The 72,089-nt window shown below is 45.3% G+C and overlaps 4 protein-coding genes across 4 annotated transcripts; 2 read left to right on the top strand and 2 right to left on the bottom strand.

Moving 5' to 3' along the window:
• Positions 1–951: 951 nt before the first annotated feature.
• On the bottom strand, positions 952–1,962 carry LOC123124711 (submaxillary gland androgen-regulated protein 3A). The gene has a single exon (XM_044545283.1). It carries the CDS (start codon positions 1,722–1,724, stop codon positions 1,239–1,241), a length of 486 nt encoding a protein of 161 aa, XP_044401218.1. The 5' UTR covers positions 1,725–1,962; the 3' UTR covers positions 952–1,238.
• A 14,754-nt stretch (positions 1,963–16,716) lies between these two features.
• On the top strand, positions 16,717–20,527 carry LOC123124710 (clavaminate synthase-like protein At3g21360). The gene is made up of 3 exons (XM_044545282.1): positions 16,717–17,310; positions 17,423–17,676; positions 19,891–20,527. Exons 1-3 carry the CDS (start codon positions 16,786–16,788, stop codon positions 20,234–20,236), a joined length of 1,125 nt encoding a protein of 374 aa, XP_044401217.1. The 5' UTR covers positions 16,717–16,785; the 3' UTR covers positions 20,237–20,527.
• A 7,477-nt stretch (positions 20,528–28,004) lies between these two features.
• On the bottom strand, positions 28,005–29,317 carry LOC123120522 (myosin-2-like). The gene is made up of 2 exons (XM_044540533.1): positions 29,260–29,317; positions 28,005–28,708 (listed from the first exon to the last, which is right to left on the bottom strand). Exon 2 carries the CDS (start codon positions 28,701–28,703, stop codon positions 28,005–28,007), a length of 699 nt encoding a protein of 232 aa, XP_044396468.1. The 5' UTR covers positions 28,704–28,708; positions 29,260–29,317.
• A 3,670-nt stretch (positions 29,318–32,987) lies between these two features.
• Positions 32,988–38,369, top strand: LOC123124709 (ankyrin repeat-containing protein At2g01680). The gene is made up of 3 exons (XM_044545281.1): positions 32,988–33,813; positions 36,923–37,467; positions 37,564–38,369. The coding sequence occupies exons 1-3, from the start codon at positions 33,048–33,050 to the stop codon at positions 38,263–38,265; spliced, it is 2,013 nt and encodes a 670-aa protein (XP_044401216.1). The 5' UTR covers positions 32,988–33,047; the 3' UTR covers positions 38,266–38,369.
• The last annotated feature ends 33,720 nt before the right edge of the window (positions 38,370–72,089 follow it).

Raw genomic sequence — 72,089 nt, 5'->3', positions numbered from 1 at the left:
GCATGTGAGCTCGGGTGCAAAAACTCCATTCCATACAATAGGTGGCAAGAAAAAATGTGTAATGAGGCTTGGAGATTCACGCCTTCCATTAGATGAAAGAGGAGATAAAAACTCATGACTCAAAAAGCTTAACAACGAAGAAAATTGTACTCCCTCCATTTAAATCAGCGACAACTAATACTCCCTCCGTCTCAAAATAAGTGTCTCAACTTTGTATTAACTCTAGTATAAAGTTGTATTAAACTTAAACATTTATTTTGAAACGGAGGGAGTATGAAACAGAGGGATAGTGATTTTCTGAGGGATAAGTAGGAGCAAATCCGAGAGAAGCCAAAGACAAGCAGGCCGAACGTCACTATACGTGTCTCCGAAACCGTGGTCACGATTGGCTGTACTGCATGATCCTTCAGGTAGGAACGGTGGAGCGCAGCTTGCACTACTGACGTAACAAGCAGCATCCAGAAGGGCAACGTGTCCGACGTTGTTCTCAATCTTCTACGCCATGACGTACGTCAACCCAATAATTTGTCTCACTGATTTACCACCCGATCGCAATCAACAATTTATCGGCGTGTAGCAGCAGCTCACTCGGCCTGAAATCATGCAGGATTGGGCCCGAAAACCTCTTGAGAAAATTGAGCCCAAAAAAGGGAACGTGCAAGCGCACCGCGCGCAGCATGTCTCGCCTTTGTGGCCCCAAAACCGATTTAGGTGCTGATGCGTTGCTGTTGAGTTGAATGTACAGATTTGGACATCTCAACAAACCAATCGATCGATAAAGGCTGGCACGAAACCTCGCTAGCCTGCCCACGATGGCTTGCTGAATGGTGAGGGCAAAGAGAAAGCGCCTTTCTGTATCCGTCAGAGAGGAAACTGTACAGTGAAGAAAGCAGGAAATGCGCCGCACGGTTGCTTGAGAAAATTACAGACTTTAACAGAAAACACACTATGTGTTCAAAGTTCAAACTATATAAGGATCTCGACTATATATAAGCATCAAAGTGCGGGAGCAACTATGTGACATCCATGTATACAATAATTACCTTCAAAATTACGTACTCTGTAGTCTATATGCTTGACAACAGTGTATTATCTATGAGTAAGAACAGTAACAGTAACCTTCTCTACGAGCTTATAGCTACAAAAACTCAAAAGTCAAAACAACATTGCAATTAACGAGAACAAACACTTCGTAGCAACTAATCAACACACCTTGGTTAACAGGCAGACAAAGTACTCTACGGCGCCCGAAGAAGAATCGCTAAACACAGTTGGAGCAGCAGGGTGACCATGCACGTCGTCCTCCGGTGCGACGCCGTTGGCGAGGACGCCGACGTGGTCGACCCCGTGATCGGGTTGTCGTGCTGGTAGTACCACGGGAACCACGGCAGGACAGGGTTCGGCGGCGGAGGAGCCGGCCCGGCCGGGACGGCGCTGAACGGCGGCGCGAGGAACCCCGGCATGACCCCTGGCGGGGTCAGCTGGAAGCCCCCTGGCGGAGGTGGCGGGTAGCTGCCGCTGAAGCCGTCGCCGCCACCACCACCTGTTCCTGTTCCAGTCCCTGCTGGTGGCGGTGGCGGGTAGCTGTTGATGACGCCTCCTGAGGTTGGTGGTGGGAGGCACGGGTACGGGCAGTCGGCCGGCGTGTCCGCCACCGCCATGGTGGCGAGCATGCTGACCACGGCGACGAAGACGAAGATGGTGATCACGAAGGATCTAGGCATGGTTGCGTACGTGTGTGTCTGGACTCTCGAGTCTGCAAGAGAAGGACCGAGAGAGGAAGAGAGAGCGCACTGAATATTTGATACTAGTTGGTGCGGCGCTCTGGTCACACCGAGATGGCCCTTTTGGGGTTTTGGTTTACAGGGACACCTGATAGTCTGATACTACTACTAAACGAGCTGCTGGTGTGTCCGACGAACAGCAATCATTCACTTGCTACGGGGGATCTACCGTAAGCGCGAGGAAGAAAATGTGACCAATGATGCGGCGCAGTGGTTGAACCCAGATGGCTCTGGCTAAACGGGCTGCTGCCTGCTGGTGAGTGAGTTTGATGAGGTGCGAGATAGGTATGACCCCACACCGTGCGTGAGAGAGGATGTTCGTTTTACCGCCAAGAGAGTTTACATAGAAACATTAAGTAAAAAGCATAGAATCACCACATTTGTGCTATGATTAGCTAAAACCCATCACTCTACGATTCGTGGCATTTTGAACTGCACCGAATTTTTGACAGTGACGAAAAACACGAGCTACTTTCTGAGCACGTTTTGACGTGGTTGATCCCTCTCAGGCCAACAACAGTGATGGCGCGGCGTTAATGGCCGTTGACTACGCTGTCAGAAGCGGCTGGGTCGGAATGAACTCGAGCGCTCTCGCTCACTCGCACTCTCCCCTCCCACCTCGATCTCCCTCATCTCTCTTGCAAGGCATGGCGGCGGCGGGATCTGCCGAAGGTGGCATCGGATCCATCAGCGATGGCAGGGTGGGAACAGAGCATGAAGCGCAGATGGGGGCGGATGGCGGTGTGGCAGGGGGGACCCGCGGCGAGGAGGAGGATTGCTGCAGCAGCAGCCTATTCAGTTCATCGTTGCCACTGCCAACGGATGTCGCCTGAAGGGTGGTGGAGGAGCCACCCACTGCAAATGTGCCCCCCCCCCTACGTGAGCTGCATTCCCCTCTATAGCTCTCCCCTCTCTTTATATCCATTTCATTGTTGTAAATTAGGGTTTCGGATTTGAAACGTAGATTCGAAATATATTAACAATTGGTCATGTTATCATAAAACTACTTGTTAGCTGACTAATACTAGTTTATGGATGTTTCTAAATTAACTGGATGTTGTTGTTCTATTTGACTAAATGTACTGAAGTACTGAATTTAGTGTTCTGAATTTACTGAACGTTGTTGTCCTGTTTGACTGAATTTAGGGTTTTAGTCTGTCTGAAATTTTTAGTTTCTGAATGATGCTTTGGAATGAGTACTCATTTAGAAATGTTGATGCAACATTGATCTCCAATTGGTAACCGGATATTTTTATACTTTTCATTTGTAGTATGGATCATGCTAACATTTGTAATGTGTGGTTCCAATTCTATGGTACGGATAACCTGGACAGGACAATGTGTAACTCTAAAATTACATACACCGCTCTGTAAGCTATTATGGATTTGGGGGGCTTTGGAAGTACAAATTACATTTATTATGTGAAGCAAGAGGGAACTGACATAGCAGGTTTAGAGTTGCTTGACAACAATGCAATGGTTGAGGAAATGCTCAGAGAGTTTGAGCATAGTAAATGTGCTTAAAGGAGACGCCCCAACACGACATGATGTAAACAGAGCGCCAAAAATATGTGAGGAGCATATCCCCATTGGTACCATAGGGGAGCATGTTGTATATGTAGCTGACAACCAAGGGGTTTTGAACACATAGCAAGGCAATACTATCTAGAGTAAGGACAAGTTTGTTTTGGAGTCTGAATAAGATGAGGATGAAACAGAAGATGAAGAAGAAGAAAAGGATTTCAGTGATGATTTTATTTGGCTACCTGAGTTTGGATGCGATCCTAGACCATTGGGTGTTGATGAAGAATAGATTGAATTACTTCATAGATTGGAGCAGCCGAAGTTGCAGAGAGAGGATCCTTAGTACCACTATGAAGGAGACACAGATGTGGAAGAGGTTTATCAGTCGAGGAAGAGGAAGTGGACGATTCTAAGACCAAGCCTTCTCCTCCAAAGAAGTAGAAACAAAAGAGAGTTGGCCCTTCTAGTAGAGCTCGACATGAAGAAGAAATTCTTTCCTTTCATGACTGGGTGCCTTCCAATGATGAATTGAGCAATCTTTCTGAGGTTAATGACAATGTGTTCTAGGGTGAAACCCTAAGATGGATCTTTTCATACTTGGAGGGGAAAGAGGGATGAACACCAAGAACACAAAGAGGAATTCACTCCAACAAAACCCAATCACACATTCACTAGAATAGCAAACACATAGATCCACAAGATTACAAGTACAATCAAAGGAAACAAGCACTAGGTAAAGTTCTTCCCACTCCTAAGAGATGAGGTCTTGATGATGGTAACCTTCTCCAAGAGGAGGTCTTGAAATCCACAAGTGGATCCTCTCCTAAGAGGCCTTGATCTCCAATGGAGTGGTAGAAGGAGCAAAGCTCTCAAATATCTCACATATGTCTTTGCTAACCCTAAACATGACCCTAGGTACGGAATATATAGGCATGGGGGCGAAGGGGGGAAGTGGAGGCCCAAAACAACAGCTTCAGCCGGCCATCCTGATGGGCCCGTGCGCACAGGGTAAGTTGGGCACGGGGTCTCGGGGCCCGTGCGCACGGGGTCGCCTGGGACTTGCAGCCTTGCTCCTTTTGGTCTCCTTCTTCTTCCTCGAGGTCTTGGGGTGCCTCTCCTTCTCCTTTGGGGTGTCCCTTAGCTGCATGGTGGCGTTGGTCTTCATACCTAAGGACACATAGCATGTTTTGGTGAGGTAGCACCCAAGTTCCGCTCGTGTCCATATGCATGTCAAGTAGGAAGGAGTTTGCCTCGGTTTCCATTGCACGTGCTCTAACTCTTGTCATGGGTCCACGTGGTGCTTGATGCGTTGGTGTAGAGTCCAGGGGGTGATGGAAGGATGCTCCGCATCATCTCCCCCCCGGGAGAGATCCATCCGCGGATCGTGATTTTCATCGCCATGGTACTTGGGCAAGTCCTTGACGTTCAAAAATGTCGCTTACATTGTACTTGGCGCGTGGGATGTCGATCTTGTAGGTGTTGTCATTGTAGCGTGCTAGCACTTCGAAGGGTCCGTCGGCTTGTGGTAGTAGCTTTGACTTGCGTTTGTTGGGGAAGCGGTCCTTGCAAAGATGAAGCCATACGAGGCCCAGTTGGAACATCATTGGTGTTTTGTTGATGTTGAGCTTGGTGGCGAGACGTTGTACTTGGCGCTCGATCGTTGACCTTGTATCTTCATGCATCCCCTTGAGGAAACTTGCCCTTGCACTCGCATCCATGTTTGTGCGTTCTTGGACCGGAAGAGGTAGAATGTCCAATGGGGATAATGGGTTGAAGTCGTAGACAACCTCGAAGGAGGACTTGCCGGTAGTAGAGTGTCGAGCTCGATTGTAGGCGTACTCGGCGATGGGTATGTAACACCCTTGTGTAATGATGCTACAGTAACCCCTGGGGTTAAGTTAATCATTTTGCTAAACAAGTGTTTGATCATAATTGTCTCATATCTCTTTGAAATTCCTCAAGGTCTTGGGGCGCCTCTCCTTCTCCTTTGGGGTGTCCCTTAGTTGCATGGTGGCGTTGGTATTCATACCTAAGGACACATAGCATGTTTTGGTGAGGTAGCACCCAAGTTCCACTCGTATCCATATTCATGTCAAGTTGGAAGGAGTTCACCTCGGTTTCCATTGCGCGTGCTCTAGCTCTTGTCATGGGTCCACTTGGTGCTTGATGCATTGGTGTAGAGTCCATGGGGATGATGGAAGGATGCTCCGCATCAGAATGATTATGATGGTGCTGTCAAAAGGAATATAGTTTTATGTGGCAAGTGGAAAATAAGGCCTAACAAGAAAGAAGACGAGATTTGATATGAGGAGAAAGCAGAAAAACCTTAGGAGCAGTTTATGTGAGCACTTATGATTTGAAAATGCGTACCAGTTCAAAAGAGCTCTAAGACAATGCCAAGTAGTTCAGTTGAGGAACTACACTTATTGGAGGAATTGCAAATACAAGGTAATTATTTATTACAAAGTGGTTGAATGCCCCTTTATGATGACAACTTCACAAGTCAAGAATGAGAAGACATTTGTTATCAGAAAATTGAGAATGCCACATACATGTCTTGCGGATAGTGAGAACACAAAAGTTACAACAGATTAGGTTGCCAAGGAATGTGAGCATGCAATTAGAACAGATCCCAGGACAAAGGTTGACACAATTTTTAAAAGTGCAAAGGAGAAGTATGAGGTGGAAATACCCAAGACCAAGGCCTATAGGGCTAGGAGAAAGGCTTTAAAAGTTGTTGAAAGAGATGTTAAAGCATAGTACACCAGACCCAAAAACTATTTGCAGGCAATTTTAGACATAAATCCTGGCAGCAGGTGTACTATGACAATAAGAAACATACCAGAATATCCAAGCACCAACCCTAGGTTCCATATGATGTTTATGTGCCTCAATGCATCTAGGGAAGGCTTTCTCAATGGGTGTATGCCATTCATAGGTATTTTCCAGCGCACCTTTGTCTATCCTTTTGTTCTGCATTTCACTTGTCGCAAATGATTGGTTATTTGATGCAGGTGTGGACGGATGTTTCATAAAGCTAAGTCGTGGCCAGCAAATCCTGGTAGTAACAGGTAGAGATCGAAATAACAATCTCTTTCCAATTGCATTAGGTGTGGTCAAAAAGGAATATACCTCATCTTGGAGCCGGTTCTTGTATCAGTTGAAGCAATGCATTAGAGAGGGTAATAAATTTGGCACTTACACTTTCATTTCTGATAGGCAGAAGGTTGGTCCAAAAGTTACTCTTTGTACTCATTTAGAAATGTTTACATATTTATTTAGCTAAATTATCACATTACTTAGGAGAATTACATATTTATTTCCCCAGGACTTGCTAAATGCTATTGGGTAAAATTCCCAAATTCTCCCATAGGTACTGCCTTAGGCATATCTATGCAAATTTTTAAGCAGCTAGTTTTACGGCCGAGGAGCTAAAGCAGTATATGGACCAGGCCATCTATTCCTACACTCAGCATGGATTTGATGTTGCAATGGTCAAACTTAAACATGAGGATGAAGAATCATGGAAATGGTTAGATAGAATCCCAAAAGAAACTTGGGCTAGGCATACAATGGACTTCAATTGCAAGACTGATCTAGTTGTTAACAACACTAGTGCAGTCTTCAATAGGTACATACTAGAGCTTAGGTCAAAGCTAATTAAAATCATGACAGATGTAATCAGATCTAAGTTGATGGTAAAATATCAAGGGACAAGGAACATGATAGAGGAGGCTAGGTGGGAGATAACCCCTACCTATGCAGAGAGGCTAGAGGATTCCAAAAAGTATTCTAGGTTTAGCAAAGCAGCACAATTTGACCCAATGGTGTGGTAAGTTACTAGTGGTCACCAATCTGAATTCCCATCATACCGTGGCGACTACGCATTAGGACCTACGTGGGCCACCTGCCGGTGCTAAAACCGGCGGATCCTGTGTAGGGGGTCCCGAGCTTGTGGTCTTGGCTAGATGGTAATAGGAAGTAGATAAAGACACGATGTTTACCCAAGTTCGAGCCCTCTCTAAGAGGTAAAACCCTATGTCCTACTCTTGTTATATTGATTGTGATGGGGTACAAAGTACAAGATGATCTCCCTCAAGATTGTATGAATGAGTTCTAGCTTAAAATCTTGCTTCTATAGACTAAACCCCTTGGCTTATATAGGCATCGGGGGTATCTAGGGTTTACACATGGTCGGTTGCATCTAGGGATAAACGTGTCGATTATTTGAATATGCCTTGAAGTATACGCCAAGTCTTCGTAGGATTCCATCTTGAGTGCACCGGGGGCCACGTCTTCCATGGCCCATTCTTCAGTTGTTGGTGGGTCCTTGGCCCAACCCATGAATTGTAGGCTGACGTAGTGAGCACCCCCTAATCCGGGACACTCAGTAGCCCCTGAACTGGTTTCCAAGATGAAGACATTGATACCTTCCTCGGAGTAGCTTCGTCTTCCGGTCTTCGGCTTCGTAGGCGAGTTCCATCTTCCACGTCAGTTTCTATATCTGAGGATTTATTTGGATCTGAGGTCTTTTTATGTTTGACCATCGGCTTCCCCTTCGATTATGACCATTCACAAGTCTGCGCAATGATTTATTCCAAGCAACAAGGGCATCTTTTAACAAGGCCCACTTTGGTATAGATTATTTTTTACTAGGTCCGAAGCCTCCCTTATCTTAACTGCAAAGTCATGCCACATGGGCGTAGTAGGCTGATTTTGTCTAGCCCTGACAACTTTTCAGCCAAAAAACGAATCGTCGCCGCTTACTGTGGAACCGAGCACTCTCATCAATAGTCAATACTGGGCATACCGTGGCCCAAGGCCATTTCTATTGGCACGTCCCATCGATAAAGGGATCATGCTCTAGAGTTTAGGCGATATAATTAACAAGATCCCTTAATCCTCGCACGCATATATTGCACGCCGCATTAGGAACTGGTGGATTTACTATGTGACGTGGTGCCCCATAGTCTTTTACTGATCTATAAAAGTGAAACGATGAACCTAATTCACTCCATGCTCTCATTCCTGGTCCAACACCAAGAACTCCCTCAAGCGCCAACGTCTAGAGATTCGCTTACGCTCCACTTTGCTCATTCTTTCTCCCTCCATCGTGAAAAGATGGCTGGCAAGGAAGGGTGTTGCTGCTCCAACGCCCAGGAGAAGACCACCAACAAGAGAGGGTAGTGGATGTCCTCCACTGTTACTGACAACACCATCGCTCAGCTCCAAGACGATGGTTACCTTCCACCCCATTAGACGGCTAGATGCTGATCTCGTTTGGGCAAGGATGAGGTTTGATCGGCATACGCTATCCCTGAACCTCGAAAGGGGGAGTGGGTCGTTTTAATTTCTCATCTCATCCGACGTCTAGGCTTCCCACTCCACCCCTTTCTCGGGGTCTCTTGTTCTTCTATCGGCTCCAGTTTCACCACCTGGCCCCAAATTCTATCCTCCATATTGCCACCTACATCACTTTTTCCGAGGCCTTCCTTCGTATAGAGCTCCACTTCAACCTATGCTAAAGCAATTCCACGTCAAGCCGAGCAAAAGTGGCCCTAATCTTGTGGAGTGTGGCAGGTCCATGATCAGCAAGATCCCCAGTGTACCCTAGCCAAAGGGCATGCTCATTGAACCCGTGAAGATTTGGTAGGAGGAGTGGTTCTACATGGCCGACATGCCATCAAGGAACCAGGAAGGGTCCCTATCTTCTCAGCAACACCTTTACAGAGGATGCACTCCTGGACCAAGAAGAGCCTTAGCTGAGGGAACTAGAAAGAGGTGGAGGAGGTCCAGCACAAGGTCAAGGCCATGGTCAACATGGGTGTCACCTTGGTTTATGTAGTCCACGTGATGATCCATCGATGGATCCTGCCACCCCAAGCCCGAGCTATTCCGAAGGTACACACCAGAAAATGAGGAGGTGGTGATCTGGAGGTTCTTCCGAGGAAAAGATCTTGGCGGGATGTGGAATATCCTCTTTAAACGCAAGAGCAACAGGTTCTCATCCGGGGGAGAGGACACCTGTTTATGCTGAGCACGCCCTGTTGCCGAGGTAACGTTACATTCATAATTTACCTACCAAACCTTCGGCCATTTCTCATTAACCGAGTGGTCAGTTTTACGCATTTTGCACAGGGTTGGCGCGCGCGTGCCAAGGCGATCAAGTCCTCGCCAATGCAACCGAAGGAGCCCCGAGCTCAAGAAGCTACTAAGCGAGGATCCCTACGTGGGCCCAGCCAAGACAAAGAAGAAGGAGGGGAAGAAGACTAGAGCAAAGAACATGGCCATCCGAGACGGCGTCCCGGATGCCCCTGTAGAGAGTCATCAAAGGGACAGAGAGGTTCCCTCAATGTTTGACCGGATCCTGGACAAGCCATGCGCCATCCATGGCACCCCTGACAAGCCGGCCACTCACTCTAACCGGACCTATTGGGTGATCAAGCAAGCCCATTCTCTTAGTACCACTTTCAAGACTCTGGTCGGATGAAAACCATCCACTATGTATCGGCATATATCAAGTTGACGTTGCTTCCTTCATCCATAAGGACTCGGGTCAGATGAAAACGGTCCACTATGAGATCGAGTACCAGCGTCGTTGTGCCGCCATGATCAGTTGTCTAAGTTGTGTTCTTTAAATTTGTGTAATTTACTAGTAATGATCAAATACATTATACTAGTATATGCTTCAATACATTTGAGATAAATACACAAAGTAAATAGAAATATATAAGGAGACAAGCTCCACATCTTACATACATAAGAGACTAGCAGAACGCCCGTGCATTGCTACGGGCTATGCATATAAATATTAATTAAAAAATGATTAAGGTCATCTGTAAGGTCAAAGCTCATTTGTTCTCAAAGGTCCGGACATGTTCGGACATCAAACGAACGCTTAGTAGGCTCTTCAAAATTCAACCGTATGGACAGTCCGGGCTCCCCCAAATTTAGACCATATATGGGGGAGAAATGCGGTTGTTTGGACTATCCCCATGTTATCTCCAACACATGGGCCCAACACAAAAACCCCACCCCACAACATATCACCCCCTTTTTCTCTCGGACCCTCCATTTCTCACTCGGTTTCCCGCCGTAGTGGGACATTTCTCGATGGAGCCTCCTTCTTTAAAATCAAATGACTCCCACCTCACCTTCGTCATGCGTTGCAACGAAGATGAAAATTTTCATAATTACTATATAATAAAGCGGATTAAACTAACACATACTATTGACACAAAATAATAAATAACTATAGAGATCAGTCTCAAAGGTCCATTCAACTTCGCAAATGCACACTGACATGGGAGGTAAGTGGCAACCTGAATGTATTTCTAGTCACCCATAAGCTCCACCTCCAGCCCAGATACCATTCATTTTGCTAGAAGGGATAATTGATGTTCTTCTCTTCCTCGTCCTTTCCCACATCTTTTACTCCTAGTCTCTTCGCCAACCAGTTTCGTTGACGCCAACATCAGCGCGTTTGTCTGCGATGCCTCATCATCATCTTCTTCCTCCTTCCTCGCCAGTTTTAATTGTCATTCCTACTTATTTTTTATAATACTCTTTCTTTCTTGTTTCGCTTTATGTTTGGAACACTCTTTCCATCTCCAACACCATGGACCACTTGGTCGCTTCCTTTTTCCTTCTTATTCATGGAGCACTCTCCCTTTCAACTATAGCATGAACCACCTCGCCAATCTAGTGTCGTGTTGTACTCATCCGCGAACGTTTCGGAAACTGTCAACATGTGGACATCCTGCAGAGCGTGGTCGTCATCCATCTTGGAGAACTCTAGGTCGTCCATGTCGCGGGCGCATGGTGTCTGTTGTACATGTTGGCAAGTGGTGCTCGACCATGTCGCTGAGAGCCTATTGATTGTCCTTGCCGACGAGCGCTTTTAAAATGATTCAACGCGATGAACTGCTTGATTAATTAATTAATTACACAAATAATTAACAACCTACCTAATTCTTCGCATGTATGATTAACTGTCAACCAAATCGACTAATTATCCGCCTAATTGGAAAAAATATGTACTTCTAATTATCTGTAGGCATAATTAAATGTCTATCTAAACCATTAATTACATTAATGACTTGGTTTCAAAATTGATTGGATGCAAAAAAATAATTTCTATTTAAATGGACCTAATTAATTGCATACATAATTAACTGTCTAGTTAATTAATTACATTAATGGTTTTATTTCCAAATTGATTCAGCACTCGATTTCCAAAATATTTTCGCATGAATGGCTGCTAAGAATGACGACGACTACCAAGTATTGTAGGTCACATTTCCTTAACGAATTTCTTGACATTTGAATGGACACATTTGATTTGAGAATGTAGTCTGTGTGTCTCTGTGTATTAATGACAAGAAATATAATATGACCGTGTCCACAAACACATGTACGCGGTGGTATGACAACACGCCTTCCGTCATGGCCGTCCTTGACGTCGTGATGCACGCCTTGGCATTCTCGAGTATCGCGCAAGTGTTAGGCCCGGCTGCGACATCCTCTATGGTGTCGCGCATGGCGTCCTCCGTAATCAAGTAAAAGATATGTTCTTTTGTTGTTTAGAAAACTTATGATAGTCAATAAATAGTGGAGATAATAATAATGACATGGTGCGCAGGATTAATGATTTGTTATTGAGGAATATCTCATTTTGTTTTGGAAGGTTATCGAGGAAAATATTATTGTCTATATTTTAGGAAGGTAATCTCAAATATATGGTGCGAGTTCCGAATTCTTAATTACCTATTTATTTACGTGATTGGAATGAATCAGAACCTGCCAAAGTAAGCACGAAACAAGATATCTCCTTCAATAAAATTTGGTTTTTTAATGGAAAGGAGAAAAACCAGTTGGTGGGGGTGGCGGGAGATGACGAATAAAAACCAGACGAAAATAAACCATACCAAACTACCAACTCCATTAGAAGTAGAGATTCATCTCGCTATCTTATTTATCTTGCATGTAGCCTATCCACGTAATCAAGTAGGTCTACCATGTAAAAACACTTTCCCAGGGCCTGATGAGTTATAAGCGACCTTTTGTTTATATATAGAAAATCAAATCATGAGTGAACTTGTGTTTTATTTTTCTACGCGAGCTGTTTTTTTTTATGAATGCACATATGTAGTTGCTATTGCTATCTTAGGTTTAACCAAGGGTATATACGTCTCCACTGCCTCTACTCAACGTTGTTTTTGTCTCATATCGCCTCATTGATATTTTCATGGTAATAAATTAACAGAACAAAGACCACGCTCATTTTTGGCTTTTTCATCAAATTTCTTTAGATGCTTACTCTAAACAATATTTTTTTAAACAAAATTCTTTATCACCAACATATACTATGTTTCTTAAACTTTCTCATGTTTTTGTAAATCAAATTATTTGTTAGCAGTTCCCACAACAACGCGTGGGGGTATCATCTAGTTTTAGATATGGCTGGATGCATAAAACGAAATTATGTGCAAATTTGGTATATCAAAAGTTCAACCCTATAAACAAGAGCAAAGAAAAACATGTACTATTGGTTAGGAATATTTGAAATGGCTGAATTACCATATGAAACGACAAATCACACATTTTAGATATGTTGATCAATCACACAAAAGAGTTATATGAAAAATAACACGTGAAACGTTTTGTGCCTAGGATTTGAACCTCTGGTGGCATATGTGCGAAATGAACATGCAAATAAGAACCTTTAAAAAAACCGCAAGGACTTCTGAACAGATTTTTTTTGCATGATATTGAGCAAATTTGTTTTCAAGAAAAACTAGAACGTGCCGATGTGACAAAATCTAAAAAGTGCAACTACCCTAGGGGCAAACAGGGGGTGGGCAACCTATAGACACATCATAAAGCCCATTCTAGGCAAAGCCTCACGTAGATCTAAAAAGCACGCATGTATCCAAGATAGCCTAGTCAGTAGCCATAAGAAAAAGAAAAGCTTAGATAAATCCACACACTGATCGCTCGCTGGAGCTATATGTCGATTACTGCGACCTGGAAGATGCCGTCTCCTCAAGGAATTCCCTTAGTTGGCGACACAGTTGTATGGTTTTGTGAAGGTTCTGTGGACCGGCATAAACCGATTTTAGAACCTTTCGTGTCGATTTTTTCCCTTGTGTGTTTGTTTATCAGTTTTCAACAGTTTTCTTTTGGTTTTTCTGCTTAAAATTTTTACTCCACTTTTCCTTCGGGGTTTTCCTGTTTTAAGTTTGTTTCTTCTGTTCGTTTTGGTGGGTTTCTTTGATTTTTCTGTTTCTTACGTTTCTTCATCAGTTTACTTTGGTTTTCTGTTATTTATTTATTTTTATTTTCTAACACACGTCTAATTTTCAATATACATTTTTCATGTACTTATGGAATATTTTTGATACATGTTGAACTTTTTCAAATACATGTTAAACATTTTTCAAGTACAAGTAAAACATTTTTTTAATGGCAGTGTGTCATGATGCACTTTTTAAACTACCTGAAAATTTTATTAAAATGCATAAAACTTATTCAGAATATCACGAACATATTTTTGAAACCCGTGAACATTTTTCTTAAATGCCAAATTCATTTTTTTTGAATGGTGCAACTTTTTTGAATTATGCCAATATTTTTTACACTCTATAATTTTTTAAATGTCACAAACCTTTTCTTTTGAAACATGTGAACATTTTTAAATATCATGCCATACTTTGGAATGCTATCATCATGTTATAAAAGCTACACGGACAAATTTTATACACCGTGTTGACAATTTTAAAATGCACGATGAACACTTTAAAAAGTTAAGTAACATAGTATTTGAATATATATTTATATTCAAATAAAAATATAAACAAAATAAAAGAAGAAACAAAAGAAGAAGAAAAAATTGGAAGAGAATGTAGACTCATGGCAAACACGTGACCTAGCCTGGTTGATGGGCCGACCCACTGTGGGCCATTGCAAGTGACACTACTATTAGGGTCGCTCTAAGCGTGCTATAGACGCGCCCTCATTACTTGCATAAGAGCCATACAGTTGTGATGAGACAAACATCCAACATTGCACAGAAATCTTAGTGCCTATGATCAGATGGACCTCAAGTCGATTGAGATTTAATTGCCTCCCAGGAGGATTGATAATTAGCAAATTTGGTTATACTTTCTATCATATCTTTTTGTGGGTAATTAGAAAGCGCTTTTGTCTACGTCCATATATGTTCTTGTTGGGCCACACCAAGCAACACATCCGTCTTTGTCCGACTGTTTCCTTCTATTTCTTGTTATATAGTGTGATCAGGCTTTGTGTAGGCCCTTTTAACTTTCAGAATCTTAAGTTCTCAAGTGAGATGAACTGCATTGTATCCTCAACATAAAACTAAAAAACTATAGTGTACCATTTTATGCAAGTGTTTCTTTTATAAGTTTTTAGGCTTCCTTATGTCGTGTTAGTGAGATATGTTTATGAAGGGATGTACTATTTGCCCAGTCTTAGTAAATAAGAATATGTTTCTAAAAAAAGTAAATAAGGATATTGAATGCTAATATATATATATATATATATATATATATATATATATATATATATATATATATATATATATAAGCATAACATAGATTGACTTTAGAAAAATCTATATAGCCTTGTATACTAGAATGGATGGTGTAACTTCTCAATTATGTCCTGTTCTGAAGACACATACATCTACACCGAAAATGAATGTAACTAAACAAGCTGAAAAACAGACAGGTTCGGTAAACCACATCTAGATCGATGTGACATGACCAAATCTATTCCTCATGGCATCGATGACAATAACAACATACCAACCGCATTTCAGAATCAAGGTACTGTAACTCCATTAGTCAATGTTGAGGATGTTTATGTTCTAGGATATTTACGGATCTCGCCACGAGGTCCGACATCAAGATGAGAATTACTTAGATCACACTAATCCCTGAACCGTTTGGTCTTTTCCTCCAAGATTAGGGTTTTGAGCAGTGGGGCATGCTCGGGGTGGCCTCGTGTGCGCATTGTCGCCGATGTGCTATGTGGGCCATTTTTCATCGTATTGTGTTGCTCGGCGCTTGTTGTTATCGCGTTGTAGGCGGTTTTATGAGGTTTGCTTGGGCCGCATCGACTTTGTAGTCCTTTTTTTTCTTTTTGTGCCACCAAAAAACTAAAACATCATGTTACGATGGTCCATTTCTCGGGAGGAGATGTTAATTTTCGTAGGGGTTTTCACACAAGTTAAAAATGCCTAGCCCAATTATTGAGACAAAGGCTTAATCGGACGTGCGAGTACATAAGCGACAAGACAAAAAACCCCTAGCTAGTGCACATCTAATGATCTAGATGCGCCCTAGACATCCCTAAAATAGATAAAGTGTGTTGGGAGGCCATTTTGGCCCGGAGGTTTGAGCCATATTCATCCCAGCATCCATCAAATGTCATCGCCTCCTAAATCCCGAGTAGATTGAAACGAGTGATTCAGAAGTGTGGCCATATGCCCATATCCGAATGCGGCTCGCTTGCTCCCACGCCGTGCGTGCTAGTTTTACATCCAACGGTTTGCCTCGCGTTTTCATCCCCAATGCCCGTTGGGGAAGCACAGATGGGAGTACGCGGAGGGATCATGCAAGCCGCGTCCGCTCATATCCATCCCCGGAGCCACCACATGTCATCACGTGCAAAATCCAGAGTAGATCCAAACGAGCCATCTTGCTCCAAATACAGTTGCATTTGCACTAGAAGGTGCACGTGGCATCCGGACGGCACCCGAGTTATATCCCCCAATTAAGCTATGATGACACGGTAGCACGCCAAATCTGATTTTGTATTTGCCAAGGTAGAACCAAATAGCTAATACCAATCTCTACCTGAGTAGGACCTAAAGGGAATCTTGGGGCAGCATTCTCTAGGTTTTACCGGAACCTTTGCTTTGGACTGTATCCAATTGTCCTTCTTTCAAGCCAATGATAGCGATTTTAATATCCTTTGGTGCCTGCAAAATTGACCGTGTCATGTCAAAAACAGGGCCTAGGCTCCTTCACTGAAAAATTAAGTTATGGTTTTTAGGTGGTTCCAGAATCAAACCGCGTGTAATGTCCATTTACTCGAACTAGAGGTGACAAATGTCCACCGCAGAGCCTCTTCTGCAGCACACATGAAGCCAACAAACCAGTCGCTTTTAGTACAACGACAAGGACAACTACCTTTGTTTAATCCTCGATGCACTTAGTATTTTTCGTTTGAAGGGATTACTAATAAGTTGAAGTACGTACGTACGTCACCTTTGAAACTCGAGGAACTACCGTACAGCCTTGTCGACCATGACGGCTTTATAAACCAGCATTTCCCGTTGAAGTTCCCAGTTTAAAACTACGAGAGGCAATCTTCTGGTCATCCCAAGTTACTAGTAGTATTTTCCAACAGAGAGGCAGAGTTGCAGAACTGTAATTTTGTAAGGAACCACATGGAAGCCACCTCAGAACAAGACGGAGGTGGCAGCGGCGCCGGCGACTACGAAGCTCTCGTGGCAGCCCTGATGGCCAACAGGCAACTGCTGGAAGCCAAGGTCGGCATCAACAACGCAATGTTCGCCGCCAGCGATCTGGCTACGTCGCAGCTCGGCGATTCCTTCGTCGTCGGCGGGTGCGAAGGGCAGAAGACCATCGACGGCGAGCAGATGCCACTGGTCCTGGGCCCGGCAAGGGAAGGCGCTGGCGAAGACGGCGGCACTGGGTACGAGGCGCTCGTGGCCGCTGTGAGGGCCAAGAGAGAATGGCTGGAGGACAAGGTGGTGACCAACAGCGCCGTTCTGCTGCGGGGCTTCGATGTCCGCGACGCGGCGGAGTTCGACGCCGTCGTGGAGGCGCTTGGGTGGCCGGACATCCGGTACGTCGGCCCCGCGCCGCGCACCCACGTTCACGGCCGAATCTGGACCGCCAACGAGGGGCCCCTCGAGCAGAGCGTCTACTTCCACCATGAGATGGTGCTGGTGAGCCCACACATACATCCCGTGCCATGCCATGATCTGCGACAGTACAGCATGCCGGCCTTGTGAAGTGACTATCCATGCCTGGGTTTTGTTTGGATCAATTGATGTGCAGATCAAGGAGTTCCCGGCGAAGGTGATACTGTTCTGTGAGGTGCCGCCGCCGGAGGGCGGAGAGACGCCGTTCGTGCCGAGCTTCCGGGTGACGGAGCGGGCGCTGGAGGAGTTCCCGGAGATGGTGGAGGAGCTGGACGCCAAGGGGCTCCGGTACACGTTCACGGCGCCGAGCAACAACAACACCGGGTCCATGAGAGGGAGGGGATGGGAGGACGCTTTCGGCACGTCAGACAAGTCTGAAGCAGAGACGAGGTAATACACGTCAGCTTGCTGGCTTGCTAGCTACAACGATTTGCCTTTGTTTTTCCTCTGTTTACGAGTTTCAGAAGGTCATAGCCGCTCGATAAAGATCTTCTCAGAATCTTGAATCTCAGCGAGAGATCAAATACTAGTAGAAATAGTTATTTTTCAGTCGCCTAAAAAATAGCAATACCTTTTAATTTACAAAACTTGTAATTTTGCTCATCTTTTAGAATTAGTTATTTTAATTTTTGATAAAAATATCCAAAAATTGGAAATTGGAAATATAACATTTAAAAGGCAGACATATTTCAAAAGAGCAATCTTGCATGCGCTTCATATGTTATAAATATATCTCCATCGTTTTCAATAATTTGGAGGTGTGTTCTACCTTTTTTTTTTGAATTTCGGATTGCATAGTACATTTTTGTGTTTATATTTAACTACACGATCTTCCTAGCACGATTTAGTTATATAAGTTTTTAAGTATGGTAATACTATAATTTTTCTGAAGTACTCTCTCCTTATACAAAGCCGCCTACTATTGTTTTATGTTTGACTATGTTTATAGAAAAATATTAACATTTACACTACTAAAGCAGTACCACTAGACTATCATGACATAAATTTTCATAATGTATCTATTAGGTATTGTAATTTGTTACTATTTTTTGTAAAAAAATTAAAAATTGGTTATGAAAAGATTAAGTGCCTTGTATACATGGACATAAGGACTACAATTGTTTCTTTACCTAATTGTTTTGCCACTCCAATGATTAGCGGGTGCATGCATGGTGAGAAATCCTATAGATTCACATGCTTATTTATTGTGAGGCTATCCATGAGTTCTTTTTGATAATGCATCTTTTCTTCATCACACTAAGCCGATACAACCGCACACACGATAGTTTAACCTCGGTTCTACATACAATCAAATACATCCAGGACACCACACCACAATGAAAGATAGTCTGAATCAATAGAGAGAGGTGGAGAAGCACTGATGGGGAACCTAGCGTATCGTCCATGCTAGAAAAATACCTCCTTGGCAACCCACCCAAGCTATTCATATACCAAGTCACCAATCTCGCTGCTCTGGCTAAAGGAAAGACCAGGGGCAGAGCCAGTGTGCGCATTTGAGTGGCACTTGCATAAGATAGAAATAAAATTATATTTGGACCTACAAATCTTCTAGATTTACTTCACTTGATTCAACAAACCATGCATAGTTAATAAACATTTCTGAAGCCCAAACAATTAGACATGAAGATATCTCAAGTGAGCAAAGAGTACATGGGGAATTCATTATCTTACAAATAAACTGAAGGATAAGTGCAATATTGCGAGTTTTTGCCACACATATATGGTTTAAAAATTGTATAATGAAGATTTCGCTTTTCCGAATTCTAAGTCTTCCAAGTATTTGATAAACCCTAGTCACCTAAAACTGCACATAAATAGAGCCTAACCTTGTACTCCAAAAGTGTGCAGCTTCAGCAAAAATCAGATTCTACATATGAAGTAGGAGTGGTGATAAAAAAAGTTAAATATTGGTTTGAAAGCTTAAAAGAGTGATTAAGATTTTTAAAAAGGCACAAGCTTAAATATAGAAAATCACCTAATATAATAGTAGCAATATCATCAAATTTTGTGCTTCGTTGAGAAATGGATATCCACACTTCTACACAAGTAAACAAAACTAAATTCATAGCACAAAAAGAGTAAAAAACTAAGTATGTTGTTGTATATGAGAACCGCGTTTTTGCTCTCGGCCTCCAAGGAGGCTGATTTTTTGAAAAAAAAAATCAAAATTCAAAAATTTTGGTTACAAAAAAAAATGTACAAGTAAACAAGGATGTGAGGCCTATGTGTGTAAATTTTCAGGATGAAATACGTTGAAATGCAACCTGTACAAAAAAAAAAGACAAATTTATGATCTAAGAGGATGAATAGTATTATGTGTTAAAATGCCCCAGATTTTTTCAATGTATTTCGTCCTGAAAATTTACACACTTGTGCGCTATGCTTTCATCTATCCATGTATTTGTTTTTCAGAATTTTTTGAAATGTAAAAATATGAATTTTCATGAATTTTACTTTTGCATTTAGAGGCCTCCATGAAGCTTGGCCTTCAAAAGCAATTTCCGGTTGTATATGTTCTCAAAGAGCAATAGCAAGCCTCTGCAAAAAAAAAGCATAATAATAAGTGGTTTGGGATGTTTGCAGGGCAAAGGCACTAGGAATGGGCGTGGAGTGGCTTGAGGACGGTGGCGTGAAGACGATCCTGGGTCCACGCACGCTGACCCGCGTCTTCCCAGGGCGCAAGGGACGGAGGATGTGGTTCAACACGTTGGTCGGGATGCACGGCAAGGAACTGAGCTCGGCCACGGTGGCCGACGGGGCCGAGATCCCGGCGAGCTTCGTGCAACGGTGCGAGGAGATCATCGAGGAGGAGAGCATCCAGTTCCGTTGGCGCAAGGGCGACATCCTCATCCTCGACAACCTCGCCACGCTACACGGCCGGCGGCCGTCGCTGCCGCCTAGGCGGGTTCTCGTCGCAACTTGCAAGTGACGCACCGATGAGTTCTTTTTATTTATTGATCAGAACACTCCCACATCTGCCATGTGGCGCATCCAATAGCTTATCAGCGTATGGCATTCGAATCAGTACAACACGATTTAACTGGGTCGCGTCTAGTATCTCGCCCCATGTAAAAGCGCAGTTGAACCTTTCCCACACATCGGAGCTCCCCCTCGTTGAACCCTCACGGCTCACGCCACCTAGGACTAGATCACATCGACAAGAATAGTCATTTCAGATGAAGAAGAGCTTGAACTCATCATGAAGCACAAATTTCACTGTTCCGCAAGTCTATGTTGCGCTTGGCTAGAATTTTCTCAATTAATCGCACACATATACTCATATAGATGTTGTCAACCTCATCCGATTGTTGTCATTGGCCGCGGGTACCTTGATCTGTGCCATCCGCTGTCATGAACCGGATTAAAGAAATCGAATATTCATTACACGCCAAATATTTGTGAATACATGATGACGTATTTTTAATACATATTTTCTTAATACACAAGAATATTTTTAATACACGATGAACAAAAAAGAAAGAATCAAAAGGAAAGAAACAAAAATAAGAAGAAATGAAAAAATAGGAAAGGAAAATAGTAAATTGAAAAAATATACAAAAAAAGGGGCAAAAAACTCATCCACAAAAAATAGAAAAAAGAGAGACAAAAAAATCAGGAGACAACCAAGTAGACATATAGTAAAATCGGAAGAAAAATCTCCATGGATGGGCTTACTTGTTTCAGTTTTATCGAGTTGTAAGTAAATAAAAATATGATGATCATTATTATTAAAGCATTGTTCTAGTGAGGAAAAGATGATGGAGACCATGATTTCCCCACAAGTCGGGATGAGACTTCGGACAAAAAAAAAAGCCCAACAAAAAAAGGGGCAATGTTACTATCCTTTTCCCACACTTGGTCCGTGGCCCACTTCGCTAGCACTAGATGCGAGAGCTAAGGGCACACAAAGTGGTTGATAAAAACAATCTTATCTTAATACCGCCATGTAATTTAGAGATGACAAAAAATTATGATGTATAATTGCTTGTCTCAAGTAACTAGATATTCCTAAAAATATGGTGAGAGGTTTATTGTTAAGAGATCATCTCTAAATTAAGAGATGGCAATTATTTTTTCTGTTTTCTCTTTCATCCATCTTAGCATTTATCATACATGACACTCCTAAAATAGCACCACTGCATATGCCCAAATGAGCTATGTATATCAGCATCTGGAGCGCTCATAGACAATGTGCAACACCTTGGATATTTTTTAGGAAACATGCTCAGTTTTATTAGTAAAAAATACAAGTTTATAAGTTGCATGATCATGGAGCTCAGACAGCCACACGTGGCTCACTGTTCTTCTAAACTATTCTAACTCACCATGACCTCTCTTGTGATCTTCCACCAGTACCGCTATGAATGTCATCCACCAAACTTTTGCAATTCAAAACAATCATCAAGTTTGAATGCCCAAATCAACAACTAAAGGAGTGAATTGCAAAAAAACCACCACATTGAAGCCTAGGGTTGCAGAAAAGACTCTTCTACATTTTTGTTGCAGAAAACACTGATTTCGCGCCTAATCATTTGCAGAAAACACCTAACCGTCTGTTGGGGCATTTTAAGCACTATTATGACAGGTGGGGCCCGATTTTGAGGACGTGGCGTAACGCCCACGAGCTCACGCCGTCTGACGGTGCTACAGTGGCAACGGACGCGCCGTCTCGGTCAAAACAGCACGGGTCCCTTATCCACTTCATCCCCCCCTTTCACCACTCTACTCTCCTATGTCTCTCTTTCTCCTCGTGCTCCATGGCGACGGCGAGCCCTGACGACGGCGGGGGAGTGGATGCCCCCGACGGAGGAGTGGATGGAGGCTGCAGCGGAGGGTTGCTTCCCGGCGGCGAATCGATCGAAGTGGAGGAGGTGTGCGGCAGCTCAAACCCTAGTTGGGCCCCGAAGAGGAGAGCGCCATTGCCGTCGCTTGAGTACCGCACTGCCGGCGCTCTTGCCCGTGCTGTGCAAGCTACTCCGACGGGTAGCCATCAATGGGCTTCTGCATTTGGTGGCGTTGAGTAAGTTCTCCCCCTCTTTTACTGTGGATTCTAGGGTTAGGGTTCAATTTCTCATAGTTTAATAGTTAGGCTTCGATTTGAATGAACTGTAGGTCATTATTGTTTGTAGTCTAACCTCTGATATGTATCCTATCAGTTAGATGAATTTGCTTCAGTGTATGAAGTTAACTGAATTTTCTCAGTGTACAAAAGGTTTTCAGTTGACTGAATATTGTTTAGTGTCAATAGTTAACTGAATATGCACTGTATATAGTGTATAGTGTAGTCAGTTAACTGAATTTTCTCATTTGTAATATTTAACTGAATATGCACTGAATAGTTAACTGAATTTTCTCATTTGTAATATTTCAGCTAACTGAATATGCACTGTATATAGTGTAGTCAGTCCATTGAAACTGTATGTATGAACTTAACTGATTTTTTTTAGTGTTCAAAAGATTTCAGTTAACTGAATATGTATCAGTTTCACCTAGTAATTTGTAATATTTATTTGTGCACTGTATATACTTCAGTTTGTTACTGATTTTAATTATTAGAAATGTATGCATAGAAATTAATGTGTAGCTTCTTTGCTTTGTAGTTTGTGTGATGATGTGTGGGAAGTTAGGCTCCACTTTCATGACAGGGACAATTTGGAAAGGACCATGTGTGTTTCAGACATAACATTTCTGAATCTAATAGCACTAACAGAGACAGCAGGCTATGGAGAGGATGACTACATGTACTTTGTTAGGGATGCTGGCTTGGGAGTAGCTGGTTTGGAAGAGATCTGTGATGATGACAAGGTTGATGAGATGCTAGACCACATTGCCAACAAAGATCAGACCATACTTAATTTGACAGTAGTTAGGGGTAGTGAGCCCAGACCTGGAGATTTAAACATAGGTCATGTTTGTGAGCAGCAGGTCCCTATAGGCAGTGTTGGAGAGAGGACTGTGTATGAGGTCAGTGAGGAAGGTGTGGTGTATAGGTCACCATCCAAAAAAACAAGGAGAGTTGCACAAGTTGATGAGCAGGAGGCACAAGATATGGATCAAGGAAATGCAGGAGATGTTGATTTGGAGCAAGAGGAGTTGGAAAGAACTATGGAGCTTAAGAGGAGGAATAAAATACAGAGGTATAAGAAGCATAAGAAGAGTGTTGAGAGGGTGGAGGCAGTTAAAAGAAAACTTCCTGTTTTACTAACTGAAGATGACTCTGACTTGGAGCAAGATGAGGATTTCATGGCTAGGATGGCTGAGATGAGGAGGCAGAGACAAGACCCATTTTTACACTTTGAAGGTGACACTGATGTTGAAGAACCTTATGAGCTAGAAGAAGAGGTAGTGCATGAGGAACATGGAGAGGATGAGGAGCATGGAGAGGATGAGGAAATTGAAGAGGAGGTGGTACCACAAGGGGAAAAGAGGAAGAAGTTGAAAGTAAGAAAGGGGCCAACTATTAGATCACATGCAAGTTTGGAGCAAAAATTTGAGGATGTTTGGGTGCCATTATCTGATGAGGATCCAAATCCTGGTGATTTGAAGGAGGAGGAGGATGATGGGGTAGTACCCCTAGCTTTTGTGCTTGGCAATAAGAGTAGGGCCAAAAAACCCAAACCAAGAATCTGGTATGCTGAGGATAGAGAGAGCCCAGAGATGCAGTTTGTAAAGAAGATTTGTTTTGAAAGTGTTTACCAATTTAGAAGGGCACTTCTCACATTCCACATAGCTCAAAACAGAAACTATCAGTTTCATAGGAACTGCAATGACAGAATCATAGCTATTTGCAGATATGAAGATTGCCCTTTTTTCATTGCAGCTTCTGTGTTGGCAAATGAGAGAACATTTTGCATTAGAAAGGCAAATTTTTTGCACACATGTCCAGCTGTAGTAGAGAGCACCAAGGTGACTACCAAGTGGGTCACACATCAGGTGTTAGAAGCAATAAGAACAGACTTGAACACATCAATAACTACAATAATGCAAAATCTGAAGAGCAAGTATGGAGTTGAGATCAGCACTCATATGGCCTATAGGGCTAAGAACAAAGCAGTTGAGATGGTCAAGGAGATCAGAGGGGTCAGTATACCAGGATCAGGGATTATTTGTAGGCTGTCTTGGACACAAATCCAGGTAGTAGGTGCATTGTCACTACTAAGTTCTTGAAGGAGCATCCAAGCAAAAATCCAAGGTTCCATGGCCTGTTCATCTGTTTGAATGCTTGCAAGGAAGGATTTCTGAATGGATGTAGACCATTCATAGGTGATTACTTTACTTTGTTTAGTTTGCCTTGTTTGAATGCCTTGTTTCTGACTTGTGTTGTGTGCCATTGCAGGTGTGGATGAATGCTTCGTCAAGCTGTCTACTGGCTAACAAATCCTGCCTGCCACAGGAAGGGATGGGAATAATAACATACTCCCTCCGTAAACAAATATAAGAGCGTTTAGGACACTAAAATAGTGATCTAAACACTCTTAGATTAGTTTACAGAGGGAGTATATCCCATTGCTTTTGCAGTTGTGGACAAAGAAGACACAAAAAGTTGGACTTGGTTTCTGTCTGAACTGAAGATAACAATTGGTGGAGAATCAGGGAGATTTGGTTATTACACCATAATCTCTGATAGAGAGAAGGTAATTCCCATTATTTAGTTGTATTTTATAGTATACATTGCTTAGTTCATAATTCCATAGTTCACAATTGCATAGTACACAATTGCTTAATTAGTTGTTGGTCATATACATTGCTTAGTTGTGATTATGGTGATTTCTCCAAACAGGGCCTTCTTAAAGCTGCAAACAATGTATTCCCCAACTGCCCACATAGATTCTGCCTTAGACACATCTATCAAAACTTTCAGACTGCTGGTTTTAGGGGGTCAGAATTAAAGAACTACATGGATAAAGCTAGTTACTCTTATACTGAACATGACCATCTTGCTGCAATGGATGCTCTTAAAAATGAGTGCAAGGCTGCTTGGGCTTGGCTTAACAAAGTTCCTAGAGCTGCTTGGGCTAGATTTGCAATGGACTTCAATTGCAAAACTGACCTAGTTGTCAACAATATTAGTGAGGTCTTTAACAAGATGATATTAGATGTGAGGGGCAAACCAATAAAGAGCATGATAGATGGAATCAGGACAAAGTTGATGGTTAGGTTCAATGGCAATAGGACTAAGACAGAGGTAGCCAAGTGGGATATATGCCCAACATATGCTGAGTTGCTTGAAGAAGCAAAGAAAAATTCTAGGAACTGTCAAGCATTGATGGCTGGGCCAAATATCTACCAAGTGACAAGCAATGAGAGAACTTATTCAGTTAACCTGCAGCATAGGACATGTGGGTGCAGGAAATGGGACATGACTGCTGTCCCATGCAATCATGCAGTATCAGCTATCACCAAAGCCAAACTGAGGCCTGAAGACTTTGTACATGACTTTTTCAAAAAGCCAATGTATCTGGCAGCATACAACCCCATCATATACCATGTACCAGGACAAGATCTGTGGCCCAAGACCAATACCAGAGACATAGAACCTCCAGTGTTCAAGGATAAGCCAAGGAAGAAGCAAACCAAGAGGAGAAGGAGCCAGTTTGAGCCACCAGCACCCAAAGATACATCTAGGATGGCTTCAATTACATGCAGCAACTGCCAGCTTGTAGGTCACAGATAACGTCGTGCGAACAGACTCTAAAACCAGGCTTAGCAATGAGAAAGAACAAGCATCAGGTTTGTACAAGCATCACAGATACACATCATTTTGTTTTCTAACACTTGAATGTATTAACTTGCTACAATTCTTATATGCAGTCTAGCAACACAGAGGAGGGTAGGACACAAGGAAGCAGGGCAGCTTCTTCAACAACTCCAGCACCAAGGGGATCAACAAGTGGAGCACCAAGGGCAACTTCTTCAACAACTCCAGCACCAAGGGCAGCTTCTTCAACAGTCCAGCACCAAGGGCAGCTTCTTCAACTTCTCCAGCACCAAGGGCAGCTTCTTCAACTGTAGGTGCAGCAACAAGGGCAGCCAGCACAACTGCTGCCAGGAGAGCTTCTTGGAACCCACCAAGACAGAGAAAGCAACCCAGCAGGCTGAAAGACTATTTCTATGCTTCTGGGAACTGATGTTGAACCTTGATGATGATGTGATCTAGCTAAACTAGTAATTGCTAATATCTATTTTGGCAACAACTTATGGTACTGTAATCTGGCTGAACTAATAATTGCTATGTTGTTGGATCTAGTTTCATGATTATGTGATATGGTACTGTAATCTATGAATCTATATGATGCACTGTACTTAAGCCTCTCTATTTGTGTCAAGTTGGCTTGTTATTATGGCCATTACAATGTTCACTAGTTTAGGCTAAACTAGTAATTGTTATATGATGCACTGTTGTTGGATTGTTAATATGGCCCTAGGGTCAAATCATCGATATGTCGACAAGATGAGGCTCAAGGTAAACCCTAGGGTCAAATCATCGATATATCGACAAGATGCGGCTCAGGTAAACCCTAGGGTCAAATCATCGATATGTCGACAAGATGAGGCTCAAGGTAAACCCTAGGGTCAAATCATCGATATCGACAAGATGAGGCTCAGGTAAACCCTAGGGTCAAATCATCGATATGTCGACAAGATGAGGCTCAAGGTAAACCCTAGGGTCAAATCATCGATATATCGACAAGATGAGGCTCAAGTAAACCCTTGGGTCAAAGCATCGATATGTCGACAAGATGAGGCTCAAGGTAAACCCTAGGGTCAAATCATCGATATGTCGACAAGATGAGGCTCAAGGTAAACCCTAGGGTCAAATCATCGATATGTCGACAAGATGAGGCTCAAGTAAACCCTAGGGTCAAATCATCGATATGTCCACAAGATGAGGCTCAAGCTAAACCCTAGGGTCAAATCATCAATATATCGACAAGATGAGGCTCAAGGTAAACCCTAGGGCCATTTCATCGATATGTCAACAAGATGAGGCTCAAGTAAACCCTAGGGTCAAATCATCGATATGTCGACAAGATGAGGCTCAAGGTAAACCCTAGGGTCACATCATCGATATGTCGACAAGATGAGGCTCAAGGTAAACCCTAGGGTCAAATCATCGATATGTCGACAAGATGAGGCTCAAGTAAACCCTAGGGTCAAATCATCGATATGTCCACAAGATGAGGCTCAAGGTAAACCCTAGGGTCAAATCATCGAATATATCGACAAGATGAGGCTCAAGGTAAACCCTAGGGTCATTTCATCGATATGTCGACAAGATGAGGCTCAAGGTGGCACTATGGTTACCTTGTCCATATATCGATGAAATGACCCTCAAGGTTAATCCATGAATCTAGATGACAGAATTTACTAACTTAGCACATGCACCACCTTGGCTTGAGCACATGTGATTCTACTAAGCACAAACACCACATAACAATCAAAGTGCACTCACATTCATAAAGGTTCATCAAGGTTGGATCCAACACCTGATCTCACAAAATACATACATAAAGGTTCAGAAATAGATACTAAAGTACTTAATAGATGATTATCATCTAGATTAAAACACTGCTGGATCCAACACCATAGATCACAAATTCATCACTGAAGTACTTGGGTCACAAATTCATACTAAAGTACTGGATACAAGATTATCATCTAGAAACTGATAGATGATTATCATACTAGAAGGCACCCTACTCATCTAAGATGGCCTTCACACCCTGAAGCTTCAACTTTATCTTTTCCTCAGACTTTTGAAGCTCAGAAATGTGATACTTCAGTTTAAGCCTCTCTTCTGTCAGCCTCTCCTTCTCCTTCAAATGATTGAACTTCAAGATCCTAATCACATTGGCTTGAGCACATGTCAGGTTCTTCAGAGTTTCATAGTTTAGCAGCATCTTCTTCTTCTCCTCCTCTGTCTTTGACAGCTCTGCCTTCAAGTTCCCCACTACAGTCTCAAGCTCAACAATCTTCACATCAACATATTCCTTCTGCTCCTTCTGATTGTTTAACTCCACACCCCTCTGTTGCTGGGCATCCAAGAGAGAATTCACATCAGCATACAAATTGTCATAGTTCTCCTGTAGTTTCTTCTTCTCCTCCTCTTTCTTTGACAACTCTGCCTTCAAGTTGCCAACTACAGTTTCAAGCTCAGCAATCTTCACTTCAAGATATTGCTTCTGCTCCTTTTGATTGGTTAACTCCACACCCCTCTGCTGCTGGGCATCCAAAAGAGCATTCACATCAGCATACAAACTGTCATAGTTCTCCTGTAGTTTCTTCTTCTCTTCTGTCAGGTTGTGAATTGCAAAGGAACTCTCTAGATTGTCATTGGTCCTAGCTGACTTAGTCTCCTCATACATATCCCATAGCTTGGCCAATGCCTTCTCCATTGAGTCTGGCCATTCAAAATCAATCCATTGAACTACTCCACAGTTTATGCCTTCCTGTATTATAAACAATAAAAGAATAAATAATTGTCTAAGACCATCAAACCAACAGGTTCATGTATCTAATATGTGCACTGTTAAACAGACAAATTAACAAGTCACTAAGCACTCACAGGTTCCTTACCATACAGCAGACAAATTAACAATGCCCACTGATAAACAAGTCATTAAGCACTGACCATAATAAACAATGACTACCATCCACTAATGAGAACACACTCCAATACAGTGCCTAAAGCAAATTAAACAAAGACAAAGCACTTAACCAAGCTTAACAACTTGAAGGCAGAGCACTGACCAGAATAAACAACTTGAAGGCAAATTAACAACTTGATAAACAAAGGAGTAAGCACTGACCACAATAAACAATGTGTACAATCCACTAATGACAAGGCATGTCAGACCAAGCTAAACAAAGACCAAGCTAAAAAAATCTTAACACCTTGATAAACAAAAGCATTAAGCAAACAACTTCCTTTACACAGGATGTGAATCATACCTTCTTAGCACATCCAAGAAACCTCCTGCCCGTGTGCATCCCTTCAAATGCTACAAAGTGCTCGGCCGGCTCACCGTGTTCACACAAGACATTCACATCTGCGTCAGTGCCATTGAAATTCGGATCGTGCATCGTAGCTGGAAGCTGCGGGAGCAAGCAAAGAGAAGGCTAGGTTCAGATCGAGCTCAGTGACAAAATCCCCAATTCACTAACCCTAACCCTAGCTCTAGCTATCTAACCAACTAACCTTGATGATGCCATCGCAGGAGGAGGAGATGTTCAGGACTGAATCCTCACTGGTCTCGTCGCTCCACGACACCATGGCACCGGGGAGCAGCAGAACGGCGGTCGGTGGTGTGGCGGCGCCGAGGAGGAAGAATAGAGTAAGGAGAGGGCGAGGCAGAGGCGAGAGTGTGAGCAGAGAGCTGGATCGATCCAGTTTTTACCCACACGGCGGAGCAGTAGCGGCCGCCACGCCGTTGCCACTGTAGCACCGTTAGACGGCGTGAGCTTGCGGCCGTGACGCCACGTAGACGAAATAGGGCCCCACCTGTCATAATAGTGCTTAAAATGCCCCAACAGACGTTAGGTGTTTTCTGCAAATGATTAGGCGCGAAATCAGTGTTTTCTGCAACAAAAACGTAGAAGAGTCTTTTCTGCAACCCTAGGCTTCAATGTGGTGGTTTTCTGCAATTCACTCCAACTAAAGCGAGCACTAAAGACTACGCAGTGAGCGATGTATAGCAGCACTGGGAGTGGCGAACCATCTGTGGTTGGATGGTTAGAGGGACTGTGGTATCCTCAGCCCACCAGGATTCAAATCCTGGTGCTTGCATTTATTCCTGGATTTATTTCAGAATTTTCGGCGATGTGCATTCAGTGGGAGCAGACGTTCCCGTCAACGACGAGGTGCCTACGATGACTTCGCAAATTTCAAGATGAATATGCGGCTCAGTCTTTCGGAGGTGCTCATAGGGGTAGGGTGTGCGCGTGTGCTTCATAGGTATGCGCATGTATATGAGCGATTTGCGTCTGTATTGTGTTCAAAAGAAAACAGCAGCACTGGGAGTGCTCATATACAACGCGCACCGCATTGCAAGCAAATCACGCACCTCACATGCGTGCTTTGGGCCGGCCCAGTGCGGGTGGGCGCCCTTTTTTTCTCGTTTCCTTTTTATTTTTTCTTTCATTTCCCCATTTTCCTATTTTTTATATTTGTTTACTTTTCTATTTCTATAACTAAGTTTTCGAAAAAAAACTTGACTTTAAAAAGTATAGGAATTTTATAAAATGTCATGGAATTTTAAAGATATTTTGGAGTTTATTAAACTTTCATGAATTTTGAAATGGTTCAACAACTTTAAACAATGTTATGAAATTTACTAAACATTCATGAATTTAAATAACAGATATTATAAAATATTTGTGAATTTTTAAAGATTCAACAATTCCAAAAAAAGAAATTGGATTTTAGACACATTCATGAATTTTATTTTATTTTTGGAAATTTTTAAAAATGTTCCCTGGTTTTAAGAAAAATGTTTTGAATTAAAAATATAATGAATTTGAAATTTTTATGGATTTTTCAAAAATATTAATGAATTTTAAAAAATCTTCTTGGATTCAGAACATTTTATGAATTTAAAAAATGTTCCCACATTTGAAACAATCTCCCTGGATTTTTAGGAACATTTCCGCATTGAAAAAAAATGTTCCTATTTGATGAATGTTCCTGGAGTTAAAAAAAGATTCAAAATACATAAAATATTTCCAAACTCAAAAACATGTTCACGACTTTATAAAATGTAAAGAATAAAAAATTAATAATAGAAAGGTAAGAGTAAAGGTTAAGACATAATAAAAAAAAAGATTATAAACAGAAAATGAAAACCTGAAAGAAAAAAAAGTTAAAAATCCAGTCTAGGGAAGCTGAAAGGGCCGGCCTAAGAGCATCTTCAATAGATGGTCCAAAATTTGGCGGTCCAAACCAGAGATGTAAAATTTGGACCGCCAAAAAGTGTGTTTTGGAGCTCCAAAAAAAGCTCAACTCCAACAGATGGTCCAAATTGATGGTCCAAAAGAGCAACTCCAACAAATGGTCCAAAATGTAGATGTAAAATCGCCTTCATCGTCTTCTTCAACCTCGGGACGTCGGCCGCCTTCGTCAAATCCGTCGCCATCAAGCTCTCCCCGACCTCCCCGAGCGCGCCATCCTCCGCGTGATGAGCTCCTCTCCCAATCCCCCTATTTTTTCCCCTTCGATCGGTGTCGTTTTCCACCGCTCCCGTGCTCGTCCGTGGTCGCCATGGCCAGAGCCCGAGCTCCCATGTACGTGTTCCTTTGCCGGCCAGCATCGACGGAGGCGGGCAGCAACCGACGCGAACACCATGAGCAGCGGCACAGGAACGCTGCACGGGCCAGCACCGACGGCAGCTCGGCTGGACAGGGTTAGTGCGGGGCGGCGGCGGGGCCGGGAGGCGGTGGCAACGGGGCGGGCCAGCGAGCAGCGGCGGGCAGCGGAGGCGGGCGGCGGCCTAAGGACCTGGTGGAGGCCTACATGGGCAGCCAGACCGCCGTAGGCGCCGAATCCCACCGCGGCTGCCTCCCGATTCGGCGGCCGCCCGGGCGGCTGCGAGACGGCTTCCGGTGAGGGACGCGACGGGGGCGAGGGCGGCGAAGGGCGGCACGGCGATTTGGGGCGGTGGTGGCGGGGATTTGGGCGGTGGCGGCGGTGGATTCCGTCCGGCTGGTGTTCGGGCGAGCGGACATGCGCGGCTGTGAAATGAAATGAAGTGGCGGTTGGGCGTTGGCGGGCGGTCGCCGAATTTGGACCAGATGCACCTCGTGATGTAAATTTGCACCGCGAGGTGTTGTATTTTACATCACGAGGAGGCCGCAGTCCATTTTTTTACATATGGACCGTCTGTTGGAGCAGCGTTTTTTGCCCCAGACGGTCTAAAAGTTAGGTATTTTTACATTTGAACCGTCTATTGGAGATGCTCTAAAGAAGCTATAGGTAGCCACGGGATGCGCATTTGATCCTTATTACCCCAAAAAAGTTAATCCTTATTCCACTTTTTACACGCAAAATAGGATCTGCCTAGCATTTCCGATTTAAATTGGAGTATTTCTACATGAGGAAAGTATATTTTTCACACCCCAAGATCTATTTCAAGGGATTCTCGGTCGACGCGCCTTGCGGACGGCGGGCCTATTTTTTGGCTCACAAAGCTTTCATGGGCGATGGTGTTTTTCCGTCTTGAAGACGGCAAGTGGTAAGAATGGTGGTTGCAGAAATCTGCTTCTATGCAGTTTTCTTGCAAATGTTTCTGGAAATGTATCCTCTCTCTCCTTTTCCCTCGTGGTTTCCACGGTTTTGTGTATTTCCGCCTTATAATTCGATATCAGTTTAATGCGATGCGGAATTTCTAAAAAAAAATGCGTGATCTGTGTGCCGTTAAGATGCACATGTGTGCAATCATTGCTGGCACAAAGAACTGGAACGCCGCTGAAGAAAGGTACCGAGGGAGGGAGGGACATGACACTTTCGCTGGCTGAATCCAACCAAATGGGTGGCAACAGGCGGACTGCTCCTACTGCCCTTACGTGATGTCTAAGGAAGAATCGCATCTCTACTGTTTACTGTCTAGGCCCGAACGATTAGCAAACGCATTTGCCCTTTATACTTTGAGTCCGCCGAGTAGCCATCTATCTCTGATACGGTCATACATAGATATAGTAGGCTCGAGCGCTAGGATCTACCAATAGTGCACCTGCTGCCTACCAGAATGGCTCCAGAGAACACAGAGCAAGCTCCCAGCCCACGGAGCAAGCCAAATGAGGGGTTCGACTTCGAGCCGCATCCGGAGCTGCTCATGGCCGCGCGGCGCGGCGACCGGGGGCAGCTCGAGCGTCTCCTTGGCCAAAAAGACGACGCAGCAGCGGCGCCCCAGCCGGCGCCAGTGCGACCGGCACGTCGTGATGTCATCGTCCACATCGAGGAAGCCGTCAATGTCGAATCGGCATCCACGGTAACCTCGGCCGACGCGCTCACCATGGCGCGGGACTCCGTTCTCCACGTGGTCTCGTCGCGGGGCGACGCCGATCAGTTCCTGAAGAGCGCGACGGTGATCTACGACAGGGCCCGTCACCTGCTCGACGCCCGGAACGGCACCGGCGACACGCCACTGCACTGCGCCGTCCGCGCCGGGTGGGGCAGAATGGTCGCTCATCTCGTGGATCTCGCGAAAGCGGAGAATGGTGGCGGCGGCGGCGAGAGGTTGAAGGCGATGCTGAGGATGCAGAACGAGCAGGGAGAGACGGTGCTCCACGAGGCGGTCCGTTTGGGCAGCAGGGACATGGTCGCCCGGCTGATGAAGGAGGACCCCGAGCTAGCTCGAGTTCCGCCGGCCGATGGCGCCTCGCCGCTGTACTTGGCTGTCTCGCTGGATCACGACGACATTGCACGGCAGCTCTATCAGAACGACGAAGGGCTCTCCTACTCTGGACCAGACGGGCGAAATGCCTTGCATGTGGCCGCTCTCAAGGGCAAAGGTGAGACATTCGCCCCCATATTTTACAGTCTCATTCATGCGGCAGAATTAGAGCTCATTACCAACTTGTTGTAATTACACTCAATTAATAAAAAACACTTTCAAATTTCCAATGAATAATTCATGAATGTAAGTCAATTTATCCAAAAAAAACCTGCTGAAATGATTATTTGCATGCCAAGTACTCTGGTTTGGGTTTATAAAGTCCGCACATATTTCGAAATTTATTTGAATATCAATTAGATTGATAATACATGAGATATGTGATATAAAAATATAGAGAAGTGCACACGACATACTTTTGCACGATTCACAGACGAAGTTGCATCCAGCCGGACATGCATATGACTGAGAAGGCCACTAGCCGCTGGACTGAACGTCATGCATAGATCGGGCACAAAAATCGTGCGTGGAGCAGTTTCAAAAAATATATGACTGGAAACTTCTTTGGATTACTAGTTCAATGTTGCATTTTCGTGACATATAAAGAACATTTCTTTTTTGTCAAAATAGAGGTCAAAGTTGACCTCAAAATACACGCATGTCTTATAAACCCGAACATGGAGAGTACTTTTTTTTATCATCATTGCGTTGTCTCCACCAAGTGGCAACTAAGAATTTAAATTTCTAAATTCATATTCCAAATCTTTAAATCTTATTATTAAACTGAGTTCATATTGGAGCTTGATTTCAAGAGTCGTCACTCTAGAAGTCCAAATTTTAGTTTTTTAATTCTGAACTTGAATATCCAAATTCTTTAAATAATTGAAGAGTGCACCACACACATCAAACAGTTTTGCTACTACACAATTGATGGATGAAAGTGAGAGTGGAAAGCCACAAACTACATAAAATTCATAAAACTTCCAACCGTCACACAGACTATTGCAAAAGCACTACAGATTGGGCAAAAGCCTCATTTCAACTCTTCATAGTTTTACCAGCAAACAAGAAAATCTCTACCGTTTTACTAGAAGAGGAGAATTGAGCGGTTAACAAGGAAAACTGGCCCAAAATCAATACAACTAAGGCACATACACTCCAGCCCCGAGGATTTGTTCCAAGTGAGCCGACAACCCTGTCACCCAAGCGACCAAAGTTGACACCATAGAACACGACTCGGAGTCATGGAGCAACTTACAAAGCTCAACAGCTCACACTCACCGACCCTGAGGTTTGTCTATGTAAAATTACAGGGACCAGTTTGTAAATTTTGATCACACTCCTCTATAATGGGAACCCTTACGCCACATCGTCAAAAAGCAAGACCCGCCTATGGGAAACGTCATCAAAACGCTCTAATCCACCGATAAGTGGTTTATGCAAAAAGTTTATCATATATGCAGTGTTATATGCCCAAAATTTGTAGAACCGTTTTTCTGCAAAGGTGTCCTTAAATATGGTGGTTTTCTGTATTTAACTAAAATAATACTACCTCTGTTCATAAATATAATACGTTTTGATAGTTCAATTTAAACTAACAAAATGTCTTATGTTTATAAACCAAGGGTGTATATAATATCAATCAAAGTTGATTTGAGGCGGAGGATATTAGTAGTTGCCGCTGATACTTCGAGAGCAACTAATATATAACAGAGTAGGAGTATTATAACTCTTAGGGAGAAGTATATTTTTCATCCCTCAACTCTTTTGAGAGTATAGAAATGATCCTTCAACTGTAAAACCAGCAAAATTTGGTTCCTTAACTATTCAAACCAGATAAGTTTAGTCCCTATACCACTTTGGCAGGTTTTTTTTCTGACGTGGAGTGGTTTTGACTAAAACTAGATACGTAGAGGCTGGACCGTCACATCAACGTGTACAATTTTTTTCTGACGTGGATAAGTTTAGTCCCTATATTTAGGCCTAAAAATCAAATGCGTCCCTGAGGTTTCGAACTTAAGACCAGAAACACGCCAGATCAGTAGGTAACCACCACACCACGGATATTATGTAGTACAAAATTGACAAGTATAAAATCTTTTGTAGTTTTGCAGATATTAATCATGTTTGGTGTACAATGATATTAACTCATTTAAAAGCGATTTTTTTTTCCAGTTTCAGTCCTCTGCACATATGTTTTGTTTTTGTTTTCTGTGCTCATGTGCACAATGAAGTAGCTATATTGATGTGTAAGAATCTATACAACAAAGATACTAATGTCAAAATTGGTTAAATAATGAAGTGGTTCTTACTCACTTTTCTTAATTTAATAGATAACTCGTCTGCACCAGCATTCCGCGTTCAAATACAAGAAAAAAGATAAGAAAGTATCTCTCAGTATAAGGATATATGATACTTTTAATGAAGCTGAATTCTACTTCTATCCATTTCATGTCAGGTGTGTTTCGATAAATAATAAATAAAATGTATTTGTCCGCATCACAAAAAAGCTTACTCGCTGGGTGGCTAGCCCGTGCTTGCACTTATTAGCGTGAGGTGCCCCTTTCGAGTCAGACGACCGACGATATATTTTTTGCGCGTCTTTTATTTTTTTACACCACATACTGTTCAAATTTCGACCACTAACAGGCTGGTTCCACTGTTCCAAACAAGAACCAGTTCACGTCAGCAAAAAAATCAGCTAAAATGGTATGAGGGACTAAACTTATCCGGTTTTAAAAACGGAGGGACTACAGTTTGCTGGTTTTGAAGTTGAGGGACCATTTCTATACTTTAGAAAAAAATTAAGGGACGAAAAATATACTTATCCCTAACTTACTGGAATTATTATAGTTCCACTAAAATGGTACTTGGATCCAAGGGACTTATTTTAGTCTGATTAAAAATAGTCTTTTTAAGAGGCTAAAGTTCCAAGCACCCCTGACTAAAGAGGGGCTAAAACTAGTCTTGAGACTAAAAAAATTTAGTCACGGGTACCCCTACTGAAATGTGGATTAGTCCTCTCTCTCCTCATTTAACTCCTCTCCTTTAACACATGCGAGTTCTAGATTGGAGGGTTTGGAGGATAATAAATGCTCATTAACTTGATTTTAGTCTCTTTAGTATTTGGATCCAAGCATGGGCAAGGCTAGCAAGTTTTAATCCCACTATTTTTAGTCATGAGACTAAAATGTATGCAAGCACCCTCTAACAACTAGCAATTGCAGGGACAATAAAAATGCTACTGGAATGGAACAATGATCTCATCAGACAAGCAGACCGATCCACTAGAAGCACGCCTCTCCACTTTGCGGCATCATGGGGGGAGCACGAGGGGATCAGCTTACTGCTGGATGCCGACCAATCCGCGGCGTATCAGGCAGACAGCGACGGATCATTTCCCATACACGTGGCAGCGTACGCGAACAAAGTCAAGGCAGTCAACGTCTTGCTCGACGGCCGCCAGGACTGCGCCGAGCTACACGACGCCAATGGCAGGACCTTCCTCCACGTGGCCGTCCTCGAGGAGAGCCAGTCGGTGGTGACGTACGCCTGCAAGCTGCAGAGCAAGAAATTCTCATCGTCGGTGATGAACATGCAGGACAAGGACGGCAACACCGCGCTGCATCTTGCGATCCAGATGGGGAACGTGTGGATCTTCAGTCCTTTGATGAAGAACCGCAAAGTTAAGCTGAATCTGAGAAACAACAAGGGCCAAACGCCGCTGGATCTCTCGTGGATCACGACACCTGCAGGGGTTCATTACGGATTGGTAAGCAATTGTTTGTTGGTCAGTTCATGCATATAGCTCCACAGACTTGCACTAAGAGAATGATCTATTTTGTGTTCCTCAAATGTATCCTTGCAGAACCCAAGAATTATGATACATAAGTTGCTTCAAGATGCCGGCGCAAAGAATGGCACTTTTAGATGCGATCATTTCCACAAAGAACATATTGTTATGCTAGACCCCAAGGAAGAAGCGCAGAAGATAACCGACTCCACACAGACCATCGGCATCGCCTCCGTCCTGATCGCGACGGTCGCCTTCACCGCAGCCTTCGCCCTGCCCGGTGGCTACAGAGCCGATGACCATCCGAATGGTGGCACGCCGACGCTGGCCAGACACTACGCGTTTGACGTGTTCATCATCGCCAACACGCTGGCCTTCATCAGCGCGTGCCTATCCATCACCAGCCTCATGTACGCGGGGGTCACCACCGTGGACATCCGTACCCGCATGATCTCCTTTGTTATTTCGGTCACGTTCATGGCCGGCTCGGCGAGGAGCCTCGCCGCCGCCTTTGTGTTCGGGTTGTACGTGGTGCTGGCTGCGGTCGCGCGCACGACGGCCATTGCATCTTGTGCTATCACGGCTCTCGCCTTGGTCGATGCCGTTTGGGTCTTCTCGATGGTGACCAACGGGGAGCTGATGTTGCTGAAGAGGCTTGGAGTTCGGGCATGGTGGAGGCTGCCAAGGGCGATTTTGCTGACCTTTCTGACGGAGTTTTGGCCTTACATTGTGATCGCTGGGGTGCTAATATTTTACAAGGTTGATAGAGTGCATTGACTTGTAATGACATTGTGCGACTGGTCGATACGTACGACATTTAAATTGCTTGAGTATTTTGTTTGTGTGATGAAAAGAGGCGGCAGAAGGCGATTAACAAGTGAAAACAAATCTTAATGGTCGTGTTTTGCTGTAAATTTTTTGGTACTAGATGACGTGGATGTACTTTACGTTTAATAAAATTGCTATGTGCATCACATGATGCAGAGGCTAGGGTTATCCCTTTCCAAAAAAGTGAAATTTGAAAAAGAAAAGTATGTATTCCTGAATTTGCTATTCCTCCTATCTCTACTTCTCTATATACTTATCTTTTAGGTAGTATAAGTTCCGTCTCCCCTCTTACGTCCCCCACCCTTCGTCCATCCTCTCGTACGACCTCACACCCCTCCGCCGATTTTCTTTCCTCCCTTCACCGATTTTCTTTCCTATCGGGTTGGTTCCATCTGATTCCCTAAATTAATCCCGTAATTAATTTTCTTTCTAAAAAATCTCGTAATTAATTGCTCCCGTGACTCACGTGGTTTCCTGTTTTTCTTCCTTCCAAACCTGCCCTATCCGATATACCGGCCCGCTCGTTCCCCGTCTTTTCTTGTGCCGTCGTGGAAGATGCTAAGAGAGAGATGAGCGAGAGCAGAGAGGAGAGCAGTTGTCGTCGGTGTGCGAGGCGACAGGCGAAGGGACCCTGTAGCCGCGTGGTATGGTGGCCGGCTCGCCGAGCGAGCAGTTCCAGCATGACGCAGGGGGGACGCCACCGAGGTTCTGGAAGCTTGTGCTCGGGAAGGACATGTCTGGTCTGGTGGCGGCAAGGGTGTCTCCAGCGCCGCTGCCATAGGTAAGTAATTAAACATGCCGGTCTGTCCTTGTGTGGAAGAGGTTAATTACCAATAGAACAGACAACAGAGGACGCTGATAATATCCACTGCTTCCTCTGCTTGCAGGCAACCACATCGTTTTCTTGAGCTGCCACAGGCTGGAGCATCTGTCGGTGGAGAAGTAGGCGAGAGCCGAGATGGACTGCCTGCTCTGGGTGACTGGGTCTATGACTACATTGTCGAGTTCTTCCAATACAAGGACATCCTGCATGCCCGGCGGCTCTCAACACGAGAGGTGAGAAATCGAAACATTAGTACCATGGCCTGAAAACTTGCAGTGTACATGTCACCGGCAAAGCAACCACAACGTATTATGTGCATTCTGATTCTGTCAGGTGACGGCGACCAGCCGACAAGGCCGAGATCCGACATCTACGTCAACCTCCCCGACCTCGATTGAGAAGCTCGACGACCCCTCCCGGCGACTGCTTCTCACAGCTCATACCAACAACCTGGAGAAAAGAAAGGAAAGGAGAGATGCGTGCTGGGAGCAGCTCCATCATGCGATTACGTACGTGCATGCATGGGTCACATCACGACCATGCACACATTATTCTAAACAGAAAAACAACAAACGTTGCATGCATGAGATTAGCTATAGGCGTGCCTTCTAAGAGATGGAGTCTATGAAAGGATCGGCCTTCACGTGGCTTAATTTGATGTTGTGCGTGCAGGAGATGCTAGACGGCTTTTAGAACACCGTCTTCTGGTACTTCAAGACAAGAGGCATGAGAATAGTTCCGACGACTTGGCGCCCTGACGTCCGGCGAGCCACTGCGGCGAGAAGAGGTGGTGGATGCCCGGGCCGTGCGCGACAAAGTTAAGCTGACGGAGATGCTATTTTTCCCATTTTGTGGTGCTTCGAGAGATATATGCACACAGTGACACAATACACTACGTGAAGATTCTGGGATCCAAGAGAAGCCCCCTTGGCATTACCTATATAACATGTATTTTGTGACCATCAAGCAAGTTTAATTCTAACACAGGCTCCCATGGATTTTAGTTTATTTCACCTCATAGCCGGCCTCCGTCGGCGCGTCCTCTCGGCCTCCTTCTACACCTCTCCATCGTAGTTCCGCCTATCCTCCTTCCTCACATCTTGCAGGGTAAATGATTGAATTTCGAGGAAGGAATTCCTAAATTTGAGACCATTCTTTGTGGCATAGTTTTATTATTTTCTGTCATGTTTTATTAGGTAGTGGAGAAGACTTTCTGGAATTCCATTAAAAAACAAGGTGACATGCCAGATTATAGGCTGGCCTTGAAAATAGCCAGGTAAATATTGCAAGAGGTTGCTCCTAATGCGTGGACTTGTAGTGATTTTGTGATACATATTCAACATATTATATTGTTTTTATTGGCGGAAAGGAATTTGAGATAGGCTCTCCTGACATATAGCATGAGGCATTCAACCATATACCGACTATATATCTTTATATTTGAAAAAAATACATGCATTGCCTGATACTTAACAAAAGTAAAGTTAATCCCACTGAATATTTGGTTGTGTTCATTCTTGATAGCATAGCGTGAATATAGCATCCACCCATACATAAGGTTCACGCGTTGCAATGTGAGGGCAGTTACCTATATATCTCTACTACTTAAAAAGAGAGTAGTGTTTATTTCTTGCCAGAAGAATGCTTTGGCAGCCCGTTCTCCCCCGTCCCAGCACGTCCCTTCACCAATTTTTTTGTCCTTGTGTTTTTTTTGTCCCACCACGCCTTTTGTCTGTAGCTTCCCCCCATGATAATCAATAACCTTAACTTACCTTCTAAAACAATTCCCCCTTATTTACTTATCAAAATTTTACTCCAAACTTCTTATCAAACTAATTAAAAGGGAAATACGAGAAGGAATTGATAAAAAATTATTTATACACTCGCATTTGTATGGATAGGTAAATCACGAGCTAATTAACGTACTATAATATTTATATCCCGTTGCAACGCACGGGCATTGTCCTAGTTACTGAAAAAAAAATGATTCAGTCGATTCCGCGACAGCTCCTGCGAGGCCTCACCGGAGGTGGGAAAGCGACATCTCCTGAGGGCTATTCCGCGACATCTCTCCTGAAATTGCTCAAGTACTTTGTTTTGTGTAACGAAGACGAGGGAGAAAGCGATTAAGAGCAACTCTAGCAGACCCTGCGAAACGTCGGCCTGCAAAACGCGTATGCAGTTCGCGTAAAATAGCTTTTGCGGGCCGGCGCAGGCTAGCACAGATGCAGACCCCCAAACGGATCTGTAAAAAAGTATATTCGCGGAATATGTTGTTTTACGGGTCGGCTATGCGGGTTCTGCTCTTTGCGCCACTGCATCCCCGCAAATCATCAGCCCGCAAATCTCAAATCCAACATAATTCAACAATCGAAAACAAACTAAATTATTCAAATCAAACATAAAACAATAATCATCCGCATTACAAATAATTATTTAAATCACCGTAGCAAACTTAAAATAATGCAATACAAAACTTGTCATGAATACAAATACAAATGAATACAAAAATTAGTCACTGTCCAGCCCTTTGCCAATGGTGCTCAATGAGATCTTCCTGAAGTTGAAAGTGTGTGTTTGCATTTTCAATCTCCTTGTATGTCTGAAGAAAAACTCTAATGCGGTTTGGGTCTCTAGCTGGTTTGACACGGCTGCCCACATTATCGTAAAAGAATTCTAAGTCTTTCAGTGTCTTCAGGGTTTTCTTATCTCAAAAATGAGCAGGACCTCGGACAATGGCAAACCTAGATTGCAAAACACCGAATGCTCTTTCAATGTCTTTTCGGGCTGCCTCTTGCACCCTTGCAAATTCACATTGTTTTTTTGTTTTGGGTTCTTTGATGCTCTTGACAAATGTGCACCAAGGAGGATATATACCATCTGCAAGATAGTACCCCTTTGTGTATTCATGCCCATTGATAGTGTAGTTGCAAGCAGGAGCATCACCACTAGCAAGCCTAGCAAACAAATGAGAGCGTTGCAACACATTGATATCATTGAGTGTGCCGGGCATACCAAAAAAGCAATGCCAAATCCATAAATCCTCGGATGCTACGGCCTCTAGCACGATTGTTGCATCACGAGACTTGCGACAATACATTCCTTGCTAAGCCTTGGGGCAATTTTTCCAATTCCAATGCATACAATCAATGCTACCTAGCATCCCAGGCCAACCTCTCCTCTCTGCCATTAATTTCTTTGTGTCATCTTCATTTGGTGCCCGAAGATACTCGGGACCAAAGACACGGACGATCACTTTCGCAAATCTACGCACATACTCAATTGTGCTATCTTCACCAATGCGAAGATACTCATCAGCATAGTCAGCCGGAACGGCATATGCAATCACCCGCATAGCTGCGGAGATTATTTGATATGCACTAAATCCCTTTAAGCCCGCGGCATTCCTTCTCCGAGTGAAATACCGGCAATTTGCCTCGCAAGCTTCAACAATTTTCACAAAAAGGGATCGGCGCATTCGGTACCTTCTGCGGAAGAGGTGTGTAGGATATGTAGGATTCTCCAAAAAATAATCTTGCATCAACATCTCGTTTCCAAGATGGCGATTCCGCGGAATGCACAGACGCCCGACAGTAGATCCTCGCCTCCTCTTTCGATACTCGTCATTGAAAGAACATGCGGTGCCCCCATGTTTGGTTTTGGTAATTGATGACAATCTCTATGGACTAATGGTTGCCTTGAGTTATATTTGAAGGATTTGTCCATAGGCTTTTCTTGAAGTCCATGTGTTGGTTTCAAGGAGTTTATGTGGTGACCAAGGTGTTATTAAGGAATTATCCAAAGATTGGTCATGTGAGAGTAGAGCTTATTGCAAGCATGTCTTGAAGAAGAAGATTGTGTGATCATTCATGTTTACCTTCAAGACATCATCCAAATGAAGAGAGTTGGAAAGAGTCAAGGTTGATCAAGACTAAATCAAGAGTGAATCAAGTTGATCAACACACAAAGCGCACAAGATGTACCGAGAGGGATCAAGCGATCCCATGGTGTGGTAAGCATTGTCAATTACGCTTTGTGTACTAACCCATGATCTTCGTGAGAGTTCTTTGTGGGGTTAGGTTGCGGTGTGCAAGTTCAAGTGAAGCATCATGAAGAGATCAAATGCTTGAAGCTTGCCGTCCATTGTGGCGACAATGGACTTGTGAAGATGTTGCGGTGTGCAAGTTCAAGTGAAGCATCATGACGAGATCAAATGCTTGAAGCTTGCCGTCCATTGTGGTGACAATGGACTGGTGAAGATGTGCGGAAGAGTGGCTCACCCATAGTGGAGTATGGGGGAGCAATCAACTAGACTTCATCGAGCCAACACAACCAAGAAAGGTGGTCCATCTTGAGGGAGTCAAGATCGTCATCATCTAGCTCAAGAGGACCATGTGCAAGGCAAAGGTTTGCTCTTGATAAGTTTTCTATTTTACCGGTCTCATGATGGTAGTTGGGAGACCGGGTTATAGGATCGATTGCCGTACTAACCTTCAACTTGGGTGAACCCTTGTGCCACTAACCTTGCCTTGTTTCTAGTGACTTGTCCATGCTCATCTTGTCTGTTCTTAAAGATCCACTTTGTTCCAATGACATTATGATGTTCTTTGGGTCTCTTCACAAGAGTCCATACTTTGTTGCGGGTGAAGTTGTTGAGTTCTTCATGCATGGCATTTACCCAATCCGGGTCGTCAAGTGCATCTTCAACCTTAAGGGGCTCAACACAAGAGACAAACGAGTGATGTTCACAAAAGTTTGCCAAACGTCTACGAGTAGTTACCCCTTTGTTGTGCTTCCATAAATGTTGTCGGTGAGATGTTGAAGATGCTTTAACTTGGCGGCCGCTTTTTGCACTTTGAGGGTAAGCTCTTCTTCACTTGGTTTTGAACTTGAGGAAGAAGCTTGGCCTTGAGAATGCTTTAGCCTTGGAGACACCCTTCTCTTCACAACCTCTAGTTCTTGATCACTTGGATGTGATGATGTGGAAGACACTTGAGGTTGGGATTGATCTTGATCTTGATCTTGATCAAGAGCTTGACCTTGGGCCTCACGGATTGGTTCTTCGCCATTTGGTTGGGCTTGCCCTTGATCTTGCTCGGGAACATGAGGGACTTGATCTTGTTCTTGGATAGGTTCATGATTTTCCATAGCATCTTGACCTTGTGGTGGCGGTGATGACTTCCCTTGTGGAGAATCCACAAGAGGGGCTCTTACTCCTTCTTCTTCTACTTGGACTTGGGGTGTTTCTTGTGGACGAATGTGGCCTATCCCCATAGTCCTTATAGCTTGTGAAGGAGCCTCATCACCTACAACACTAGGAACAATTTGCTCCGCACGGGAACCATTATCTTCATCAAACTCCACATTTACCGTTTCCTCAGAACACGGTACGCATGCGAGTTTGATGCATATCCAACAAATATGCCCTCATAAGTTTTAGGCGCAAACTTAGCTAAACGGGATTTCTTATTTAGAATGAAACACTTACAACTGAATACTCGAAAGTATTTGACGTTAGGCTTTATCCCGATTAGGAGTTCGTAGGGAGTCTTGTTCTTGAGCTTACGAAGATAAAGCCGGTTTGTAGCATGGCACGCGGTGTTGATGGCTTCGGCCCAAAGCTTGTATGGAGACTTGTACTCGTCAAGCATGGTCCTTGCCATCTCAATGAGAGTCCGGTTCTTCCTTTCCGCAACACCATTTTGTTCGGGAGTGTATGGCGCGGCATATTGATGCTTGATCCCCTCATCGCTCAAGAACTCGTTCATAGTGTAATTTTTGAACTCGGTGCCGTTGTCACTTCGAATTGCCTTGATCTCACAATTATGTTGACGTTGAGCTTCTTTGGAAAAGTTGATGAAGGTGTCTTGAGTTTCATCTTTAGTCTTGAGGAAGAACACCCATGTATATCTTGTATAGTCATCGACAATGACAAGGCAATACCTCCTCCCTCCCAAACTATCATAAGATGGAGGCCCAAAGAGATCCAAGTGAATGAGCTCGAGAGGCCTCAATGTGGTAATGATAGTTGACACCTTATGAGCTTTTTCATGAAGTTTTCCGGCAATGCACGCACTACAAGGACGATCTTTGGCAAAAGACACATTGGTTAGTCCAAGGATGTGCTCCCCCTTTAAGAGAGCTTGTAAATTTCTCATGCCAACGTGCGCTAGCCGGCGATGCCAAAGCCACCCCACGTCGGCCTTGGCCATTAGACATGTTGCAAGATAAGTTTTCTCATTTGAGAAATCAACCACGTAAAGGTTGTCTTCAACATGCCCAACAAAGACCACTTTGAGATTGCTTCTCTTAAAGACGGTCACATGAAATTCACTGAAATGAGAATCATAACCGGCACGAGCCAATTGAATCGTAGAAAGTAAATTGTAGTGAAGAGATTGAACAAGCATGACATTCTTAAGTGATGCATCACTAGAGATTACCACCTTGCCCAAACCCAATACCTTGCCCTTGCTATTGTCACCAAAAGAGATGTTTGAAGTGGCCTTGACCGAATCAATGAACTCCACAAGCATCTCCCTCTCTCCGGTCATATGATTGGTGCAACCACTATCGATCACCCATTGAGTTTCACTGGAGGTATAGTCCTACAAGAATCAAGCTTTGATTTTAGGTCCCCATTTTGCAATGGGTCCTAGAGAGTTAGCAATAAGGGTCTTAGGAACCCAAATAGTCCAAGCATAATCATCATAGTTAGTGCCAACAAATTTAGCAAAGGTATGACCATCATTTCCTCTCATGAGGACATAAGATGGGTTGTTCTTGCCGGCAAACTCTTTGGGAATGGCCTTGTCCCTAGTGACCTTGCCATCCCCGACATTCCCTTTTTCCTTCTCCTTCTCCTTGTGTCCTTCATGAACAAATGCTATCTTTTGTTGGGGAGGAGAAGTAGGACCGATCTTCTTCTTGTTGCTCTTCTTCTTGGTCTTCTTCTTCTTAGAAGAGGGGTCAAACCCAATTCCCTCCTTGGCAACACACTCCTTTTGGTTTCTCAAGAGGTCATTGAGGTTTTTCTCCCCTTGAATGCACGACACAAGCCCTTTCTCAATTTGGGATTTTAACTTCTTATTCTCCTCTTGGAGAGAGGTGCAATCATGAGCAAAGTTAGCCATACAAGATTCATCATTTAAATCAATATGAGGGACGGAAGTAAGAGCCTTAATGGTTGTAGCTTTAAGTTGAGCATACGACTCGGTGAGGACAATGAGGTCACCTTTGACAACCTTGGAACTAGTCACAAGGAGCTCATGTTCCTCAACAAGTCTCGTGTGATCAACTAGAAGCTTTTCAACCCTTACTTTAAGGGCATCGTTGTTCTCAAGAGCAAGTTGCAACACATCATCAGTTTTAACGAAGTCAATTTTATGAGAAGACAAGGCTTCCTCAAGTGATGCTCTCATGACACTCTCTTCATATAGCTCGTGCTCGAGGAGTTCGACTCTCTCTTTTTCCTCTATGAGGAGGTTTTCAACGTTCTCAATAAAATCATCGCGTTCGGCGAGTGATTTAAGGAGATCACTAAAACGAGCACGAGCTTCACCATGAAGAGTGTTCATGAAAGCCATCAAGGATTCCTCATCATTATCCACACCATCATCACACTCATCCTCCACTATCTCACATGAAACATTGGGAGTGTGGAATGAAGGGTTTTTGAGAGTTGGACTTTGTTTTTACCTCTTTGGCCATGAGGCAATGATGAGTGAACGGCTTGTCCTCGTTGGGAGAGTCGAAGAGGCCGGTGGTGGAGGAGGAGGTAGTGGCATGCATGGCAATGGCGGCCGTGCCCACATAATCATCATCACCGTCATCTTCATCTCCGGACATGTACTCCTCATGAACAAGAGCCTTGTCATCTTTCCTCTTGGAAAACTTGGTGAACTTCTTCTTCTTGAGCACAAGCTTCTCGGACTTGTCTTCACGTCTCTCATAAGGACAATCGTGCACAAAATGTCTTGGGCTATCACAATTGTAGCATTTTCTTCGTCCAAACGATCTTCCTTGCAGATTCTTCCCTTTGTTTGCCATGGTCCCGGAATATTTCTTGACCAAGAGAGCCAAGTCTTCCGCAAAGTCATTTGCCGGGCATGAGGTGTCAACATCTTCCTCACAAGTCTCTTCAACAACTTCTTCATCCCTTGAGGGTTGGGCAACTACTTTCTTGGCCTTCAATGCAAGATTTGAGTTCTTGGTGGCTTGAGCTATGGCAAAGGTCTTCTTGGACTTGGTCTCCAAAAGAACATGAGTTGAGAAGGTGGATACAACTTGTGCCGCGGTCAACTTTTGATAGTCCGGGCGTTGATGTATCATCATCACCATGGTATGTTCCGTGAGAACCATAGCATCAATGAACTTGTCCTTAATGAAATCATCATTCGCCCAAGTGCACCCAAAGGTTCTCAAATTGAGCACAAGAGACTTCAACCTTCGATATACCTCTTCCGCGGACTCACCCTCATTTCTCACAAATAGGTTGACTTCTTGCTTGAGCAAAGCCAACCGAGATCTTCGAATTGCTTCATCACCTTCGAGGGCCTCCTCAAGGCAATCCCAAATTTCCTTGGCGGTCTTGAGGAGAGCAATGGAGTCACTATAGTCATCGGTCACCGCGGTGCGCAACATGTGGTGGGCGGTAGCATTGAGTTGATCATCAACTGCTTCTCTTGGAGTGAGATTCATGGGATCCTTGGGGTTGAAACCATTGACCACAATCCACCATAGTTGTGTAGATGCACTGCGAATATGAGACTCCATATCTAGCTTCCACTTAGCAAACGCGTTAGCTTTCAAAGGGGGCGGAGGCCCCACAGGATTAATGCGAGGGTGCTGCAAGGGTTGTGGTGAGTAAAATGGTTCCACGGCATTGTACTTGGGAACTTGAGTGCGAGCCGGGGATGCAAGAGGTTCTCTCGAATCATCCGCATCATGAACCGCATTTGGATCAAATGAGTTTGAGGCGGATGTCGAGGGCTTTAAGCGAGCATCAATTTCCTCCTTGACCGAGGAGCGAACTTCTTTCAACATAGAAGCTTTGAGGTCCGCAAACATTGAAAGAATATCGGCCGCGGTCAACGGGGCACCCGGGTTAATGGGGGCGACGGGAGCAACGGCCGGAGCAACAAGTGCGTCGGCCGCGGCGGGGGGTAGGTTTTGACCATCCTCCGCAAGTGGTGCGACACCTCCCTCATTCCCTAGATCGGCCATATCCTCTGAGGTTGTAAAACCTTATATTAGAGCACGAGGCTCTGATACCAATTGAAAGGATCGATACGGTCGACTAGAGGGGGGGGGGGGTGAATAGGAGACTACAAATTTTACTCTTTCTTGTCAATTTTAAGGCTTAGCGGATAAAAAGGGTTCACTAGATATGCAACTAGGTGAACACAACCTATATGACAAGCAAGTTCTAAGCTAAGTATGCTAGGCAACAAACTAATTAGCAAGCCAACAAGCATACAAGGCTAAGTAAAGTGCGGGAAAGGATTAACCACAAGTGAGACGAGGACGCGGATTTTATCCCGAAGTTCACTCTTCCTTGGGGAAGAGCTACTCTCCGTTTGGAGCGGTGCCGGAGCCAAAGCTTGCGGAACGCCACCGAAGGCTCACCGTAATCTCCTTCGAGTCACCCCCAACGGATGAGCCTCGAATCACTCGGGGTTGGTCTTGAAGGCGACCACCACACCTTTACAAACTTCTCCGGAGCACACCACAAGCAAGGAAGCTTCCGGAGGAACCTCTAACCGCCTAGGAGCCCAAGCTCCAAGAGTAACAAGTCATGGTGGATGAATGTTGCGGGGAATGCGATTTGGTTTGGTCAAAGTGTAGATCGGGTCTTGCTCTCCCAATCCCCAAAGTTTCAACAAGATTGGGTGGAGGGATTGAGAGTAGTGAGCAAAATGGGGTGTAGCAATGGAGGAGCTCAACAAGACATTAGGGTTAAGGGATGGAGGAGGAAGAAGGGGGCTTTTATAGTGTTCTTGGCCGGGAGGGGATTTCTGCCCGTTGGACCCCGTGCGCATGGGCCAAGTCAGCCCCGTGCGCACGGGGTGTCCAGTGAGATGCGAGGTACCCCGTGCGCACGGGCCAAGTCAGCCCCGTGCGCACGGGGGGTCCAGTGAGTTTCGAGGTACCCCGTGCGCACGGGCCAAGTCAGCCCCGTGCGCACGGGGTGTCCAGAAATATTCTGACTACCCCGTGCGCACGGGGGTCAGAGACCCCGTGCACACGGGGTGTCCAGAAGATTTCTGATGAAAACATCACAGGACACCACGGCAAAGCACACAACAGGTGGAATATCTGAGGAGGTGTAGGAGGGCTGGTGTATCTGTCTTGGAGGCATTCCCACACGACACTAATTCCACGAAGACCCCTCTTGATAGTGCGGTTTTACCTACGACTCAAATCGAACCAAAACGAAAAACCTTCGAGTCGCCGGTAACCACGCCTTTGATCTTTTTGGACTGGGGGGTCGCACACCTCCATCAATGGACACCTTGGAACCAATGTCTTGAGATAAACTTTAGCAACCAACATTAGTTCCACTAACCACATTGTCATCACACCAAAATATAATCTAAGTGATACTTGCACTTTCAATCTCCCCCTTTTTGGTGCATTGATGACAACATGGTTAGGACATGGCATATAGGATACAACTTAAGTAAACAGCCATGCGACAATAGTTGATCAAAGGAGCTCCCCCTATATATGTGCAAGGAAAAAAATGCTTGATTATGCATCAAGCACACACATATGAGGCTCCCCCTAGATCCACATTGTCAAGGCATGTGATCAACATAATAAAACCCAACACGGTGCCTAGATCACATGCAAGTGTGGTGAGCAGAAAACGTGAGACTAACATATAGAAGCTTGATCATACTCCACAAGATATATCAACATAAGCATAGATAAATTCCATAAAGTAGATAGTCTCTCACATAGACTAGGTAGCTCACGACCACACCGCGAAAGCAAGTAAATAAGAGTATCTCAAGCCAAATAAACACAACCAAAACAAACGAGAAACGAGGCCTTGAGATCTCACCCAACTGAAACCAACTGCAAACGCCCCTAATAGAACACTTCTCCCCCTTTGTCATCAAGACAACAAAAAGGGAAAAGGCGATGCTAACGAGACTCTAGACAAGAGGAGGTGCGCTCGAAGCATCATCATCATCATCAAAGTGCCATCCCCCCAAGGGAAAAGAACGAGCTGTGGCCACACTGTCGATGTCCTCGGACCCTGGACCAACCTCCTCACCAGCTGCAGCACGCTCAGCCTTCTCCTGACGCCTCACCAGCTTGCCCTTGTTGATCTCCTTGACCTGACGGCGCTGAATGGACTGACACATTTTGAACATGTTGCTCACGGTCTTCAGAAGAGACTTCTTCTCCTCTCTGGTGAAACTGGCATCAGTAGCAACTTGCTTCCCTTTGCTACGCGGAATCCGCACATAGGATGAACATCCCTCAGTGTAGGTAGCACGATCCTCAGGCCTGGGGTTGCGCCCCTTCTTGGGAGGCACATATGGTGGAGGAGCAGCCGGAAGCCAGTTGGAATCACGCTTCGGAAAGGAGGTGCGGTACTTGGCAATGTACCTGGCGGGACAGACGGACTCAATCAAAGCTTGGATGAACGGAGCATAGATGCATGACTTGTTCTCCTGAACACACTGCCTGATCTCAAAGAACATGAAGTCCAGAACATCCACTTTCTTCTTGTTATGAAGGTAGACAAAGATATCCAACATGGAGCTCCTCAGATTGTGAGAGTCCCCGGTCTTAGGATTAAGCGTGTACCTAAGAATGTGACGCATAGTATCATAGGTTGGCTTCAAATGTTTGATAGAACCGGTGGTGAAGGCCTTGTCTGGCTTGTAAGCAAAAGCAATCTCATCCTTGTCTCTACCTGTCTCACGAACACGGCCATACTCAGGATGCTCCTCAGCAAAGAACCGATACGGAATGATGTCAGAGAACTTGGCCATGGAGGCCTCACACTCATATGTGCCAGACATCCAAGTCATAGTGCGAGCCTCATCACTGTGGAAGTATACGGTGGCAAAGAACTGCATCACAAGATCTTCACTGAACGGATGGTGGAAGGCGACGAACGGGATCAAGCCAAGCCTCCCAAGAGCACTATACACACCGGGATAGGTATGATCATTGTCCCGAAGAGCCTCCACATTGATTTGCTTGTGGGGGGCAAACTTGTTTTTCTTGGTCATGATCAGCTCAGAGAACACCCGGTGTTGAAAATCATTCTTGAATCTTGGGTCAACCCCTGCATCAGTGTTTGGCACATAGGGGAAATCCTGCCTGCAAGCCCAAAGCTCTGGCTTGGTCCACTTAGAGAGAGGTAGATTCTTGACATTCCGACCTCCTGGGAGCACATGTTCCTCTCCTTCCTCCTCATCAACATCATCAGCAGAATCATCCTCATCTTCTATCTCTGCATCTGCGGGGTTCTCATAGTGAGCATCTTCCTGCGAATCATACTCCGCTTCTGAATCCTCGGAGGCTTCAATCACTGGCTGCTTGGAGGCGGTACGGCGAACACGGCCCATCTCAGAGCCCTGACCACTTCCTTCGGACGGCTGACGAGGAGCCAAAGAGAATTCCCTGGAACCTGCCTTGGTGCGCTTGCGACGGAGCTCGGACCTCTTGTCAGCAGAGTCTGAAACACAACAGCAACAAAGCACAACAAACACGAGAGACACAAATAAGTACAAGTGCTCGAGAAGCTGGCGAGGAATGGAAGACAGAGAAGAAGGAGGACTGGCACCACTGTGTACCCCGTGCACACGGGGATGTGACCACCGTGGACACGGGGTCCCGTGCGCACGGTACAAGGCCCGTGGACACGGGGGCCCCGTGCGCACGGTACAAGGCCCGTGGACACGGGGTTCGCCCAGCGGCAACCACTTCCAGATCGAGATCCGGGAGTGAGTGCGGCAGGGAGAACTGCCACAGTAATGCCCATCCGCCCCTAGTCTATCACAAGGGAATGACTGGCCTAGACTAGTAGAGGAGGAAACCCTAGACTAAAACGGATCCAAAGGAGGAAAAAGAAGAACAAGGGGAGGGAGATACCAGAGGAGGACCCCATCCCGGAAGATCTCCACGGAGCAGCGAAGTCCCACGGCGCACGGAGGAGCACCGGCGACAAGGAGGCGATCTGGGGCGTGGAGGGGGCGACTGGGTGGGAAAGAACCCAAACCCCCCACGTCCCACCTCTTCAGGGCCAGAAACCGCAGACCCCGTGTGCACGGGCTAAAGGCCCCGTGCGCACGGGGCCCGTGCGCACGGTACAAGGGCCGTGGGCACGGGGTCCCCGTGCGCACGGTACAAGGGCCGTGGGCACGGGGTATCCAGAGGATTTTGACAGGAAGAAGCTTGTTGGGTTATGGCTGAATGCAAATTCTTACCAAGACCCCAAAGAGCATTCCCGCCTCACTTCTGAACACGTCGCAGAAGAAATCCAACACTACTAGAAAGGAGTATGTGTAGCACTTGCACTGGAAGAGACTCGAGAAAACACACACTCACGGAAACACGAACACAAGGACAAGAAGAACCACACAAACAAAAGACAAAAACGATCCAACCTCCAACGGAGGGCGGTGGCCGAAGCCACCATGTTTGAGTTTGTTTGGTATGGCACCGCGAAGATATGAACCTTGGGTCCAAGACCAATACTCATCTTTGAAGCACAAATGCCATCTTCAAATGGCTAATGTGAAAGATTTTGATCAATTTATGCACTAGTAGGATAAGATAGCTCATTAGTTGAGCTAGCTCCCCCTACTTAGGTGCCTACATCTAAAACAAGATACTAGTAGAGTATGTGTGTGTATGCAAGAACCTCAATCCAAGTTACTTATATCCACGATATTCAGCTCATGCCTTAACTCGCGGAATCTTGCTTCATCAAGTGGCTTGGTAAAAATGTCGGCAAGTTGCTTCTCGGTGTTGACATGGAATAAATCAATGTCTCCCTTGGCCACATGATCTCGAATGAAGTGATGACGAATCTCGATATGTTTGGTTCGGCTATGTTGCACTGGATTGTCGGCGATCTTGATTGCACTTTCATTGTCACAAAATAGAGGCACTTTGTCACATTTGACACCATAATCCATCAAAGTTTGCCTCATCCATAATAATTGTGCACAACAACTTCCTGCAGCAATGTACTCGGCCTCGGCGGTTGAAAGGGACACACAATTCTGCTTCTTTGAAGACCAACTTACCAATGACCTCCCTAGGAATTGACAAGACCCGGAAGTGGACTTGCGGTCTACCTTGTCTCCGGCCCAATCCGAATCCGAATATCCTAATAGCTTGAAAGTTGCTCCTTTGGGGTACCAAAGGCCCAAGTTTGGGGTATGAACCAAATATCGAAGGATTCTTTTCACTGCCGAAAAATGGCTCTCCTTGGGAGCGGATTGAAATCTTGCCACATACACACTCAACATAATATCCGGCCTAGATGCACAAAGGTAAAGCAAAGAACCGATCATAGAGCGATATACCTTTTGATCCACATCTTTACCATTGGGATCAAGATTAAGTTGGCCATTTGTGGGCATGGGCGTCTTCATGGGCTTGACATCTTGCATTTTGAACCTCTTGAGCATGTCTTGAATATAAAGTGCTTGGTTGATGAAGGTTCCTCCTCTCAATTGCTTCACTTGAAATCCGAGGAAAAACTTCAACTCTCCCATCATGCTCATGGCAAATTCCATGGTCATAAGATTCTCAAACTCAACGTTAATAGCATGGTTAGTGGAACCAAAAATAATATCATCAACATATATTTGGCACACAAACAATTCTCCTTTTACCCTCTTCGTGAAGAGGGTGGAATCTATTAACCCGATTTGGAACCCCTTCTCGCTTAAGAACGCCGTAAGGTGATCATACCAAGCACGAGGTGCTTGTTTAAGTCCATAGAGCGCCTTATGGAGTTCATAAACGTGAGAGGGGTGATCGGGGTCTTCGAAACCGGGAGGTTGTTGTTGGAAATATGCCCTAGAGGCAATAATAAATGGTTATTATTATATTGCTTTGTTCATGGTAATTGTCTATTGTTCATGCTATAATTGTATTGTCCGGAAATCGTAATACATGTGTGAATACATAGACCACAAAGTGTCCCTAGTAAGCCTCTAGTTGACTAGCTTGTTGATCAACAGATAGTCATGGTTTCCTGACTATGGACATTGGATGTCATTGATAACGGGATCACATCATTAGGAGAATGATGTGATGGACAAGACCCAATCCTAAGCATAGCATAAAAGATCGTGTAGTTTCGTTTGCTAGAGCTTTTCCAATGTCAAGTATCTTTTCCTTAGACCATGAGATCGTGCAACTCCCGGATACCGTAGGAGTGCTTTGGGTGTGCCAAACGTCACAACGTAACTGGGTGACTATAAAGGTGCACTACGGGTATCTCCGAAAGTGTCTGTTGGGTTGGCACGGATCGAGACTGGGATTTGTCACTCCGTGTGACGGAGAGGTATCTCTGGGCCCACTCGGTAATGCATCATCATAATGAGCTCAATGTGACTAAGGCGTTAGTCACGGGATCATGCATTGCGGTACGAGTAAAGAGACTTGCCGGTAACGAGATTGAACAAGGTATTGGGATACCGACGATCGAATCTCGGGCAAGTAACATACCGATTGACAAAGGGAATTGCATACGGGATTGATTGAATCCTCGACACCGTGGTTCATCCGATGAGATCATCGTGGAACATGTGGGAGCCAACATGGGTATCCAGATCCCGCTGTTGGTTATTGACCGGAGAGGCGTCTCGGTCATGTCTGCATGTCTCCCGAACCCGTAGGGTCTACACACTTAAGGTTCGGTGACGCTAGGGTTGTAGAGATATATGTATGCGGAAACCCGAAAGTTGTTCGGAGTCCCGGATGAGATCCCGGACATCACGAGAGGTTCCGGAATGGTCCGGAGGTGAAGAATTATATATAGGAAGTCAAGTTTCGGCCACCGGGAAAGTTTCGGGGGTTATCGGTATTGTACCGGGACCACCGGAAGGGTCCCGGGGGTCCACCGGGTGGGGCCACCTGTCCCGGAGGGCCCCGTGGGCTGAAAGTGGAAGGGAACCAGCCCCTAGTGGGCTGGGGCGCCCCCCTTGGGCCTCCCCCCATGCGCCTAGGGTTGGAAACCCTAGGGGGGAGCTTCCCCCTTGCCTTGGGGGGCAAGGCACCCCTTCCCCCCCACTTGGCCGCCGCCCCCCTTGAGATCCCATCTCTTGGGGCTGGCGCACCCCCCCAGGGGCCTATATAAAGGGGGGAGGGAGGGCAGCAGAGAACAGCCTTGGGCGCCTCCCTCATCCCTGCAACACCTCTCTCTCTCTCTCTCTCTCGCAGAAGCTCGGCGAAGCCCTGCCGGAGACCCGCTACATCCACCACCATGCCGTCGTGCTGTTGGATCTCCATCAACCTCTCCTCCCCCCTTGCTGGATCAAGAAGGAGGAGACGTTGCTGCACCGTACGTGTGTTGAACGCGGAGGTGCCGTCCGTTCGGCACTCGGTCATCGGTGATTTGGATCACGGCGAGTACGACTCCGTCATCCACGTTCATTGGAACGCTTCCGCTCGTGATCTACAAGGGTATGTAGATGCACTCCTTTCCCCTCGTTGCTAGTAGACTCCATAGATGCATCTTGGTGAGCGTAGGAAAATTTTAAATTATGCTACGATTCCCAACAGTGAGCCAGGTTTATGCGTAGTTACTATGCACGAGTAGAACACAAAGTAGTTGTGGGCGTTGAGTTTGCCAATTCTTCTTGCCGCTACTAGTCTTTTCTTGTTTCGGCGGCATTGTAGGATGAAGCGGCCCGGACCGACCTTACACGTACTCTTACGTGAGACAGGTTCCACCGACTGACATGCACTAGTTGCATAAGGTGGCTAGCGGGTGTCTGTCTCTCCTACTTTAGTCGGAACGGATTCGATGAAAAGGGTCCTTATGAAGGGTAAATAGAAATTGGCAAATCACGTTGTGGTCATACGTAGGTAAGAAACGTTCTTGCTAGAAACCTACAAACCACGTAAAAACTTGCAACAACAATTAGAGGACGTCTAACTTGTTTTTGCAGCAAGTGCTATGTGATGTGATATGGCCAGAAGATGTGATGAATGATATATGTGATGTATGAGATTGATCATATTCTTGTAATAGGAATCACGACTTGCATGTCGATGAGTATGACAACCGGCAGGAGCCATAGGAGTTGTCTTTATTATTTTGTATGACCTGCGTGTCATTGAATAACGCCATGTAAATTACTTTACTTTGTTGCTAAACGCGTTAGCCATAGAAGTAGAAGTAATCGTTGGCGTGACGACTTCATGAAGACACAATGATGGAGATCATGATGATGGAGATCATGGTGTCATGCCGGTGACGAAGATGATCATGGTGCCCCGAAGATGGAGATCAAAGGAGCATAATGATATTGGCCATATCATGTCACTATTTGATTGCATGTGATGTTTATCATGTTTTTGCATCTTATTTGCTTAGAACGACGGTAGCAAGTAGGATGATCCCTTATAATAATTTCAAGAAAGTGTTCACCCTAACTGTGCACCGTTGCGAAGGTTCGTCGTTTCGAAGCACCACGTGATGATCGGGTGTGATAGATTCTAACGTTCGAATACAACGGGTGTTGACGAGCCTAGCATGTACAGACATGGCCTCGGAACACACGCAATACACTTAGGTTGACTTGACGAGCCTAGCATGTACAGACATGGCCTCGGAACACGGAGGACCGAAAGGTCGAGCATGAGTCGTATAGAAGATACGATCAACATGGAGATGTTCACCGATCTTGACTAGTCCGTCTCACGTGATGATCGGACACGGCCTAGTTGAACTCGGATCATGTTTCACTTAGATGACTAGAGGGATGTCTATCTGAGTGGGAGTTCATTAAATAATTTGATTAGATGAACTTAATTATCATGAACTTAGTCTAAAATCTTTACACTATGTCTTGTAGATCAAATGGCCAACGTTGTCCTCAATTTCAACGCGTTCCTAGAGAAAACCAAGCTGAAAGATGATGGCAGCAACTATACGGACTGGGTCCGGAACCTGAGGCTCATCCTCATAGTAGCCAAGAAAGATTATGTCTTAGAAGCACCGCTAGGTGATGCACCAATCCCACAGAACCAAGACGTTATGAACGCTTGGCAATCACGTGCTGATGATTACTCCCGCGTTCAGTGCGGCATGCTTTACAGCTTAGAACCGGGTCTCCAAAAGCGTTTTGAGAAACATGGAGCATATGAGATGTTCGAGGAGCTGAAACTGGTTTTTCAAGCTCATGCCCGGGTCGAGAGATATGATGTCTCCGACAAGTTCTTCAGCTGTAAAATGGAGGAGAATAGTTCTGTTAGTGAGCACATACTCAGAATGTCTGGGTTGCACAACCGCTTGTCTCAGCTGGGAGTTAATCTCCCGGATGACGCGGTCATTGACAGAATCCTCCAGTCGCTTCCACCAAGCTACAAGAGCTTTGTGATGAACTACAATATGCAGGGGATGGAAAAGACCATTCCCGAGGTATATTCAATGCTGAAATCAGCGGAAGGGGAGATCAGAAAAGAACATCAAGTGTTGATGGTGAATAAAACCACTAAGTTCAAGAAGGGCAAGGGTAAGAAGAACTTCAAGAAGGACGGCAAGGGAGTTGCCGCGCCCGGTAAACCAGTTACTGGGAAGAAGTCAAAGAATGGACCCAAGCCCGAGACTGAGTGCTTTTATTGCAAGGGAAGTGGTCACTGGAAGCGGAACTGCCCCAAATACTTAGCGGACAAGAAGAAGGCCGGCAACACCCAAGGTATATGTGATATACATGTAATTGATGTGTACCTTACCAGTACTCGTAGTAGCTCCTGGGTATTTGATACCGGTGCGGTTGCTCATATTTGTAACTCAAAACAGGAACTACGGAATAAACGGAGACTGGCGAAGGACGAGGTGACGATGCGCGTCGGGAATGGTTCCAAGGTCGATGTGATCGCCGTCGGCACGCTACCTCTGCATCTACCCACGGGATTAGTTTTAAACCTCAATAATTGTTATTTAGTGCCAGCTTTGAGCATGAACATTGTATCTGGATCTCGTTTAATTCGAGATGGCTACTCATTTAAATCCGAGAATAATGGTTGTTCTATTTATTTGAGAGATATGTTTTATGGTCATGCCCCGCTGGTCAATGGTTTATTTTTGATGAATCTCGAACGTGATGTTACACATGTTCATAGTGTGAATACCAAAAGATGTAAAGTTGATAACGATAGTCCCACATACTTGTGGCACTGCCGCCTTGGTCACATTGGTGTCAAGCGCATGAAGAAGCTCCATGCAGATGGACTTTTGGAGTCTCTTGATTACGAATCATTTGACACGTGCGAACCATGCCTCATGGGTAAGATGACCAAGACTCCGTTCTCCGGAACAATGGAGCGAGCAACCAACTTATTGGAAATCATACATACCGATGTGTGCGGTCCAATGAGTGTTGAGGCTCGCGGAGGATATCGTTATGTTCTCACTCTCACTGATGATTTAAGTAGATATGGGTATGTCTACCTAATGAAACACAAGTCTGAAACCTTTGAAAAGTTCAAGGAATTTCAGAGTGAGGTTGAGAATCAACGTGACAGGAGAATAAAATTCTTACGATCAGATCGTGGTGGAGAATATTTAAGTCACGAGTTTGGTGCACACTTAAGGAAATGTGGAATAGTTTCACAACTCACGCCGCCTGGAACACCTCAGAGAAATGGTGTGTCCGAACGTCGTAATCGCACTCTATTGGATATGGTGCGATCTATGATGTCTCTTACCGATTTACCGCTCTCATTTTGGGGCTATGCTTTAGAGACTGCCGCATTCACTTTAAATAGGGCTCCGTCGAAATCCGTTGAGACGACACCGTATGAATTATGGTTTGGGAAGAAACCTAAGCTGTCGTTTCTAAAAGTTTGGGGATGCGATGCTTATGTCAAGAAACTTCAACCTGAAAAGCTCGAACCCAAGTCGGAAAAATGCGTCTTCATAGGATACCCTAAGGAAACTATTGGGTATACCTTCTACCTCAGATCCGAAGGCAAGATCTTCGTTGCCAAGAACGGGTCCTTTCTGGAGAAGGAGTTTCTCTCGAAAGAATTGAGTGGGAGGAAAGTGGAACTTGATGAGGTGATAGTCACCCCTTCCGAACCGGAAAGTAGCGCAGCGCGGGAAAATGTTCCTGTGGTGCCTACACCGACTGGGGAGGAAGTTAATGATGATGATCATGAAGCTTCGGATCAAGTTACTGAACTTCGTAGGTCCACAAGGACACGTTCCGCACCAGAGTGGTACGGCAACCCTGTCCTGGAAATCATGTTGTTAGACAACGGTGAACCTTCGAACTATGAAGAAGCGATGGCGGGCCCGGATTCCGACAAATGGCTAGAAGCCATGAAATCCGAGATAGGATCCATGTATGAAAACGAAGTATGGACTTTGACTGACTTGCCCGATGAGCGGCGAGCCATAGAAAACAAATGGATCTTTAAGAAGAAGACGGACGCGGATGGTAATGTGACCATCTACAAAGCTCGACTTGTCGCTAAGGGTTATCGACAAGTTCAAGGGGTTGACTACGATGAGACTTTCTCACCCGTAGCGAAGCTGAAGTCCGTCCGAATCATGTTAGCAATTGCCGCATACTATGATTATGAGATATGGCAGATGGACGTCAAAACGGCATTCCTTAACGGCTTCCTTAAGGAAGAGTTGTATATGATGCAGCCGGAAGGTTTTGTCGATCCTAAGAATGCTAACAAAGTATGCAAGCTCCAGCGCTCAATCTATGGGCTGGTGCAAGCATCTCGGAGTTGGAACATTCGCTTTGATGAGATGATCAAAGCGTTTGGGTTTACACAGACTTATGGAGAAGCCTGTGTTTACAAGAAAGTGAGTGGGAGCTCTGTAGCATTTCTCATATTATATGTGGATGACATACTATTGATGGGAAATGATATAGAATTCTTGGAAAGTATAAAGGCCTATTTGAATAAGTGTTTTTCAATGAAGGACCTTGGAGAAGCTGCTTATATATTAGGCATCAAGATCTATAGAGATAGATCAAGACGCCTCATTGGTCTTTCACAGAGTACATACCTTGACAAGATATTGAAGAAGTTCAATATGGATCAGTCCAAGAAGGGGTTCTTGCCTGTATTGCAAGGTGTGCAGTTGAGCACGGCTCAATGCCCGACCACGGCAGAAGATATAGAAGAGATGAGTGTCATCCCCTATGCCTCGGCCATAGGGTCTATTATGTATGCCATGCTGTGTACCAGACCTGATGTAAACCTTGCCGTAAGTTTGGTAGGAAGGTACCAAAGTAATCCCGGCATGGAACACTGGACAGCGGTCAAGAATATCCTGAAGTACCTGAAAAGGACTAAGGATATGTTTCTCGTTTATGGAGGTGACGAAGAGCTCGTCGTAAAGGGTTACGTCGACGCTAGCTTCGACACAGATCTGGATGACTCGAAGTCACAGACCGGATACGTGTATATTTTGAATGGAGGAGCAGTAAGCTGGTGCAGTTGCAAGCAAAGCGTCGTGGCGGGATCTACATGTGAAGCGGAGTACATGGCAGCCTCGGAGGCAGCACAGGAAGCAGTCTGGATGAAGGAGTTCATTACCGACCTAGGGGTGATTCCCAATGCGTCGGGCCCAATGACTCTCTTCTGTGACAACACTGGAGCTATTGCCCTTGCGAAGGAGCCCAGGTTTCACAGGAAGACCAGGCATATCAAGCGTCGCTTCAACTCCATTCGTGAAAGTGTTCAAAATGGAGACATAGATATTTGTAAAGTACATACGGACCTGAATGTAGCAGATCCGTTGACTAAACCTCTCCCTAGAGCAAAACATGATCAACACCAGGACGCAATGGGTGTTCGATTCATCACAATGTAACTAGATTATTGACTCTAGTGCAAGTGGGAGACTGTTGGAAATATGCCCTAGAGGCAATAATAAATGGTTATTATTATATTTCTTTGTTCATGGTAATTGTCTATTATTCATGCTATAATTGTATTGTCCGGAAATCGTAATACATGTGTGAATACATAGACCACAACGTGTCCCTAGTAAGCCTCTAGTTGACTAGCTCGTTGATCAACAGATAGTCATGGTTTCCTGACTATGGACATTGGATGTCATTGATAACGGGATCACATCATTAGGAGAATGATGTGATGGACAAGACCCAATCCTAAGCATAGCATAAAAGATCGTGTAGTTTCGTTTGCTAGAGCTTTTCCAATGTCAAGTATCTTTTCCTTAGACCATGAGATCGTGCAACTCCCGGATACCGTAGGAGTGCTTTGGGTGTGCCAAACGTCACAACGTAACTGGGTGACTATAAAGGTGCACTACGGGTATCTCCGAAAGTGTCTGTTGGGTTGGCACGGATCGAGACTGGGATTTGTCACTCCGTGTGACGGAGAGGTATCTCTGGGCCCACTCGGTAATGCATCATCATAATGAGCTCAATGTGACTAAGGCGTTAGTCACGGGATCATGCATTGCGGTACGAGTAAAGAGACTTGCCGGTAACGAGATTGAACAAGGTATTGGGATACCGACGATCGAATCTCGGGCAAGTAACATACCGATTGACAAAGGGAATTGCATACGGGATTGATTGAATCCTCGACACCGTGGTTCATCCGATGAGATCATCGTGGAACATGTGGGAGCCAACATGGGTATCCAGATCCCGCTGTTGGTTATTGACCGGAGAGGCGTCTCGGTCATGTCTGCATGTCTCCCGAACCCGTAGGGTCTACACACTTAAGGTCCGGTGACGCTAGGGTTGTAGAGATATATGTATGCGGAAACCCGAAAGTTGTTCGGAGTCCCGGATGAGATCCCGGACGTCACGAGAGGTTCCGGAATGGTCCGGAGGTGAAGAATTATATATAGGAAGTCAAGTTTCGGCCACCGGGAAAGTTTCGGGGGTTACCGGTATTGTACCGGGACCACCGGAAGGGTCCCGGGGGTCCACCGGGTGGGGCCACCTGTCCCGGAGGGCCCCGTGGGCTGAAAGTGGAAGGGAACCAGCCCCTAGTGGGCTGGGGCGCCCCCCTTGGGCCTCCCCCCATGCGCCTAGGGTTGGAAACCCTAGGGGGGGAGCTTCCCCCTTGCCTTGGGGGGCAAGGCACCCCTTCCCCCCACTTGGCCGCCGCCCCCCCCTTGAGATCCCATCTCTTGGGGCTGGCGCACCCCCCCAGGGGCCTATATAAAGGGGGGAGGGAGGGCAGCAGAGAACAGCCTTGGGCGCCTCCCTCCTCCCCTGCAACACCTCTCTCTCTCTCGCAGAAGCTCGGCGAAGCCCCGCCGGAGACCCGCTACATCCACCACCACGCCGTCGTGCTGCTGGATCTCCATCAACCTCTCCTCCCCCCTTGATGGATCAAGAAGGAGGAGACGTCGCTGCACCGTACGTGTGTTGAACGCGGAGGTGCCGTCCGTTCGGCACTCGGTCATCGGTGATTTGGATCACGGCGAGTACGACTCCGTCATCCACGTTCATTGGAATGCTTCCGCTCGCGATCTACAAGGGTATGTAGATGCACTCCTTTCCCCTCGTTGCTAGTAGACTCCATAGATGCATCTTGGTGAGCGTAGGAAAATTTTAAATTATGCTACGATTCCCAACAGTTGTTTGACATACACCAACTCCTTAAGAGGACCATTAAGAAATGCACTCTTCACATCCATTTGATACAATTTGAAATCATGATGTGAAGCATATGCAAGCAAGATACGAATGGACTCAAGACGGGCAACGGGGGCAAAGGTTTCACCGAAGTCCAAACCTTCAACTTGGGTGAACCCTTGTGCCACTAACCTTGCCTTGTTTCTAGTGACTTGTCCATGCTCATCTGGTTTGTTCTTAAAGATCCACTTTGTTCCAATGACATTATGATGTTCTTTGGGTCTCTTCACAAGAGTCCATACTTTGTTGCGGGTGAGGTTGTTGAGTTCTTCATGCATGGCATTTACCCAATCCGGGTCGTCAAGTGCATCTTCAACCTTAAGGGGCTCAACACAAGAGACAAACGAGTGATGTTCACAAAAGTTTGCCAAACGTCTACGAGTAGTTACCCCTTTGTTGATGCTTCCATAAATGTTGTCGGTGAGATGTTGAAGATGCTTTAACTTGGCGGCCGCTTTTTGCACTTTGAGGGTAAGCTCTTCTTCACTTGGTTTTGAACTTGAGGAAGAAGCTTGGCCTTGAGAATGCTTTAGCCTTGGAGACACCCTTCTCTTCACAACCTCTAGTTCTTGATCACTTGGATGTGATGATGTGGAAGACACTTGAGGTTGGGATTGATCTTGATCTTGATCTTGATCAAGAGCTTGACCTTGGGCCTCACGGATTGGTTCTTCGCCATTTGGTTGGGCTTGCCCTTGATCTTGCTCGGGAACATGAGGGACTTGATCTTGTTCTTGGATATGTTCATGATTTTCCATAGCATCTTGACCTTGTGGTGGCGGTGATGACTTCCCTTGTGGAGAATCCACAAGAGGGGCTCTTACTCCTTCTTCTTCTACTTGGACTTGGGGGGTTTCTTGTGGACGAATGTGGACTATCCCCATAGTCCTTATAGCTTGTGAAGGAGCCTCATCACCTACAACACTAGGAACAATTTGCTCCGCACGGGAACCATTATCTTCATCAAACTCCACATTTACCGTTTCCTCAATACATCCGGTGGATTTGTTGAGAACACGGTACGCATGCGAGTTTGATGCATATCCAACAAATATGCCCTCATAAGTTTTAGGCGCAAACTTAGCTAAACGGGATTTCTTATTTAGAATGAAACACTTACAACCGAATACTCGAAAGTATTTGACGTTAGGCTTTCTCCCGATTAGGAGTTCGTAGGGAGTCTTGTTCTTGAGCTTACGAAGATAAAGCCGGTTTGTAGCATGGCACGCGGTGTTGATGGCTTCGGCCCAAAGCTTGTATGGAGACTTGTACTCGTCAAGCATGGTCCTTGCCATCTCAATGAGAGTCCGGTTCTTCCTTTCCGCAACACCATTTTGTTCGGGAGTGTATGGCGCGGCATATTGATGCTTGATCCCCTCATCGCTCAAGAACTCGTTCATAGTGTAATTTTTGAACTCGGTGCCGTTGTCACTTCGAATTGCCTTGATCTCACAATTATGTTGACGTTGAGCTTCTTTGGCAAAGTTGATGAAGGTGTCTTGAGTTTCATCTTTAGTCTTGAGGAAGAACACCCATGTATATCTTGTATAGTCATCGACAATGACAAGGCAATACCTCCTCCCTCCCAAACTATCATAAGATGGAGGCCCAAAGAGATCCAAGTGAATGAGCTCGAGAGGCCTCAATGTGGTAATGATAGTTGACACCTTATGAGATTTTTCATGAAGTTTTCCGGCAATGCACGCACTACAAGGACGATCTTTGGCAAAAGACACATTGGTTAGTCCAAGGATGTGCTCCCCCTTTAAGAGAGCTTGTAAATTTCTCATGCCAACGTGCGCTAGCCGGCGATGCCAAAGCCACCCCACGTCGGCCTTGGCCATTAGACATGTTGCAAGATAAGTTTTCTCATTTGAGAAATCAACCACGTAAAGGTTGTCTTCAACATGCCCAACAAAGACCACTTTGAGATTGCTTCTCTTAAAGACGGTCACATGAAATTCACCGAAATGAGAATCATAACCGGCACGAGCCAATTGAATCGTAGAAAGTAAATTGTAGTGAAGAGATTGAACAAGCATGACATTCTTAAGTGATGCATCACTAGAGATTACCACCTTGCCCAAACCCAATACCTTGCCCTTGCTATTGTCACCAAAAGAGATGTTTGAAGTGGCCTTGACCGAATCAATGAACTCCACAAGCATCTCCCTCTCTCCGGTCATATGATTGGTGCAACCACTATCGATCACCCATTGTGTTCCACCGGAGGTATAGTCCTACAAGAATCAAGCTTTGATTTTAGGTCCCCATTTTGCAATGGGTCCTAGAGAGTTAGGAATAAGGGTCTTAGGAACCCAAATAGTCCAAGCATAATCATCATAGTTAGTGCCAACAAATTTAGCAAAGGTATGACCATCATTTCCTCTCATGAGGACATAAGATGGGTTGTTCTTGCCGGCAAACTCTTTGGGAATGGCCTTGTCCCTAGTGACCTTGCCATCCCCGACATTCCCTTTTTCCTTCTCCTTCTCCTTGTGTCCTTCATGAACAAATGCTATCTTTTGTTGGGGAGGAGAAGTAGGACCGATCTTCTTCTTGTTGCTCTTCTTCTTGGTCTTCTTCTTCTTAGAAGAGGGGTCAAACCCAATTCCCTCCTTGGCAACACACTCCTTTTGGTTGCTCAAGAGGTCATTGAGGTTTTTCTCCCCTTGAATGCACGACACAAGCCCTTTCTCAATTTGGGCTTTTAACTTCTTATTCTCCTCTTGGAGAGAGGTGCAATCATGAGCAAAGTTAGCCGTACAAGATTCATCATTTAAATCAATATGAGGGATGGAAGTAAGAGCCTTAATGGTTGTAGCTTTAAGTTGAGCATACGACTCGGTGAGGACAATGAGGTCACCTTTGACAACCTTGGAACTAGTCACAAGGAGCTCATGTTCCTCAACAAGTCTCGTGTGATCAACTAGAAGCTTTTCAACCCTTACTTTAAGGGCATCGTTGTTCTCAAGAGCAAGTTGCAACGCATCATCGGTTTTAACAAAGTCAATTTTATGAGAAGACAATGCTTCCTCAAGTGATGCTCTCATGACACTCTCTTCATATAGCTCGTGCTCGAGGAGTTCGACTCTCTCTTTTTCCTCTATGAGGAGGTTTTCAACGTTCTCAATAAAATCATCGCGTTCGGCGAGTGATTTAAGGAGATCACTAAAACGAGCACGAGCTTCACCATGAAGAGTGTTCATGAAAGCCATCAAGGATTCCTCATCATTATCCACACCATCATCACACTCATCCTCCACTATCTCACATGAAACATTGGGAGTGTGAATGAAGGGTTTTTGAGAGTTGGACTTTGTTTTTACCTCTTTGGCCATGAGGCAATGATGAGTGAACGGCTTGTCCTCGTTGGGAGAGTTGAAGAGGCCGGTGGTGGAGGAGGAGGTAGTGGCATGCATGGCAATGGCGGCCGTGCCCACATAATCATCATCACCGTCATCTTCATCTCCGGACATGTACTCCTCATGAACAAGAGCCTTGTCATCTTTCCTCTTGGAAAACTTGGTGAACTTCTTCTTCTTGAGCACCAGCTTCTCGGACTTGTCTTCACGTCTCTCATAAGGACAATAGTGCACAAAATTTCTTGGGCTATCACAATTGTAGCATTTTCTTCGTCCAAACGATCTTCCTTGCAGATTCTTCCCTTTGTTTGCCATGGTCCCGGAATATTTCTTGACCAAGAGAGCCAAGTCTTCCGCAAAGTCATTTGCCGGGCATGAGGTGTCAACATCTTCCTCACACGTCTCTTCAACAACTTCTTCATCCCTTGAGGGTTGGGCAACTACTTTCTTGGCCTTCAATGCAAGATTTGAGTTCTTGGTGGCTTGAGCTATGGCAAAGGTCTTCTTGGACTTGGTCTCCAAAAGAACATGAGTTGAGAAGGTGGATACAACTTGTGGCGCGGTCAACTTTTGATAGTCCGGGCGTTGATGTATCATCATCACCATGGTATGTTCTGTGAGAACCATAGCATCAATGAACTTGTCCTTAATGAAATCATCATTCGCCCAAGTGCACCCAAAGGTTCTCAAATTGAGCACAAGAGACTTCAACCTTCGATATACCTCTTCCGCAGACTCACCCTCATTTCTCACAAATAGGTTGACTTCTTGCTTGAGCAAAGCCAACCGAGATCTTCGAATTGCTTCATCACCTTCGAGGGCCTCCTCAAGGCAATCCCAAATTTCCTTGGCGGTCTTGAGGAGAGCAATGGAGTCACTATAGTCATCGGTCACCGCGGTGCGCAACATGTGGTGGGCGGTAGCATTGAGTTGATCATCAACTGCTTCTCTTGGAGTGAGATTCATGGGATCCTTGGGGTTGAAACCATTGACCACAATCCATCATAGTTGTGTAGATGCACTGCGAATATGAGACTCCATATCTAGCTTCCACTTAGCAAACGCGTTAGCTTTCAAAGGGGCGGAGGCCCCACAGGATTAATGCGAGGGTGCTGCAAGGGTTGTGGTGAGTAAAATGGTTCCACGGCATTGTACTTGGGAACTTGAGTGCGAGCCGGGGATGAGAGAGGTTCTCTCGAATCATCCGCATCATGAACCGCATTTGGATCAAATGAGTTTGAGGCGGATGTCGAGGGCTTTAAGCGAGCATCAATTTCTTCCTTGACCGAGGAGCGAACTTCTTTCAACATAGAAACTTGGAGGTCCGCAAACATTGAAAGAATATCGGCCGCGGTCAACGGGGCACCCGGGTTAATGGGGGCGACGGGAGCAACGGCCGGAGCAACAAGTGCGTCGGCCGCGGCGGGGGGTAGGTTTTGACCATCCTCCGCAAGTGGTGCGACACGTCCCTCATTCCCTAGATCGGCCATATCCTCTAAGGTTGTAAAACCTTATATTAGAGCACGAGGCTCTGATACCAATTGAAAGGATCGATACGGTCGACTAGAGGGGGGTGAATAGGAGACTACAAATTTTACTCTTTCTTGTCAATTTTAAGGCTTAGCGGATAAAAAGGGTTCACTAGATATGCAACTAGGTGAACACAACCTATATGACAAGCAAGTTCTAAGCTAAGTACGCTAGGCAACAAACTAATTAGCAAGCCAACAAGCATACAAGGCTAAGTAAAGTGCGGGAAAGGATTAACCACAAGTGAGACGAGGACGTGGATTTTATCCCGAAGTTCACTCTTCCTTGGGGAAGAGCTACTCTCCGTTTGGAGCGGTGCCGGAGCCAAAGCTTGCGGAACGCCACCGAAGGCTCACCGTAATCTCCTTCGAGTCACCCCCAACGGATGAGCCTCGAATCACTCGGGGTTGGTCTTGAAGGCGACCACCACACCTTTACAAACTTCTCCGGAGCACACCACAAGCAAGGAAGCTTCCGGAGGAACCTCTAACCGCCTAGGAGCCCAAGCTCCAAGAGTAACAAGTCATGGTGGATGAATGTTGCGGGGAATGCGATTTGGTTTGGTCAAAGTGTAGATCGGGTCTTGCTCTCCCAATCCCCAAAGTTTCAACAAGATTGGGTGGAGGGATTGAGAGTAGTGAGCAAAATGGGGTGTAGCAATGGAGGAGCTCAACAAGACATTAGGGTTAAGGGATGGAGGAGGAAGAAGGGGGCTTTTATAGTGTTCTTGGCCGGGAGGGGATTTATGCCCGTTGGACCCCGTGCGCACGGGCCAAGTCAGCCCCGTGCGCACGGGGTGTCCAGTGAGATGCGAGGTACCCCGCGCGCACGGGCCAAGTCAGCCCCGTGCGCACGGGGTGTCCAGTGAGTTTCGAGGTACCCCGTGCGCACGGGCCAAGTCAGCCCCGTGCGCACGAGGTGTCCAGAAATATTCTGACTACCCCGTGCGCACGGGGGTCAGAGACCCCGTGCACACGGGGTGTCCAGAAGATTTCTGATGAAAACATCACAGGACACCACGGCAAAGCACACAACGGGTGGAATATCTGAGGAGGTGTAGGAGGGCTGGTGTATCTGTCTTGGAGGCATTCCCACACGACACAAATTCCACGAAGACCCCTCTTGATAGTGCGGTTTTACCTACGACTCAAATCGAACCAAAACGAAAAACCTTCGAGTCGCCGGTAACCACGCCTTTGATCTTTTTGGACTGGGGGGTCGCACACGTCCATGAATGGACACCTTGGAACCAATGTCCTGAGATAAACTTTAGCAACCAACATTAGTTCCACTAACCACATTGTCATCACACCAAAATATAATCTAAGTGATACTTGCACTTTCAACACGCACGCGCGTCAATCTACTACACAGCTCGCGAAAATCACAAAAAAGGGACTAACCGGTGGCGAGTGATCCCGGGCGGCGACGAGGGTGGTGCGCTTGGCGGTGGTCGATCCCGGCGGCGGCGGCGACTGGGGGGCGGCTCTTCTCGCCGGATCCGGAGGGGCGGCACAGCGGCTCGGCGCGGGAGGGTGTGGGGCGGCCCCGCGGAGCGATTCCGCCCGCAGATATGGCCGGAATCGCCGGCGGCGGGCGGGCGGCGGCGGAAGGAAGGGGGAAAAGAGCGCGGGCTGAAATGTCCCTCCCGCCAACTGCTTCTCTGTGATGTAGGGCACCGCAGCCGCGAGGGGGAAACCTGCGTTTTCCCGGGTTGGGGCCGGAAATTTGCCGCGCGCCCTAAAAAATTTTGCGGGCCGGGGCGGGATGCGGGGTCTGGTCGGGTAGGCTTTCCGGTCCGTACCCGCATTTTGGCGGTTATTTTGCGGATCGGGGCGGATGCGGGGTCTGCTAGAGTTGCTCTAACAAGTGAATCCAAATCCTGGTGATAGCTACGTTAAATATGAAAGAGAAAAATATTTTTTATTTCAAATTTGTGGTTCCTCGATAAGTGGATGTCTCTAGCTGAACAATGAAAATTTGTCGGTCGACCAGACATGAAACGTCTGCCACAATGGGCACGCCATGCCCCCTAACTGAGCCATTTGCAACATGGCTCCTATTGCAAGACGCGTGAGCGCAACATGAACCATCGATGTCAGCGGCTGTGGCCGTCGCTAACCTTCCTGAAGGCATCATTGCATTACCGCACCCCTCCCGCGTGGATAGCTGCAGCTCACTGGGAAACCCTTGATCTTGTGTGATCGGAAGATGGCAACGTCTTGGTGTCGTATTCCCCCTTGGGGACTTCGTCTTAGGAGCTGGGCACCGGGAAGCAGGACCAGTGGAAGGCGGCGGTGTTGGCGTCGGGACTTCTGTGGCAATGATGATGGGGGAGCAATGTCGGAGACGCGACTATGGTATAGGTAGTCGCTCTTCTCTGGCATGTCTGTGGTATTGCCTCGGCTGGTTTGTTGTTGTGAAGCCAAAGCTGCGGTGACGGGGTCCTGGTGGCGTACGATGATCTTATGTGGCGCCAGCTGTGCCTAGTTCTCCTTCGCAGTTCTCTGTTAGAGTCCGAGCTGCGCCATCTGGTCGCAGGTGGCCGAGTTCTGGTGCAGATCTTCATAGATCTTCACGCAGGGTCTACAGTGTGGGTTGAGTCGTACGGCAAAGTCGGGGTCATTTTCTCAGGGCTTAGGGATGGCAATGACGCATGTAGGGAAGAAGTGATGACGATGGCACCTGCATGCTGTCTCAGTGAGACCCTCTTTGCATTGGTGTGTGTGGACTATCTTATGTGTACCGCTTAGCGGTTGTGATGATATTTCGCCCGGTTTTTCGTAATTAACTGAGCAACCTGGTTTTGCTCGGTTTTTCTAATTAACTGACCAATTCGTTTTTCTTCTTAATAAATGCAGGAATCCTGCCATTTTGAAAGAAAAAAAACAAGACTTTGATACTTTGGAGCCTTTAACAACAACCTTTCACATTTCATGATGTCACCAACTCCATGTCGTCGACAACTTGTTGTAGAATAAGTGTACTTAGCTTCACCAGATCAACACCGAGAGAGATGTACCATAGAAATAGTAACTTACATTTTATACCTACTAGAAACACGAAAATGCCAAACGGAGACCGAGCTTCATGGAGGCTTTTATTTGAAAACTTTAAAATTAAAACTTTTTAGTTTGAAAAAATTCTGAAAATAAATACACATATACCTAGATACTTAATGTACATGTGTGCAAATTTTCAGGTTGAAATACATTAAAATGTGAGCTACACAAAAAAGACAAATCTGGGGCCTTTTAGCACGTGTACTGTTCATCTATAAAGTCCATGATTTTAGTTTTTTTGTACAGCTCGCAATTCAAGGTATTTCATCTTGAAAATTTTCACACATACACTTTACATCTTTGCATACATGTGTATTTTTTGTTCAGAATTTTTTGAACTGAAATTTATGAATTTTGAATTATTCAAAATAAAGGGCTCCATGGAGCTCGGTCTTCAAAATGCCCTACTCCTAGAAACATGTATATAAGATCTCTAGTGTCGAGTATAGCAGCCCATGTGCTGCTCTACACGCCATCTCGATAGCAGCTCTGTATAACGTTAAGTTAATGAAGAAGACAACGACTTCATGCATTAACTGGTTTAATTTACTCCTCAACTACCACGCAAAAAAAAAAAACTCCACAACTAAGTTTGGAAAAAGGCCCCTTGCAGCTTGAGTTTTGGGGTACATAGACAAACCCGGAAGATATATTAGGTCATGTCTACCCAGTGCATCCGGGTTCAAAAACTTTATAACAATCGTGAACAACTTCTATAATAGGATGAGGCGAGAAGATTGATGCACCCCGCTGCAAGGATGTGCAAGGCTGTACTCTGGCAGTGGCGGAGCTTGAAGCCCAACTCTGGGCGGGCTGGGCGGGCCAAAATGGAAGAAATAGCGTGTGGCTGGTGATCTAAGGCCCAAAAGTAAAAAAAGTTGTGTACAAATTTCAAAATGTTGGGCGGGTCATGGCCCATCGGGCCTGGCTGTAGCTCTGCCATTGGTACTTGGTCAACATCCATCCCTGCAGCCTACTACTCTGGCATGTTTGATAAAATTATGTGTTAGTTGAGGATTTTTTTAGGAATGTTAGTTGAGGATATTAATATGTTTGGATTTCAATTTCCTGTGACTTTGATGTGGGCGTGCCCTCCGTGCAACACCGTTTTCTTTGGCAAGGGGTAGCA

The sequence above is a fragment of the Triticum aestivum genome, chromosome 5D, assembly GCF_018294505.1.
Source record: "Triticum aestivum cultivar Chinese Spring chromosome 5D, IWGSC CS RefSeq v2.1, whole genome shotgun sequence".
Taxonomy (NCBI): domain Eukaryota; kingdom Viridiplantae; phylum Streptophyta; class Magnoliopsida; order Poales; family Poaceae; genus Triticum; species Triticum aestivum.
Note: the sequence above shows the minus strand (reverse complement) of the source record. Positions and strands in the feature narration are given on the sequence as shown.

Excerpts from the sequence above, each read along its gene's own strand:
- LOC123124711 (XM_044545283.1), bottom strand. The coding sequence starts at position 1,724 with ATGCCTAGATCCTTCGTGATCACCATCTTCGTCTTCGTCGCCGTGGTC.
- LOC123124710 (XM_044545282.1), top strand. The coding sequence starts at position 16,786 with ATGGAAGCCACCTCAGAACAAGACGGAGGTGGCAGCGGCGCCGGCGAC. Across the intron at positions 17,311-17,422 it reads TCCACCATGAGATGGTGCTG|ATCAAGGAGTTCCCGGCGAA; the intron begins GTGAGCCCACAC and ends ATTGATGTGCAG. Across the intron at positions 17,677-19,890 it reads AAGTCTGAAGCAGAGACGAG|GGCAAAGGCACTAGGAATGG; the intron begins GTAATACACGTC and ends GGATGTTTGCAG.
- LOC123120522 (XM_044540533.1), bottom strand. The coding sequence starts at position 28,703 with ATGGAGAAGGCATTGGCCAAGCTATGGGATATGTATGAGGAGACTAAG.
- LOC123124709 (XM_044545281.1), top strand. The coding sequence starts at position 33,048 with ATGGCTCCAGAGAACACAGAGCAAGCTCCCAGCCCACGGAGCAAGCCA. Across the intron at positions 33,814-36,922 it reads GGCCGCTCTCAAGGGCAAAG|GGACAATAAAAATGCTACTG; the intron begins GTGAGACATTCG and ends TAGCAATTGCAG. Across the intron at positions 37,468-37,563 it reads CAGGGGTTCATTACGGATTG|AACCCAAGAATTATGATACA; the intron begins GTAAGCAATTGT and ends GTATCCTTGCAG.